Below are 71,927 nucleotides of genomic sequence, written 5' to 3' on the forward strand. Positions count from 1 at the left end.
ACTGGAGAGAAATAAAGTTTGCCCCGAAGCAATATTGTTCTCATTTCTCTCTCAGGAAAAAAGTCAAAGGATTTCACTGATATGAATTTTGAAATATCCACACTGAGACACCAACAGCAGTGTCTCAAAGCTGGGAGGTATAGCAAAAAATGCTGTATCTCCAGGAGAGAGTTTAATGAAATTATGACCCATATATTCAAATTTAAACCATAATTGGATGCTCAGATCATTGTTTAGAGCTGATCTGTACAACATTTTGCAAAAAAAAAGAGCATTTCCTATTACTATTGAAATGAAAGAACTGCTAAAGTCCTACATTTCTCAAAGGTGAGATATTTATGGTGAGAGAGAATATTACTCTCATCTACTGAAAAGACAGCTCATCTACTGAAAAGTCAGTTCTGAGTCAATCAAAATTATCTATTGACTTCTCAAAACATGTTTACTCTTACTTTCTAAATGAAATTTTGAGCTAGACAAAACATTCTTTCTACAAGAAAAAGTCATCTAAATATTTCATTTGAATTAAAGAAAAATATTTCAGTCATTTAAATAGCAAACTAATCTTGTCTGATGTTCAGGATTAAAAAAAAAACCTCAAAATTCTGTTTACAAAGCTACAAACCTTGTTTATACTTTTTTTTGCAAGCAATAAAAAGAACAAAAAAACAGTCATCCATATTATGCTAGTCATTTACAGGAGAATCACATTTCAAAAATTTAGGACCAGATAATTCTACAAATGAGTGAAAAATCATATTATAGCAGTGTAGTGGAGGTTTGCTGTGAAAGTAAATACTTTCCAGTTATTCTATCGTGCTTCTTCATTGCAAATCAGTATTTTCCAAAGGATAAAATGAAAAAGAATGATTACAGAGTATATGTACAAAACACAAACATTTTTCCAGTAAGAATGGTGGCAGGAGCAGCAATGGCAGCTTCAGATTAGTGTTCAGTTAATTCAGTAGTTTGTGTTGGCGAGTTTCAGGTTAGTAAAGTTCTACTAGTTGTATAAATTTAAGCATCTAAATACAGGCATTATAGTCAGTGTTTGAAGCTTTTGGCTTACTGAAACCCTGAATAGATAGGGTTTTTTTTGTTTGTTTTTTGTTTTTTTTTTTTTTAAGATAAAGAAGTGAAACTTCAGGAAAAAAAATTATAGATTTGATGTAGGAATAATGGGGTAAATCTCAAGACCTGTTATATCTCTGACAAAATCCTAAGACTTTTCCACCGAACAGGTAATGAGAGTTTTGTCCCTGATTCAGCTCTTCTTCAGAGAGAAAAACTGTATCCAATTGTGATATTGCTTTTGCCTTAAATTGGTCAGTCCACAAGATGGTGTAATTTAAAACTCAAATTAGCAATCTTATTGCCAGCAATCACAGTAACTCTTACAGCATTGTGTCTTAGCTGGACTAAGTCAAAAGAAGGGAATTCAGATGATGGCAGGTGGCGTTCACTTTGCAGAGCACCTACATCTCACGTTGCTTCCCTCTTGTCTTAAAATCACACATCTGTGCAGATTTTGCTTGGGGTGATTCTCTGAGTTTGCAGCTGTGTTTAGCGGAGAGAGGAGGCAGCACTGGGTATGTCCGGCAGGTGGAGCAGCCGGCTCTGCAACCAGGCTCCTGAGCACCATTGCTTCCTCTGTAGGGAGCAACTCAACTTTCCACAATGGGTTACACGGTGTCTTGCAGATCAATACAGAGCACTGTACCTCGCATGGCCTTAGGGAAGTTGCTGATGTTACTCCAGGAAGAAGGCACTACATTTTTTTTATGCTCCTACCTCAGAGTTTCTAAGATCTGGGGTCACTTCTCATGCTCGCTATCTTGCCCACCGCTCCATTCACACAAATGCAAAAGCAGCTTGAACTCTGCATGGCAGAGTCAGGTTTGCAAAACCGACGTGTCCCTTCACATCCAGATGCAAAGCACGGACTGCAGAGGAGCCTTCACAGAGTCTGCGTGTAGCCTTTTGCTTTGAGAAGATAAATATGAACATGTTTAAGCACTGAAAAAGCTGAGCTCCCTTCGAAACTGAAAAGATCCCTTCAGTACAAATTTACTGCAGTGTAGGAAGACAGTGCTATCCTAACATGAGACACTGGGTCTCACTGATATCCTCAGAGCTGCAAGCTTCCACAGGATGGCCAGAAACGGTAGGAAATGGCTCCAAAGTAGAAAGAAAACAAAAAGATTCTTTCGGAGACTTGCCAATAAAGTTTCTTTGGCTCTGCGTACAGGCATTTCTCCCAAATTCAGCCTTTCAGCCTCAGATGAAGCAGTACAGCCTAAAATGAGAGTCAGATGTGTGGGATGGGAGTGCGTGTATCTGTGCCTGGGCTGGAAAACATATGTATGGTAATGCCTAGAAAATGCTTTCTACTTTGGGCCTCTTTCCAGAAAACCTTTTTCCTTGCTTTTACAACTGTCCCCTGTTGCTTGGGTCTGCACAGATTTTAAACCCAGCCCTGAGGACAGGGAGCCGCTGCCAACATCCTGAGGAGAGGCTAAGAGAAGTTTTCTTTGTGCACTTCTTTCTGTCGCACAGATGTGGGAGCAGGCAGCCAGCGAACAGCTGTGGGCAGAGCACTTCCAGCCCGTGCTCTGGCTTTATGATTTGGGCACCCAGACCCAAGAGAGAGGCAGTAAGAGACAGTTACCCCCCACCCCTGGCTGTGGACCGACCTGTTCACACCTTCCACCTATATCTCAACGAGTGAATCAAGCTTCCAGCCTCAGCAAAGAGAGGCATAAAGAGAGGAAAAGTGGACAACCAAATGTAGAAACCTCAAAGGGCAAAATGAGGGAGAGAGAGAACAAGGAGATCCTGCAAGATTGTAGTTGGCTTATTCCAAGCATTTAATCCCGAGATTATATTACTGGGTGGGTTGATTGTTATTTTTTCAACTCTAGATCATGGAATTTTGTAATTATGTGAGAATTTCAGCTATTCTCAAATTAAAAACATGAACCACCAACACCAAGATATATGTCCTCAGCCTGCCAGACTGCAGAAAGTCGGAAAAAGTGAATGCATTATTTTTAGTGTAATGATTTTGAAATCAGTTTCCTGATTCTTTCTGGAGGGTGAGTTGACTTCTGGTTGTAAAATATAAAATGGGTGGTGGTTCTGACCCAGCCAGACAAAGGTGAAGAAAATCAGAATGACAAAGGCCTACAGGCACAGTCAGTGAATCAGAGAAGTAGGTGTTAATAACCAGAAAATGGGAGAGATTGGGACTCTCAGTCAGGGAAACACCCTGATCTATCCAGTTGGAAAGGACAGAGAAGCTGAGGAAACAAGTGACCACTACTCTGCCCCTCATGGCTCCCCTGGAAGATGTGGAGAAAGAGCAGGTTGGGCGGGAGAAGGAGCAGGACAGACAAGAGAAGGAGGTGGTTATGCAGGAGGAGGAAGAAGAGGATGTCAGGCAGAAGGAAGAGGCCAGGTAGGAGGAGGGCAGGCAGGAGGAGAAAGGAGGTCAGGCAGGAGGAAGAGGAGGTCAGGGAGGAGAAGGTGGAAGTCAGGCAGAAGAAGAAGGTTAGGCAAGAGGAGAAGGAGGAGGTCTGATAGGAGGAGGAGATCTGACAGGAGGAAGACCAGGTCTGATAGGAGCAGGAGGAGGTTAGGGAGCAGGAGAAGGAGGTCAGGCAGGAGAAGGAGGAGGAAGTCAGGCAGCAGAAGAAGGTCAGGCAAGAGGAGGAGGAGAAGGTCTGATAGGAGATCTGACAGGAGGAAGACCAGGTCTGATAGGAGCAGGAGGAGGTTAGGGAGCAGGAGGAGGAGGTCAGGCAGGAGGAGGAGAAGGAGGAGGTCTGACAGGAGGAGGTGCAGGTCTGACAAGAACAAGACATCAGGCAGGAGGAGGCAGGAGCAGCTCGGGCCGGGGATGGAGCAGGTCCGACAGGGGAAGGAGCTGGTTGGACAGGCGCACCCTGCCGGCAGCCGTGCTCTCCCCACCGGCACTGGGGGCAACCCCAGAGGCCGGGAGGCCTCGGTGCGGGCCGGCAGGGCCTCTCTGGGCCGCCGGCGCCCCCAGCCACAGCGGCCCCGCCCCGCTGGGCAGCTCCGCCCCCGCGCGCCTTGACCCCGCCCCCAGCGGCGCGAGGCCCCGCCCCTAGCACGCGCACCCACACACCTTGGCCCCGCCCCTGGCGACCTGCCGGCCGCGGCCCCGGGGCCGGGCCCGGGGTTCTCGCCTGCGCGGCGGCCGGGCGGGAGCGCGGTGTGAGGCGGGTAAGGCGGTTTCCTCCCTCCGTCTCCGCCGCGGCCCGGAGCGGGGAGAAGGCAGCGGCGGCGGCGGCAGCGGGGGGGGAGGGGGGGCGCGACCGAGGTGTTGGGGTCGGAGCTGCCCCGCGGGGCGCGAGCGCCGGGCCTGCCCCAACGGCCGTAACGGTCAGCGGCGGCCTCGCACCCCCCCCCCCCCCTCCCCCCCGAGCTGTGTGCAGGCCCGCGTCTGGCCGCTGCAGCGGGGGAAACTGAGGCAAAGCCGCGGCCCTCGCCTCCCTGGGGGTTCTGGGGTAAAGCGGCCGGACCTGCCTCCCCGGCGCAAGGCGATTGCTGGAGCGCGGCGGCGCCTCCTGCCTCAGGTGCAGCCGCCGCCGCGGAGGGAGCGGGCGGCTCTCGGGGCTCCTCTCTAAGCCCGCTCCCGCCCGCGGGCCCCTGAGAGGCTTCGGCGGGGGGCGGCTCCGCCTCCCGCTGCGTGCCCGGGCCCCGCTGATGCCCTCAAGCCCCGCGTTAGCAGTGCTGCCTCCGAAGGAGCCGCTTCTGCCTGCGCCGCAGGGGAGGCGTGAGCCCCCTTTGGCTGTGGGTTAAGCTTTTCATGCTTTATGCCTGGCCAGTTCTTGCTTACCTGCTATAGTAAACTTGGTGATCAAGACTTGTTGTAGGTACTAGTACAGAAGTAACAGTGACCAGTCTTCTAGCAGTCGTTTTACTGCAGCTTCTAACCCCTTCGTTCCCTAAAAGACAACTTGTCAATCAGAAGAATGGTTGTGGAGATGTGATTAGTCTGAAGTTATAAATTCAGTCTTGCATGCATATTTTAAAGATGTCAGAATTAACTCACTAAATCTGCCGTAGTTACTTAAATAGTTGGAAGCACTGCATCTTTTGCAGAATTAAGCAGCCAGTTCCTGTGTTGATGCAGTCATACTCCTTTTCAGTGATCTTTCAGCTAGGGAAAGCCCATGCAAACAGAGAGTACTGACTCAGTGTACAGGTGACGAGATGAATTAATGATAGAGAATACCTAGAACATTTGTCAAGTATTTTCTGAGTAGTGATACACTGAATACTATGATGTGGGCAGGTAGACAAAACTATTTAAAACTTAGTCCTAACTCTTGAGATTTTCAGTTGCGTAATACTGGAATGTGTTTATTTTAACCTAAGCATTCTTTCTCCTACCTTATCAGCTATCCTTTCTTATTTCTATGTAGCTATTATCACAAAAGTATTTATTTACAGTTCTTTCTTTGCAGGCTGATATTCTACACAGAAAGTCAGATTGAATAACATGCACGTGCTGATTACTGGAGGAGAGACTGAAGGACATCATGTTTTGGATTAGCATTGTTACTACTCTTGTGGTGAAATGAAGAATTGGATTATGTTTTGGAAATATTCAGATTTCTACCTCATCTAAACTTCACTGGCTTTTTCTGCAGGACAGATTTCAACAAATGATTTCTGATTTTTTTTAATTAACAAAAATGCAGAACCTGTCACTAGTAGAAAATCTTAGTAATACAGACATGTTACACTGGATATCTCTGAAAGATCTGGTAGCTGATATAAGTGATATGTCTATCCATGAAAGCACCTGTAATTCAAATGAAAGGAGAAATAATGAAGAAATGATTAATCTTGAAGTAATGCAGCAAAGCTTCCCTGTAGAGAATAGTAAAGGAAGAAGTTGTGAGGGGGTTTCTGAAAGCAGTCATAGTCCATTAGAACCCAGTGGTTCCTGGGGTGATTTCGAAGGCTTCAGGGAGTCCTTAGATAAATCAGAGATTTTCAGTCACAATCCTGAAGTTTTGGTGAAGTCAACAAAAACTTACAAAGACTTATGCAAAGGACACGGTTCTGCTTCTGTTGGTCACTTTTGCTCTGAGCCATCTTTGCACACTGGGAGACAGGAGGCTTCTAGCTCTGTAAACGAGGTATGTGCTAACAGTAAACCAAAGGCTGAAAATGTTTGTACTACTGCTTCCTACATCCAAAGATTTGTATCTGAATATCTCCTCTATGGAGGATAATGCTGTAGAGGGAGAGAAATTGCCAAGCTACTTGGCAGTTAAGTGGAAGAAAAGCAACTTCTTTGCAGTGTTTGACAAATACTCAAGTTTTCCTACTAGAGAGCTTTAAAGAATGTAACACATTCTTTTGCTTCTGGATACTGGTGATACATAATCCTTTAGAAACAATGAACCTTGCCCTGAAGCTCACACAGTTTACAAGTTTTACAGAATGGGCATAGGAAACAAAATTTGGGAAAGTGAACAACAAAAACAAGGTAGACAAAAAATCCTATGAGCTGTTTGCAAGCTTATTTAAATAAACCATTATTAAAATTAGGTCAGAAATTGGCAACTTATGTGTTTTATGTACTGCCTGAATAATCTTAATGTTGGCATTGTAGATTAACATTTACTCTCAAATCTGACACAAATAATAAATTTAATGTATTTCATTTTTTAGTATAGGAGGTTGTATTCTCTCATACAATGTTAGAACTAAGAATTAGGTTAAATGCTGATGTATATTCATATTAGCCCTTAATCAGTTTAGTGGTTATAACATGTCCACCTAATGTTTTTATGCTTATAAAAGTGACGCAAACTAGCAAAAAGAAAATAAAATATCTGAATACAAAACAAAAATTCATACTACTCATTTATACTACTTTTATCTTGAAGTAAAACATTTCTTTAACAAAAAGAGCAATTGTTAAAAACTTTCACAGAGTTGATCAGTAGCAATAATAATTTATCACTTCTCTGTTAGAAGGTGAATTTTTGATATGACTGTGGAAACTGAGGGCTTTCTGGAGACGAGCTTTCTTCTCCTTAATGGACAACTTTACCTATTGCAGAGGTCTTACTAGGGAAGGCATGAAGATGCATGTGAAGCAAGCTGTAGCACTAATAGAATGGAGATCAGAACATAGCTTCTGATGAGTTACTAGTATCCAGAAACAGAAAGGAGCTAAACTGTTTGCACTGCTTAACACTAGGACAGGAAGTCTCATGTTGAAAAAGGAGAGTATGTAATGACTGGAGCTGAAATAGAATACAGCAGACTCCATTTAGAAGGAAATCCAGCAATATATCTTCATATTCCTGAAGCCTTTGTTTTATTTTTGCCTTTTTTTAAAGGCAAAAGAAATTGTCCAGTATGAATTAAATAACTTAGCTCTGCCCTGAGTTTTGAGTTTTCTTTTCTCAGGGTAGTGAAGAAGCAATAGCGCTGTTGGAGATTTCTTCAGATGTATAATATCCATATATCCTTCATTCCTATTCTTTTTATTCTGTTTGTTTGAAATCAGACTCAACTCCAGGTCAGGGCTCTGTCTTCTGCATGGCCAATACAAAAAAGTCTAGTTTGGAAGGGTCCTCCAAAATCATCTTGTCTGACTTTCAATGTCAAGTGCTTCAGTTAATTAAATGACACTAACTTGAGGCAGAGTCCTGTATTTCAAGATGAAAGTAATCACTCTTGCTTGCTGTAGCAGGGATACTTTGCATATGTGACTGAACCACTTTAAGGGTTTTTCATATCTTAAGTACAGACCCTTTTAAGAGAAACTCATGGGCTTCCTTAAACACTGCTGTATTCTGGTATAATTGGATATAAAGGATTTACTTAAAAAGCACAGATCTGGAATTCATGCATTCGTGTATTTATAATCACTACAAAACTATAAGATAAAGCAAAATATACCTCAATTTTCTTTTAGAAATACCTAAGTAAAAAAAAAAACTATAAAATTAATAGAAATACAATCTGTCAGTTTTCCTGTATGTGAATTCTTCATCTGACTTGGCTAAACTGTAGCCCAGTGAATAATCATTTCAGTGGTCTGTATGCATGTCAGAGTAACATCAGATTCTAAGAAGATACTACAAGCAACACAGGCATGTGCTTCCCTCAATTCAAGCTTCTTAAAGATTCTGTTTTTTCCTCAAATGCCAAGAACAGCTGCCTGACTTTAGCTCTTTTCTCATTTGGAGTTTGTTACCTAGTTCTTGTTTTTTTTTTTCCCCCTTGACCCTGACTCTCCCCATATGATTTAGTAAGTGTTCTTTTGTAGAATTCTGTTTTCCGGACCTTTCTCCTCCAAATAGTATCACTGCTTTAAGTCTACTGAAATACTTTACAAATCAGTAGTATCATGACACTTGTCAAGATTATAATTATTTCATCTAGGACTCTGAATGTGCCAGCAGTCTCCCTTCAGGAAGGTAAGTAAGTTGAACCTGTACTTTAGGAAGGAGAAATATGGGGCACAAATTCTATTTTTTTGGAGCATACTCAGAAGCCCTTTAACAGTTCCATTGATTGTGCCTACTTTCCCAGTAGATTAATTCTGTACTCTCTCAAACACCACTTTGAGTTTAGTATAATAAAACTGTGTAAGTATCTCAATTTTTTTCAGCTGTTTGAATTACCATTAAATGAATTCTGTGAAAATAACAATTAACCTTTTTTCTAATTTAAATTTGTTTGCTAGACAGTGAAAACAGACTAGTTGCATTTTCTAGTTTTCATGTGACATGGCTGCTCCTCAGTTGCAGTTCATCTACAGGATATTGAAGACAATTCATTGTTTTGGTTTAAAAATTTGCAGTAATTTCTTTTTTGAATAAACAAAAGGAAAAAAGTTTAAATCTGGACCAGATGGCATGAGGGCATCCCTGTAAGACAAGATGTAATTCTGCGTGTTTTACTTATGTATGTATTCCTTACTCTTCAAGTAACTTTGTTGCTTCCACTTGGCTTGTTTGGCCTGTTTGTATGATTTAGTATCACTAATGTGGCTATGTTCATTTCTCCAGACCTCCTCCTCATCACTGCTGGAGGAGGAACAAGTATGTAAATTGGACAACATGAGTCAGATTAACATAGGTTGGAAAAAGTTTGGTGGAAGGAAGTAGGATTAATTCCAGCTTTTATGCAGGTTTGCACGATGCTGATATTTACTGGTAAATGTAATGTTTAGTAGATATATAACATTTGATTAAATGTTGTGTTAGAACATACCAAGTTAGCGAAACAAAATTTTTGAATTGATGCTTGTATCAGTTTTGATCTGAACTGAATTTCTTGAGCACTGGAAAGAATCTTGGCTGTTGCTGGCAAACCAATCTACAGCTTAGTTAAGAGACTCAGTTTGGAAGTCAGAGACTCAAGTTATCAGAAACTCTTGAACTTCTGTTTCTCCTCCTCTCATTCTAGGTAAATAATACTCAAAACACTGATCTACAGGGTCAGTCCCTCTCTTCCATTAATATTCATACAAATATTAAATACAGATGATGATAAAATCAGTGGAGGAATTGTAATTTTTGGACCAGCTCTTTGTGAACTGCTGGGTTGGCCCATATAATGTCTGTAATAAACCTCTGCTTCTTCTAGGCAAACCACAGCTATGAGGATATATTTAGGTTGGGCTTTCCAGAAGTCTCTGTACCACAGTCCAGAGAGAGCATAAGAAGCTTAGATCAAGTATTTGATACAAATAATGAAGATACTGGGATTTCTGAACTCATGAAGAATCAACTTTGGTAATGAATTTAAAGAAACTTTTTTTTTTTTTTTTTTTTAACTGTCTCAGCAATTACATTGCTTATTTAATAATTAAAAAAATGATAATACTTGCAGGCTAATTTCAAACTGAAATTATTTTCGGTCACTATTCTCTTTAAGCATATGGATCTTAACAATTTATTTTATGTTATTAAAAGAAATAGACTGGTTTTTAGCTGTTGGAAAACAGGGTAGGAAATATATCAAAAATACAAATTCCTGGTTAGAGTTCTTTCTGCTGTTGATACGCTTTCTTATGACTAAGTTTCTGGAATGCCAGAACACCAACAGGCAGCCTGTTCTTCCTGTTTGCGTATTCTTTCTTTACAGCGCATCTGAGTTATTTCTCCCTGACTTATTGCTTCATCTAAAGTGGGAGTGTTGCTGCTGCTTTTACTGGCATCCTGTTCTTTCTTTTCCGCTCCCCAGTTTTCTCAGGTGGTAACTTCTTTTCATGTTTAACAGGATTTGCTTCTGAATCTGTGGTGCATCTGTCTTCTTTCCTGGGGTTATGTTATCAGCAATTAGTATCATTGACTTAGCTCTCAAGACAGCTGAAACACTTTTAGACTTGTTACGTGTTTTTGAAGGATCAGCAACTTCTGAAGAGGATTGTAGTTATTGTTATTTTTGCATACATCTGAGGCTTTGTATCTAGAAAGTTAGGTAATTTATTCAGATCATATTTTGGAAATGTCACAAGAATTTAATAAAATACATTTAATGTGGGCATCCTTTCAGCAAGCTCCTTGCATATGCGTTAAACTTGAGTCAAGTAACAGGTTTGAACTTGTGGAGGAAAAAAAGAAAAATTGATATATGTGTAAAAAGGACTTCTAATATTAGAGTATCTGCTAAAGACAGAAAAGCCCTGATATACTGCACTGAATAAACTAAAGGTAAATGATATTTGCATCATAATACTAAACTAAAAGTACTTGGATTTATCTAGGATGAACACAGTATAAGAACCCCAACTAATGTGCAGTAGGAGCTCTTGAATTCTCACTGCTTCAGTAGTATTGTGCCTCTGGTTTGATTCCCTGTTTTGTAGTAGGCACATGTCTGGATCAGATATCAGGAGGTAACCTGCCTGAATATCAGGTTACTGTATTGAAGAGGCTTGGCTGAAGTAAAGGAGAAAGATCTGAGATACAGAAACATGAGGTTCAGAATTAATAGGGCTGAACTATTTACCTGTGTTTCACAGAACTAATTGAGTAATCCAAGTTATGGCATAAAATGATCTCTGAAATATGCTTCTAATGCACTTATCTGAGAGGCTCAAACATAAAATGATGTTGAGTTGCTCTTCCTGTTATTGTCATGCAACCTTATTAGTACAGTGAGTTGATAGTTTGAACAAATGTTGAAATAGTTTTAAGGTAAGTTGCTTTTTAGCTCAAAGTAGGGTAGTGTGCAATTGTGGTGAAATTAAGTTTTAGTTGTATATGCTTAGTGGAAGCTTTCTAGATCTTACAACCTTAAATTTGTGTTCCTTTCCTAGCATTGATTGCGGAAACATATGGAGAATTCTTAAAGACTTTGATAATACCCCCAGCTTAAGACATCGCTGGAGTAAATCTCATTGCCAAGAAAACCTCTTGAGTGTTCTTGGAATAAATGCAAATCAAAAGGTAACTGAACAAAGATTGGCTAGTATGCCAGCATAAACACTTGGTTATAAATCCTGATTTATGTAAGTTATACATACAGATGCATGGGGAATGAGCTATATGTGGATGAATCATAGGTTTCTTTTAAAGAGGGCTTTTTAAAAATGATAACATAGCGTTTACTCAGCGTTGTGTCAGTTACTATGAAAGCTGTGCAGGAAGTTTTGATTATCTTCACATTGAAGCCTCCATTATATAGTGCTTGTTGCGTTAAATGGTACATTCAGTTTTGGGTATAGTTGTAGAGTTAGCTTTCAGATGTGTTCAGTAAGATGGCTTTTTTTTTGCTCAATGTATGAGAAAATTGTTAGCCTCTATCTTTTCATTAAGTGCAAATTGGATTTGAATCAGTGAGGCTGTTAAGGCAATTACTAGATGTTTTAATTGTATAGAAGTTGAAAGTGTGTTCCATTTCCCTTTTTCTGAGATTATTTTATCTTTTTTGGCCAGACTTGAGGGAGAGGAGTATATTTTAAATAAACTCAAGAGAGCAAACCAATAGTATTGAAAGATTCAAAAAAGAAATGTCCCTGTTTAACCTCTTATTTTGAGAAGACAGAGGTATCAGAAATGATTTAGTATTCAACCTGGCTATCTAGTAGGCAAGAATTAGTCAATTGTGCTTTTCAGAAGTAACTTTTAATAAATAATTTGAGTGCTGAAATGTCTGTGCAGAGGGAAGGGGGTTGTGTTTAATTTTCCTATTTTGGACATACTTGGACAAACTTAATTTTCCTGTTTTGGACATATTTCACTTTTCGTGCAAGTTAAGTTCTCATGTAAACAAAATTACAGTGCTGAAGGTACAGAACCTATTTTGCACCGGAAAGCACCTCTTACAGAACTGTCATTTTACTTTTCCAACATAGTTAATCTCTTCTTTTTCTGTATAGGCAACTTCAAATGGTATCATTACTACTTTTCCCATATTGGAAAATTGTATTGCTTTTAACAGTGCTGCTGCTGTATTACTCAGCTAATTTGTAGTGTAGAATAGAAATAACTTTCAAGTCATAATTTGATTCATGTGTATTGAATTTGTTTTATTATAGAACTGTATTAATACAAGGGGAGCCACATGACAAATCAAAATATAGTTTCAGGAAATAAAATTTTGTGGTTATTGTTTTTTGAGGGAAAGCTTCTGTATGTTACATATATTGAGATCAGATAGACATTAGTTTTTTTAAAAAAATGTAAATTATTCTTTATTAGGACTTTCCAGAGAGCCAGGATGGCATTTTTGAGGAATCAAATGTTAAAGATGATGAGGACTTCAGATTTGATGGATTCAGCGGTAATAACTGCAAAGCACTGATCCAGACCAAGGTAAGAATTTTCCTGAAGGTAAGTACTTAAGAAAACTATGCAATGTATTTGACGTGTGCCTCTGTGTTGTAGTCCGGAATTTGTCTACTAATTGTTCTGGTGCATCTGCTAATGTTACTGTTTGTTTCTGATAAGGCTGTGTGGACGTAGTGTGTTTTTTTTTTTTTTTTTTTCCTCCCCTGTTCCCTGTCTTTGAAACCTACTTGGCAACTTCAGAAAAGGTAAAATGGAACATACCAAATGCAAAGTGACATGATATGGGGAATGTTGAAATGTGTGGTTATTTATGCAACTTTGACTGTAGGTCAAATTATAATAGAGGGGAGGGGAGAGAGAGAGAGAAGGAGGGAGAAGGGAGAAAAAGAGACAAATATGTAAATAGTGAGAGAGAGGGCAGAGGAGAGAGGCAAATATGTAAGATGTAGTCAAGATGCTCTGGTGACAAAGGGAAATTAGTTTGTAGAAACATCAGTGTGTTGATCGCTGTGAGAATAGTGATTGTGACTGCAAAATATTAGAAGGCAATTTGGTATAGAGAAGAAATTGCATTCAAACTTCCAATTTCAGATATTAAAAATTATTCAGATTTGGTTCCTTCATTCTAGAAGAAAATAGGAACTACTTAAAAAGGTACAGTAGCTAACCAAATTAGAGGGAGGCCGAACTACTGTTATAATTACTGGGATTTGAGAGCATTACTATTTTAAACTGTTTTATAGAATGTATAAGGAAATGAAATTGGAAATACTTTGCCCTTATTACATGAATATCTTTGGCCAAGCAAAAGATACATGCCTAAATATGTATCCATTTTCTTAGGTCAGTCTATTTTATCTTACATCGCTGTTTCAAGAAAGCACTTTCTTAGTGGTCCTGTTTATTTCCCTGTTTATCTTAGGGTCAAGATGGCCCTGTTTATTTCTTGCAATATAAGTTGAAACAAAAATTCTGACATTCCTCAATGCTTTAAATAAAATCAGTCACATTGTATTTTTAACAAAATATTTAGGATGACTATTCCAACACAAGTTCTCTTTCTGAGTGGAAAATAAACTTGAGCATAAACCTGGGAGGCATAGTTTAAGGCATGTTTTCATTGCTATGCTTTGCTCAGTTCATGGAGTGGTATACTGAAGCTGTACGGTTCTGGAAACTTTGTACGTAACAGATATTAGACGAGGAAATTTAGAAAGAAAACCAAAAGAGACCATCTACAGCCTATTCATTCAGAATTCAGTTTTGCTTTGTTTCAATGAGTACATAAGGATGAGAGTTGGGAACACACTATCTGACACACAGTTTGAATATTTGTAAAATACAGCGGCAGAGTTTAGGTGAAGGAGAAGGGGTTCAAGGTGAATGAAGAAGTAATAAATTTAAGACAAACTATGATACAGAATTATCATAAATGGGTAAGTGTATTTTAGAGTAGCCTCTGAAGGGAAGAACAGGCCCTACAGCCTGGTATCTCAAACTAAAGATAATTAAATATTTCTGAATGTCAGCCCTACTTTGGGAATAAGTTAAATCAACAAAGTAGGATCTTTTGTATCATCCTGGTCTTATGTCCTTTTATATATATATATGTGTGTGTGTGTGTGTGTATGTGTGTGTATATACATATATATATATATGTGTGTGTGTATATATATATATATGTATGTAGGTTTTTTGCCTTAGGCTAATTTTATAAATTTTGTGTAAAAATTAGATTGAAATGTTCTAAGTGATTAGTTTAGTGTGGAATGGAAAAAAAATTAACTCGGTTTTTCTTTTTCACTCAGCTTTCTGTATCACCAGATTCCAGCCATGGTCATCTTTTTACTTGTAACCTTTTTTTGAAAAGACCATCATCCAGTGGAAATACGCAATATATAACAATCCCAAGAAAGAAGCAAATTTTCACTACACACAACCTAAAAATGAAATTTTTCAGTAGTGATGTTTGTTAAACCAAATGCACTTTTTATTTCTCTTTCTTCTTTTTGAACCATGTGTGTTTTACCTTTATTTTGTTACTGGCTTGGTACTAGAGACTTGGTATGTTCTTCAGGGAAGTGATATATTGCTATATATGAGGTTGCTAAAGCTACCTTATAAAAGGTACTTACCCTATTTAGTTTTGAAGTTAGATACAAATTTTTCCTGGTAAGTTTTGTTGAGTCATGTCCCTTACAGTAAATGCAGCTGCAATCAAACCTTAAAGATACTGAACTACTCTTTTTAACTACTGACCTTTCAGACCTTAGTATCTCTTTGATTAAAAACCTTGTTTTTCTGCCAAAATCTAAACACATCTTAGGTGTGTTGTGAAGTGTGCCTTGTCACTCTATCTTCTCATATTTAGTCCAGTTTGAATTAGCTGAGGTCTGGTACTTTGCTGCAGCTTAGCATAATGAAAAAAAACCTTCTACATCCTGTGGCTTTTACTGGGGTTTTTAAAAAAATAAATCTGTTCAACTGCTGTCTCTGCTAATAGGGATAGAGTCACTGGTGTGATCAGATTCAAAACATTTTGTTCTGGCATTGATTTCTAATTGAAATAAATCACGTCTTTGAAGCTGACTGTAACATGACTTCTTGGACTCATTCCACTACCAAATATGTAAACCATGCATAATCATGCTAGTTAAAGCTTAACAACAGTGTAGTTCAGGGCTTTACAGCAGTGGACAGTGCTGTAAATTGGTACCCTAAGCCTTTTAAAATTTTACAGCATTTACCAACTGTATTGCCCGCTTTCCTGCATGCTGAGGTACCAGATGAGATGCACTTCGTTAACATTCATAGAATCCATGGTTCATCCTTGCCAGCTGCAGCAGCTTTATTTGTTGGTAATAACTTATGCAAGTTACTAGTATTTACTGTTTTGACTGTTATGGATATGAAAATTTCGTATGAGTGTGTGTTTTAAAGTTGTCATATCATGTCTTTTGGCTTTTTGAAGAGAATATCATAGCACAAGACACTTTTTGTGTTAAAAGCATGGAACCAGCTTGGATATTGTAGAATTAAATCGATTAATGATGTGTCTCTCCTTAATTTTAAGAACTGTATAAAGTACTGGTGGAATCAAGCTCTTAATCTAGCAAAGTGTTTAGCAGTTAAATTAAAATTGCTATTATTTACTAATTTTAGTAATGTTTATAATGCCTCAGTGCTATTAGTGTAAGAAAAACTGTAGTGGTTACTCAGTAAATAGAAACAGACTGTTAGAGTAAGTCCTATTTGAAAATAGCTCAGCAGTTTCCCTGTCTTAAGAGTTCTGCATGGCTAGACTGAAAACTCCATGTGAGTTTAAGAGCAGGGTTAATGTCACTTAACACTGGATTTCTTGTTTTCAAAAACTTCCCCTAATAGTAATTTAAGAAGAAGTGTGATCTGTTGTTGTTGTTGTTGTTGTTTTTTGATTTTTTTTGTTTGTTTTTTTGGGGTGCGTGTGTATATTTTTGAAAAATAATTGTTGTATAAAAACACCAACCTGGTGAGACACTTAAGCTCTATCAGTAACTACCTCCTGTTTTCACATATTCACTTCCTGAATGGGGGCTTAACTTTGTTTTCACTTTAAGCTAATGTTGATTAGACTAGCAAAACTTTGCATTAGGCTGAGGCAGTTGCTGTGGATTTCCTGCTGAGAGAGAGGTGGGAATACAAGTAGCTGGATTTTTTTAATTGACTTTTTTGCATATTCATTTTGAATTTCCCTTACAAGTCTTTCAGAGCACTTAAACATGTGTTAAAGAGAGGCTGTAGCATTAAACTTGTGAAACAGTAAATTACCAATAAATGATGAGTGGAAATTTGAAGCTGGAAATAAATATTATTGAAATCATCTACCAGAATAAAATTTGATTCTTAGGTTTTTGCACAAACAGGGCCCTGTAGAGAGGCTAGGAGGGAAGAGGTTTGTAGCATGGGTGGCAGTGAGGCACCAGACTCCTTGAGACCCTCTGTGTGGGCATTAAAGTTTATCTTTCCTTTTGTTCACATTTGGTAAATGGAGCAGATATGTTTTACACTATTACCCCAAGAGAGCAGTAAATATGTAGTGTCTCAGTCATAGTAGCAGGTCTTACAGCCCTGTCCAGGATTCAGGAGAACTGGAAGAAAGAGTCTCAGTCCTTCATGAGTCAGCGGGGAAAAACTTCCACACTTCAGCCGGCAGGCAGATTTAGCAGCACCACCACTGCCCCCCGCCCCTTTGGGCTGCCTGACCCCTTACTGCCTCTAAACACCGGCTCCACAAGACTGCTGGCTGCGAGAAGTTTCGACTTCAGTCTGAAGCGAACAAGTTCGTGTCTTTCAGAGTGCCTCTAACAGAACTGAAATGACAAAGAAATGCCACCCAGCTTAGCGTTTCTGGAGCCCCGGCAGCCCTCCTCAGTACGGACACGACGAGCACACGCTGCACAAAGCCGGAATTAGGCTCTGCTTCCCGTAAGGGACGAGAGCGCGTGCTCGGGGAGGCGAGCCTCCGCACAGGGAGCTGTAGCACATCGCTTTTAGGGCTAGTGCAAGGGATAAAAGTAGCCTCGGCTTCTGTTGTGCAGGGTGAGGGAAAGCCTTCGGCTGCGTTCTGCACAAATACTCAGTGTTCGTTTCCTTTTGTCATTTCCTTGTTGCGGTTCTTCCCTGGCACGAAGCCCAACAGTCGGCTACTCACCAACTCCTGAAATGCAACTTTGTTTTAAGATTAAAAAGTTGCAGGTGTTTATTCTGTGAAAATAGTGCATGGAGGAAAAAGATCCTATGAAGATACATAATTTTAAGCTACGAATTTCACCGTTTCTAATCTTAGTTGTGAGCTCTTAGCTGCAAAATACTTAGTTTTGATGAACTGAACGTGTTACTGTACTGTGTTGTATTTGTGGAAAAAGAGTAAATACCGTAGACTTTTGACATTTACTTAGGACTTTGAAAAGGTGAAAACCAAAACAAGGTAAGAGTTTTAGCCAGCTGAGCTAGACAGAAATGCCTTTCTCCTTCAAAGTAAATTATAACATTAAGATTTTTGTTTGAGACTAGAGGAAAAATATACATAGACCAAAGTTCTAGACGTTCAAATCAGAAATTTAACTACTGAAATGTTCTCTTTATAGGAGCAACATTGTAAACAAAGTCGTGCAAAAAAAAAAAAAAAAAAAAAAAAAAACAACCACCTACATTACAGAAGACTGAAAATGTGTGGTCAAAGTAAACACAAGTATAACTTGGGGAAAGCACGTACTTCAACAAAATATCATTTAAAATTGAATAGACGGGCACAGTTTTAGAAGGTTTTGTCTTAGAAACATTGTATTGCCAGTATTTGTGGGCCATTTTTTAATAAATCCAAATAAAAATATTTAGAATTTGATTACTCCCCTCCCCACATTTTAGACCTCATTATGGTCTGTAAGTATGCCATAGGCCCAGTATTTGTTAGACATATTTACAAATACTTAAACTTTTTTTTTCTTAAGTGCCTTAGAACACTGAACTTGGTCATAATAGAGTTAATAGATCAAAATAGAAAAGATTTGAGTAAAAACAGTTTCAAAAGACTGTATAAAAAGGTGAATGTTAGTTTCAGGTGATATTTGGCTTTTTAAAATGTATTTTTTGAAAACTGACAGGATTTGCTTGTTGGAAATATTTTCTGAGAGCAGTTTTCCAAAAGCAACAGTTGCAGGGCCTCAACCACATTTGAACAACAGGTTCTTTGACCTGTCCTTTTTTGGAGATGAGATTGGAGAATAGTGTTATTCACTTATAGTCTTAAGATCTATGATTGAAAAACTACTCTATTATTCAGTGCTTATACTTAAATGATTTTTTCCATCACAATTTTTTCCTCATTTTTTTGAGTAACAACTTACAGCAGGGAGAACTAAACCAAGCCGTAGTTTTGCTAAACATTTAGTAGGGATCAGTATTTTATTTATATTTATATATATATATATATATATATATATATATATATACATACACACACACATGTTTTTAGCTCTGAATAACTAGAATGAAAAAAGTTATCCCCTAAATAAATCTAGATTTTCATGTTAGTAAAAATTCAATTAAGCGTTGCAATACATTTAACTTGTTGGAATGTAATGAATACTTTTACTAGCTTTACCATTTCGTATTTACTGGAATGCAGATACCAATTTCTTATTTAAAAAAAAATCTTTTCAGTGCTTTAAATGAATTGTTTTCATCTACCTCAACTAAATGCAATTTGTCTATTTAGCTTAAGTTCACTTACGGACCTTTTAACCATATTTTGGGTAATACGCATTCCATGAGACAACATAAACTGCTCCACAATCAAGTGTCCAGGCTGTCCAACAAAGGGCAGTTTTTCCACTACTTAGAGCTGAAGAGCTTTGCACCCTGAGCTGCACCATAGCTAGTTGGAACAGTGCATATGTTGCTGCAGTTTGTGTGGCACCATTTACTCATTTTCCAGGTTTTCATGCATCATTGAGACATGTGGCTCTTTAGATAGCAGTGTTTCAGAAGTCATATTATTTTCAAAGTTTGGGGTAATTACAGAATTCATAAGCAACATTGATCTTTTCAATAGTGAACATTTGAGAACTTCCTGGAGTAATCATATGCCAGGTAGGACTGCAGAATGCAGTTTGGCTAAAAATGAGCTGCATTTGAACTGTTAAAATGCAAACTTCACTGTGGATCTGAGTTTAGCTTGCCAAATCCACTGTTGATGACTCAAAGAAAAAAAACTCAGCAAGCAGCTGTGACAGGATTGCTTCACTTGAGTCTGGTACAAGTTCTCAGTTCCTCCTACTTAAATATGAAGCAGACCCTCAGAATTTGTCAGGACAAAGCACAACTTGGGTACCAAAGCACAGCCAGTCTAGCAGAGTGCTTTGCCTGGATAAGTGGATCCTAAGGAAAAAATGTCTGGAATGAAGTTTGTAACTCAAAGTTTTTTTTTTTTTTTTTTTTTGTTTTGTTTTTTTTTCCTTCTTTGTTTCTTCTAATAAAGGCAAGATGCCTGTAAATGTTAGTAAATACTTAAATGCAAGAAATCTGGCTTCCCTGAATCTCTGCTCTAATGATGTATGCTTTTACATCCACACCTATGCATCTTAATGGCTTAATTTTTGAATTCTGCTAATACTGCTTTAATAGCTCAAAATTAAAGTTGGGTTTGCAACTAATTATAGCTCATTTACCTCTCAGGACTGGTGCATAGGTTATTTCTCAGGGGTGTGTATTTTACTCTGACTTTGTACTGGAAATTTTGTCTTAAGAGTTACTCCCACTACAGAGAGTATTGAGCCAGACAGCATTCTGGATATCACATTCAACACCTCAGCTAGCCCCATCATTCAAACCATAACTGCACTGTGCTGCTTAGCATGCTTCTGAAGGTCAAATCCTTCAGTGACACTGGCTAAAATTGAGGAAGCAATTCCAAGAAACCTTACAGCACTGTTAAAAATCTCAATGTGATCTGAAAGCAATACTTGAGAAATACATTTTTAAAAAGTTAAACTGCACTATACCTCAATAAAGGCAGCTTTTTCTATTACCAGATTTCAGGACTGAGCAGGACAGGAGCAGCTCTCTTCACTCCTGCACTGCAATGTCGGTGTCCTGCTCCAGCAGAACAGACAGTAATAGGGCCAGGATCATGACCGCAGCCACCTCACACCCCGAAAGGAACTGGTTTTAGACCCATGATTTTCAAACTGTGGTCAGCGAGTTCTAGGGCAAAAGGTGGGAATCCCTGCTCTGTAAGAAGTAGTCAATGAAACCAATCAATAAAATTAAGCTCATTGCAGAAGGGTCAGTGGCTCAGTAGAAACATTTTACAGGTCCACAACAGAAAAAGCCTTTAAACCTGACTTTGCTGGTGTAATCTGCATCAGCACAGTCAATTCACTGACTAGCAACCAACCCTCCACTAGCACTGGAGTTCAGCAGCTACTCCCCCCAGACCAACGAGCAAAGAAGCTGTTTTGTCAACTGTATGTATGTACATGCATAAATATATATGTATCAGAACTTGTATTTGACAGGATTTCAAGCATGGCAACCTTAGAAGTAACACCAAGAACTGCATGGACAAGGAAGACTTAGCTACCTAGTGCAGGCACAAAAACAAGGATGCCTAAAGGCTAATGAATGTATGGCACCAGTTTAGGGTAAGGGTTCTCCTGCCCACCCCACCCGCTAGAAAAAAAAATGTGTATGACAATCCTTGTTCTGCAGAGACAAGAATCTTCATGCAAAAAGAAGATGCAAAGCCTTGGTGTGGCATTTAATATTTCTAAGAAAAATAGCAAATTCATGAAAGCAACCATCTAGGGGAGAAGTGTTACACATCTTCAGGAGTAGAAGGAATAAAGAGAGTTGTCAAGTTTTTTTTGTTAGAACATTCAAATACTGAAGGCTTCAAAATGTAAGTGGTTAAACTGCAAAACTGTGGCTTTTATTTCCAAACATACAATAAATAGGTTCACCACAACTAGCCTCTAGCTTCATTTTTACATGGAAGGAGTTCAAAATTAGTTTGTGCATATTTAAAAATTTCCCTTTGCACATAATGCCAAAAATAACCAAATTGCATTATATACCAGTTTATGGTCTTGGCACTGTGATGCAAGCAACCAATGCGAAATAGAGATGTGCAGCAAGCAAGTTAACAAAAACTGCATTTTTAACTGTCTGTTGATAAACTGTCTACCAACAACTTGGATCCACTTCTGAAGTGTACAAAAACACCTTTGCATGTAAATGCTAAAAAGTGCATTTTCTTCTACCTTATGTTTCTGTAGGGCTGCAAAGTAAGTGGATTTGTTACGTGTTCACTCTTTGTTACATGATACAATTTTATACCAAAATATCTTTGCTGCATAGTAACATTCCATATTTTCATATGTAAAAAAGAAATCAGATGCAGTTTTTTCATTTTACTCATCACTGAATTTAAAGACGTTTTTATCCACAACTCTGCTTCATCACAGTGCAGAAGGCCCTTAATATTTCAAGGATTTATTCAGGCATATTTTTGATACAAAAGTAGAGGCTGAGGAAAAGCCAGAGTAGTCTATACACAATGCACAATCTGTGTACATTCTGAAGCTGTACCTCTTCAAGAACTATTTATACACTCTTCAAACAAATCCCTTTATCCAGCAATTCAAAATAGTTTAGATCAGAAGTTTTATATTAGAATCAATACATTATATGCATATAAATACATTTATACCCTTCGGTTGCTAAACAACCCAAATGGCTGTGAGGATGTAACCTGAACTGGTTCTCCGCTGGTTTGGGATACCAAATTGTATTGGCAGCTGTTAACCAAAACAGTCACAGTAAAAAATAAAATAATTAAAAAAAAAAGAGAGAGATCTTTGCACAAAGCAAGTGTGCTACAGCATCCGTTAAGACTAGAAATAGTAGGTGACATCCTAGACCCTTCAGTAGGCCCAGGATTCTAACTCTTAGGAGATGCAACATGTGGGAAACATTTTCTTTCTCTGCAGATGCCCCATCCATGAAAATTCTGAGCAAAACAAAAGCAAAACAAAGAACAACAAAAAACCCACAAAGCAAAGCTTCTTCAACTACAGGTTTTTTCCATCAGACAGGTGCTGCAGCTTTCAAGAAAAAATAAAAGTTTCATATTTTAAAACAAAAGTGTGCAAGTGTGTAGTTTAGAAGACAAAAGCAAGGGTCAATATAGACCTCAGTTCAAGCTGAAACACAGTATCCCAACTGTCATATGGAAAAACAGTTCTCACTGCAAATGTCTTTTTCAGTTAATGAGTGCGCTTGTAATATATACACACCCGCACATATACAAAAAACCTCCTTCTCCCCCAGTTCTTCAGTCCTATCTGCAGCATAATCATCAGCAACCTTCGCGATGCTTCCAAAACGCACGTAGGCCCCAGTCCTAACACCGCGTCCGAGCGGTCAGACCCCTGAGCTCTCAGAGACGCAGCTGCATGATGGTACTTAGTCATCAGCACTGACTCACCACATATAAATGAGTATTTCAGGAGTATTCAAAACAGTTAGCACTTGTGCAGTAAGAGTGTTCTCAACTTTGTTTCTTAAAGGATACAGAAATGCTGACTCTTCAGGTATCCTCCAAAGGTGCTAGAAGTTTTAAGTTTGAAGCGTTTGTTTCTATAATGCCAAGTATACAAGTGTGTATCTTTTTAAATAATATTGCACATAAAAATCATCTTAAACATTGTAGTGAAAGCAGGGTTGAAAGACAGTGTTTTCCGAAACAGATTAAAAAGCTACCTGTACACAGTAAGTTTTAATTTAAAGAATGCCAAGATTACTCAAAATCTAAGCACATAATACTGACAGAAAAATGTTAAATTGCACAACCTACATATAAATTACATTTGTAAATACTTAGATTTTAAACATTGAATACCCTTGATTTCACAAATCAGCTAGGTCACTGTCAAAGAAATCAGCTTAATGAATTAGAAGTATTTCCCTCCCTCTCCCCCAAAAAATAGAAACAAAAAAATTTGCAATCTTAGACGAAGCACTGGAAAGAGTTAAAGCGTTTCAGCTCAGAGGTAGTGCTAAACACATCCAACTAGAAGTCCATTATATTTGAATTATGATGAAATAACATAGTAAAATGTAAAAAGACTATAAAATTTACAAAAATAAATAGTTCTGAATGCTTTAGAAAATGCAAGAGACTTTGTTGACAAGTGTCTTGATCTGCTTTTCTGACCAAAAGAAAGTAAAATGCGTCTCATTTTTAAAATATACCCATCTCTAGTAATGCGGCTGGATCCATGCAATCCAACTATGCAGCTTGATGTATGCCAACTTGGCATAGGTTCTGATATTAAAAATAAAGTGGAGGCTTTGTAAAAGATCATCTCATATGAATTTTGTTTTGCATGTAAATTCTTCTGACAAATTAAAAATTGCACATTAAAAAGTTTATTGAAAGAGGCATGAGGGGTGATACGCGTATGTGCATATTGTTCCACATACACCCTGGAAGGAAGATGATTGCACAGTTCTGATAAATAAATATTTCTATTAAAAAAAAAATCTGCCACTTTTTGGTTTATAAGTTTTGGAAATATTTAGAAGATTCCCCTATAGACAATTTATTTTTAGGTTGTGTTTTAAGGAATTCTTTACAACTTTTCCAGTGGCTTTTATCCTTAAACCAACTGAAAGTGGCAGTCAGAAAAGTATCTTTGGGTAAAACAAACATCAGGATCCAACGAGAATTTCCATGATGTGGTCCAATTCGCTCAGATCTGTTCTACATATCTGAATGTTGCCTGCTGAAGAAGAATTACAAGATGGAAAGGTTTTCAATGTTTCTTCTGTAGCAAGAGGTGGTGGTCTGGGCGGCATTAGTGGAGGGCAACAAAAGTCTGAATCATACATCGAAGTGTCAATATCTTCAAAAATGTCATCTATTGCCAAATCCTTCAAGTAACTAGTTGAATTTGAAATCTCAAAGGAACCAAACACGCATTCAGCTCCCTTCAAATCCTGTCTATCATCTTCTAGTTTTAGACTGGTATTTTCTGGAAACTTTGGCTGGTCATCTCCAGTAGGAACCAGACAAGTAGGTGGGCTTATGTCTTCTACAAAGTCTAAATCCTTCAGAATAGATGAAATAGCAGATGACATATCATCATCTGAAACTATCAGCAGGCTATTTTCAATTGGGTCTTCTACAGACCGCAAGTCACAACAGTTAGACTCTTGCTGACTAATACCTGAAGGCAACTGAAGAGAAATTCCAGATGACTCCATCCCTGTGTAGCTGTGAGAACTAGGAGTAATGCCAGTGCAGACACTAACTGGCTGACTACTCTCCTGTCTCATTTCCTCTTGAATTTGCCGTACTGTGTTGGCTATCAGGACAGAACGATGCAAGTTCGGTTCCACCAGCATTTTGTAAGTCTGTAACTTGGTGAGGCACATATTGAGCACCAACTGCCTCTTAAGTGGATATGGCAGATTTCGACTGGAATCAAAGGCACTAGAGAGACCGGCCACGTTCTCCTCATAGTCACTCAGCTTGCGTTTTAGACCTCTCCCCAACATGAACCTGGAAGAAAAAATTACAAATTAGCTGTGGACAAGACTATTGCTTTTTTGCAAATTCTCAATATACACTTTGGAAAGTAGGTAGCATAGAATGCACTGGTTAATTTAAACAGGTTATAACGCTATAAAACAGTAAAATGGCAAAATGAAATCATATACAAGTTTTTGTTTCCATCAGAAAGATGCTCTTTCCAGCCATATTTCTTGCTAAAATTCTGCTGTGAAGTAAATACAGTAACCTTTTTTTTTTTTAAAAAAAATTGTACTTCTAAATTCATCCATTTAAGGTCTACTTTTAACTCTACTAATAGAATATGAATTTAATTATTTAAAAACTATTAGATTAGATGTGTTTTTTTAGGCTCATCCTTTAAAATTAAATGGCATGCAAAAAAGTTTATTAAAGAGAAACATTCATAAGTCTTATACCCACATGAAATGAAGGTGTGTATTACAGATTATAACTGCACAGAATATTTCATCATTTTTGTTTTAAAATTAATTTGTTATCAGATGCAGTAATTAAAATTTTAAAACTAGTTTCAACATCTGTTTTCACCTCATTGAGACTTTAATGTCTTGCTCAATTTCTCTCGTGCAGAGATCATCTCTGTCCTTCTCTGATGACTAAAAGAATTTTTTAGGTGCAGATGAACTGTCCAGCTACAGTAAGATTTGTCTTGTGCAGCTCATGCCCTCTGTATCCGTCATAATTTGAAGATGTCAGGACAGCAGTACCTTTTACTGAGTATAATATTTACACTAATAAAAAATAGATAAACTTGCAATCAATAAAAAATGGATATTTATTCATAACCAAGGACAGCCTTTTTTGTAAAGCAGATTTACATGCTGATGAAGTACACATTACTAATGGTGCATCAGTAAATTCAAGTCAGCCTTGGACTGCATAAAATATACATAATTCACTACTAACATTTATACTGTCACTTCAAAGATATAAATTCCTGAATGTTTACATTGACATAAGCAGACTAAAAGAGTCAAAAAGCACACATTAAGGGGGTGTAGCTTGTTAGAATTAGTTGCTTACACTACAATTAATTTTAATTGCTGCCCAAATTTCATGCCTACAAGTGTTGAACCCAACAGTAAAATACTGCAATTTACAGGTTTAAGAGAAAACACCTGTTTTTTTCCAGGAACATAAGCAAAATTACTCCCAACTTTCCCAACTCCAAGAAAACATAAAAGACAAATTATCTGATACAAAGACTTTCCGTTAGTGCCTGACCAACCTGACTACTTCCTATGGAGTTCGGTGAATACTTGTCTTAATTTCAGCATGGCCATAAACAAAAGAATCATAGTATCCTTATATTCAGTCCACAGCATACTAGTTTACTTAAACGTACTATAAGGTAGGAGAAAATTTGGCTAGGCCACATGGCTCAAACAATTATGATCATTGCTCATAGTGCAGATGCTCACGATCTGCTGCTGACTTAACACTGAGGACACCCAGCTGCAGGCTAGCAGATGGAGTTTTTAAGGTGACCTATTCTGGTACACAGGAAAAAGAAAGAATTCAGTTGCTTTCTCTCAGCTTTTTTGCTTTTGCATAGAAACAGGGGTAGGTCTATAACACAAACTAATAAAAAAGATTGTATGCACACCTAAAATAACATGAAGTCTGACCAAATACATGCTTGGATACTGAGTAATCACCCATTCAAATTTAAACTGTTTTATTAGGGACAACTTCAGAGAAAGACCAGCTAACACGAAAGAATCACCCGTACATACACGGAAAAGAAGTTACACCATCAACAGGAAACTGGTAAGATCTTGATTACATGCAGTATCTTGATGATACTTGATCACAGAACACAGAGATATCCCTCCCAAACAGTAAAAAATAGTAATATTTTTTAAAAAGCAATCATAAACTAGACACCCAGTGGCAGATTAAAGAGCAGATCCTTCATACACAGTGATCCAGACCCTGCACGCTGCAGAGGGCCTCCCAACTTCCTTTTCATGTGAGCACTGGATACTGCCAGCAATAGCTCAGCTGATTGTTGCAGCTGCCAGCTGCTAGCCTGTTGCTAGACTTTTGGGGACAAGGAGATGGCAGAAGGATAAAGCCTCTTTTGCTTTTGGGATTTCTCAGATTTGCAGGAGGCACTGCAGGGCTCCATGGCTACATCCATCTGCCTGGACTAGATCCTTAGAGAACTCTGACTCCTCTGAGAGGAAAGCAAGCAAGCAGCGCGTACTTCTCAGTAAGACACACCGGAAAGACAGACAGTTAGGAGACAAATTTAAGACAAACACAGCATTCGGTTTAGAACAGACAGAACCAGATAGTGTTGAGGACTTAACTACAACGAAAATCATTAGAAATTATAATTTGGTCATGAAGTTCAAGCACCACTTTGTGTACCATCAGGTACACAAAGTACCTGGTGGAAGGGGGGGGGGGGGGGAATCAGGTATCCCTAATCAAACTATCAACAATACTGTCAAAATCTGGTAATTTTAGCTACTGTCTTAGGAAAACATGAATTATGCCTGCCTTTAGAATAAAAATACTATTAAACATACCGACTACTAACTACTAAATATACCAATAGGTCATCTAAATAGTGTCTGCAAGTCATAGAATTCACAAAATTATCCTTTCTAAGCAGTGTTTAAATGTTGTGTACTACCTAAAGCATGACCCCATACACTTACTATAAAAGATAAAAAACATACATCAAAAGTGTTCACTAAGCAACATCCTTTCCACGCACTGCACACTATGATTTCCCTCCTACACTAATATAATTAAAACAAGTAATAATTGAACCAAAATTCATACTTACAAGAGAGCTATATTAAGACCACACAGGGAACAACAATTCTCACATTGCATAAATTCAGAATATTTTGCCACTTCACTAGTTTTTACTGTATCTTTTAAAAAATATACTTATGCTTTGTTATACATACAAGAAATACTAGGCTTTTATCCATTTGAACATGAATAATGTCAGTTGCTAGTATCTCAAAAGATGTGCTGGTATTTAAATTCTGTAAGCAACTTTAAAGAGGAAAAGGGATTTGAAGATACATATTTTGATTAAAAAAAAAAAAAAACCACCACATTTGAGATGAGATTTTCAGCTTTGAGTGTAGTCCAATTAGAGTAAATATTTCATGTTTGTATACCCTCATCTCCCCCAAATTTGCTTAATAAAAAAAAATTGTCTCTGAGCATTCCAGAAATATGTAACAAGGCTTCTGTGTGACACTATTCTGACCTATAAAGTTTAAGAAACCTAATTTGTTCTAACTTCAAATGTTTCTACTTAACAGATTCCCTACCAACTTTATTAAACGGAACATTTTATATTTGAAGGATCCTGAATTCTGACTGTTTAGTATGATTTTTGTCTAATTGCAAGGATCCTTAAGTCTCCCTTAAGAGACTGATTTCAGACATTACATAGAAAAATTTTGGAAAGAGATTTGGTAGCAGAGTATCACTGCTGCAGTGGATTTAAAAATGACTAGTGTCATGGTTACTACAGGAGACATTAAATTTCAGTTCTGTGTCAAACACTCTCAGCTGCTGACCTACAAAAGATACAAAGCCCCTTTGTTACTAGCTAATCTACATTTTATCAGGCCTTTTGCTTTATTTTCTAGTGTAAGAATTTTTGACAGGATCATATCCTTAACAAGCTACTCCCTATTTCCCAAGTAACTCACCCTTTAATAGTATTGTTAAAAAAAGCCATAATAATAATAAAATCATCTCTCAAGGCCAAAATTCACAACCAATTAAATGTTCTTCTTTTGATCACATTACTTTAGAATATAAGATACTGATCATACTCTTCAGTTATACAGTCTTTCCCCCACTTCAATTTCTGGTATGAAAACAAAGATCAACACACACACACACACAAATATCAATGTTGCCTTACCCAAATAATTCAGTATTACTGACTGCTGTACAGTTGTCGGTCCATTCAGTTAGCTCACAGAACTGCACAATTGGTTCAGAGAAGCACAAGTTGGACTTACTAAAATACAAGCAGTGTCTAGAAAAGACAAGACAAGGAGTGTCTACTCTTTTTGCTCCAAGCTAATTCAGGGATTTGCCCAATCTCAAAAAATTTGATTAGTAATAGGATTTTGGAATATCCTATCCTGATAATGCTGTAATTTTTAAGTAAGTAAAATGAACAAAAATTAAAGTTTATGCCAACTTCAGATGCTAGGTATACACATCTCTTTAACTATAAAAAAGGCGAAGTGCAAGCTACATTTCTCTTGAATTTAAACAAAAAGTTCAGCGATCATATATATATAAAAAAAGCGCTCCTCTATTTAGAATCTTTTGTCATGAAAAACCAAGAACAATGACGAAGACCACATGTCAATATTTTTTTCTGGCATTCTCTCATCTCCTCTCATTATATTAACATAAACCTAGTCTCAGGCCATTTATGGTATAAGGTTTCTTAATGCTTAATTATTTTTTGTATGTGGAAAAAAAAAAGGAAGCAAAGTGAACTCCTAATGTTCACGAGCATCAAACTCTCCATCCACGTCTGTGAAATACAAAGGAGCCTATACCTAGAAATTCTGCCCGACAGCACATTCCACAGCTCTTTTCAGTTCCAGGGAGGACATTTCGCAGTAACTTCTCCCTGCTAAGCTGGGAAGAAGCATCCATGCCCTGTAATCCTTGACATATCCAAGTTTGAAAAAACTTGGAGGGAAGAGACACGTCACTGGTTGGAAAACGAGCACAGAATATCAAACAAACAGGCCTCGTCAGAGCTTGCAGCTACTCAGAAGCAACATTCCAGGCAACCAAGAAACGTTCATGTTGCGAAGTGTTGTGGACAATACAGGACTCGTGCCACCATTTCAGAGGAAAAACACAGCTCCATCTGTCACAGGGTCTGATACTGCAGCACAGCTGCCACTGACACATGGTTAGGAAGTGCAGCTGGAAATGGTCACAAAGAAGAAAGCAGCAAGTGAAAACTCTTAATTACTTCTATCTAGGCAAACTACTTACTACTTTCCTCTTCCTCACCTACCTTTTACAAAATGTTTCAAGGGCAGGACAAAATGTTTGTAACTCAGAACTGCGTAGAGCTTCATTTTCAGTAAAGAAAAGTTTCAGAAACACAAGCATATAAAGCATAACCAGCACAGTTAAGCTGTCTGAACATGCACTTTTCATGCACAAAACAAGCACCACAGCCAACTACACAGGAGTTATTCATCTACCATTAAAGAATATGTTTAAATGGCAAGATCACTAACAAAGTACTTGGCTGCACTATGTGCAGGAGGTCAAAATCATATGATCAATAGTGGTCTCTTCTGGTTTTACTTTCTAGGATATTATTAAATTCAAGCTTGCTCGACTCTTTTTACAAAGGCACAGTGTCTACAGCTGTCTCAGGTGATAAACAGTACTGTTTATCATCAGCCAGGATGCCAGATTAGAACAGGTATAAGCATCTCATGACTGAAAGCTGCCCACACAGTTTTCAGTAATGCAACTCTATTAACATTTAAATTAGAGACACCTTGCTATCATAATTTAAGTAATTTCCTTTCAGAGTTTCCTAGGGCTCATAACTGTATAAAGTACACAACAGATAAGACAGCTAGAAGTCTCTTTGGATTGTAGACTTGTGTTACTGGCTGACAAGTTAATTCATAACATGATTTTCTGCTCTCCTCTCTCTTTCATGGACACATGCTTCCTAAGCGCATACCTATCTACTGGAATCACAAAAGACAGATATCCCCGTAGTTTACAGGTACTTCCCAAAATTATTTAATGTATACTACATGGTATTTAATGATAATCTTTCCTCTCCCACTCAAAGGATCAGCATGGGCAACATATCAGACAACAATTAATGATTTTAATGAAATAGTGGACTGGGTCTTGATCAGTACTCCAAGTGTAAGAAACTGCACAGGAAAAATGTAAAGCTAAAGATATGGGTAACAGACACAGTATAAATCCTTTCTTCCCATCCGGACTTAACACTGATCACTTAAACATGACTTACGTAACACAGTAAGCTGTCAGACTACACAGAACAGTGTATTTGATCTCGTGTCCTCGCAAATGTTGGAGGTTTCCATAACATCACATCTTGGCTGTTTGTAAAAATTAAGAGGAAGTGAGGGAAGGAGAATTAAATATATTAAAAGATACCAAAGTAGAAAGCAATCCAGATCTAAACACATTTTAAAATATAGAAGAACGGAATTAAGTTTTTCTCCCTGACTCCTCCTCCTAATTTAGTGAAGATGAGTAACTATTTGAGAAGGCACATGTGGCTGTAAGTGTGCATATAGGGAGCAGTTCAGTCCTACCAACTTACTCCCACACCTAAGCTCCTCTCTAACAACTTCTTCGTAGGAGTCAGAAATGACCATGAAATAGCCGCTCATTAATGTTAGCTTTTTGGTCACCAGATTCTGATATTAGTGTCTCTCTTACTACTAACACAACTGGACACAGAAGCAAGATGTACTACTATTTAGACTGAGGGAAAAAAAAAAAACTAAACCAAAAAACCCACATACCTAAGGATAACATCCTTTCCCACATTATGAAAGTAAAAATAGGCTGAAGAGTATATATTAATTAAGGAATGAGGGGAAAGACTAACCTTAACATAGAGTAAAGTCAGGAATTCATAACCTTCCCACTGTCATTTCGCTATTTACGGAAGCAGAGAACAAATATATACCCTACAGTAATACTTCAGTACTGAACTGATGTTTACAAAGCACTTAAGAGCAAGTTTTACCTCCATTTAAAAGTTAGATGGAAAAAGAATCAACCGTTCTTACCATCTCTAATTGAATCTGGAAAACTCCTGCACTTCAGACATCTTAGAAAGTCCCCTACTCCCTTTTTTATTTTATAAAGTATTGGTAACAGCTTTGCTTTATAGACTACCACAGTTGTGTTAAGTTTCAAAGCACAACACTTCACTTTGGACAAGAGGCCCCTCTGTCAGGATGTGTACTTTCCACAGGCTAAAACAAGTGGCTCTGGGCCATTTACAACAGCAAATGAAATATATTCGTACAGCTGATATCTATCAGCAGAAGCTTATACAGGAAAAGGTGCTGCATAACACACACAGAGAAAAAAAATGTATCTTTCAAAAATTTGTCATTCCTCTCATTCATCGCCTCCTCTACTTGGATATAGTTGCTATTTGCAAATAAAGTCGAAAGGTTATGTTTTTAATGGAAGTGTGTTTAGCAGATATTTTCAGGAATTTGCAATAGATGCCTTTAGCAGGAAGAAAGACCTGGAATCATTTAAACTAAGGAAGAACAGTAGTGAGCAGAAGCAAACATATGATCAAAAGTTACTAAATCTAGAAACTCTTATAATAAAACTGAACTGCAATTAAATTAGAACACAAAAAGTAAACCCCAGAACAAGAAGCCAACAACCATGGTTCCACCTAAGCAAAAATTTCATTGGAGTGACAGTGATTATCTAAACATCAATTACATACATAAGATATTTTATAAAACATACAAGTAGTTACCCTTAAAATATGAAAAGGCGTCCAGGCAGGAAGATTCCAGATTTTGCATAAAGTGTGGTCATCCAAAACTCCTGAACTATTCAAGAGTCCAAGCCATCCACCGAGGTAGGATGATGAGACTTTGGGGAGAAAAATTAGAGGAGTATTTCATTACTATGAGATTTCTTTAGGAACAGTACTAAGCACACAGCCCAATAAAACTTACTAAATGATTAGTGCTAAATCCTGTTAAAATATTTAAACTGAAAAACTAAAAACAGAAGTTCATAAATGCATTGGAATAAGATGATGCAATAATGTTACCCATGAACACGTGAAAGGTGGAAATGATCTTTCATGAACACACACTACAGAAGGGAACACTGATCCTCCCAGTGTAAGCTTTAGCATAAAACTTTTCATCAATGCTTCTTCAGGTTACTATACACTTATTTACACTTTTAATCATCTCAGAAATCATGCATCAGGAGAGCCAATACCATAAACTGTAAAGAAACACATATTTCAAAGTTATCCCCCAATAATTATAATGCCAAAAGGAGTTCAACTTTTAGACTTGGACTTTCACAAAAATTATTTTCCCAAGTACTCCCTGATTTTCCTCATTTTCATCAACACACACAAAATCACTGTGAAAAGATTGCAAACACGATGCCTTATGCATAAAGTAGTCAATGTAGAATCACTTTCATCAGAACCCTGATAAAGCAACATCTGCAGTTTGCCAACAGCTAAACAGATTAAATCATGGATTAGATAAAGGCGCTGGAAACCCAGGGATACCCAAAAAGGTTGAAGCGACAGTGAACTATGAGATAGATTAGGAGATATAAAAAGATTTGCGTGATCTGTACTCTTGAGGTTTCAATTCCACCTGGAGAATGTACATCTTTTTAGTTCCAAGAATTAAAGCCCTTAAACAGCCTAACAGCCTACCTTCCAGATTGTATATTACACTTGTGTCTATACACGACATATATACACCCCTTGCTATTGCAGTCCTATTACCTCACCAATTCAACACAAGAGCAAAGATCAATACTCCACAGATACGTTCCTTTATGATCAAGAAATAAGAATCTTTAAGTTATTTTAAAAATAACACATGATAAAAGCCAGTCTTATATTTAAAAAGATAAAGAAATAAATGAATACAGTTCATTTGACATAGTAACTCATAGCCTGATGCTAGCAAAAGGCTCCTCTGTTTATAGAATCTTGGAACAGAAGAGCAATAACGCAGCAGTAAAATGCCCATGACCTAATAATTCCAAATCTAACCCACAGTAATATAACTACAGTAATATCTTCCTCCTCCTTCTAGAAGCTGGCTTCTTTCCTAGCATACGATGATCCATGCCATTTGTGATTAATAAAATAAAACAACTGGACAAATGAAGATTCACAACCTTTTTGTTTTAAAACAGTAAGACTTTAAAAGTGCACTACTGAGGCTTATTAAAGTGTATCTGTCAAGTTACAGTGGGAGGAGTACATCTATTACATTTTTATATTATATAAAATAATAAATATTCAGAGTATGAACTCTGCTTAGCATTAAAGAACCCTAAAAAAAAGCTAACAAGTATACTGAAACATTAAAAAGCTTTAGATTATAGAACCTGAAGGCGGGAAAAAAAAGCCGAAAGTCACTAAAAAATTTCTGTTTATTGTGTTTTAAGAGTCTGACCTCTTGTTCAAGAAAGCTGAAATACAAGGAGTTTCTGAATTAAAATACTTTATTACATACTTTAAGGAATGACTACAAAATTGACTGTTGGGGTTATGCTTTTTCCCCTATGTGATTTCACACTGAGATGAGCAACAATAGGAAGTAGAGGTGCAGTTACTAGGTTTCATTTTTATAATCAGCTTTTTAAAATTATACTAGACACATGGTTGCCGTGAATGAGGATGAATTACATGTGCAGTAGAAAAAATGTGGTTTTTTCCCCTTTTTCTTCTGTTGTTTTCCATTGCAGTTTTCTACTATGCATTTACGAGTCTGTTCAGAAATTGATCACAGCATTCATTTCAACGGTCATGGTACTTTCTGTATTGCGGTTAACTTAAGAACTGCCTAAGCTAAAGGACCTTGGCTGAATCAAATTTTTTTTAAAAAAAAAAAAAAAAAAAAAAGCCTCATGTAAAGGGCTCCTGCGTATGGTTTTGGAAATAAACTGCTCCGACACAGCTTGAAAAATTCCAGGCCTATCTAGGGCAGAAATTATTACCTGCATCTATCAGTAGGGCGAATTTATAACAGAAAAGACTACACTTATACTCCAGCCTTGCCCTTTTACTAGTAATCCAGACAAACATACGCACTTACTGAGACAAACAAGAACAGCAGTTATTAAAAACGTGAACCGCAGCAAACACTTAAGTCCGCTCGCTATTAAGAGGCGGCGATCACGCGTAGCAGAATTAAAACAGCGGCGATTCCGAGAAAGTCTCTCTTTCCTGCCACCCTCCCTGCAGCTCCTATTCCGGCTGCACGAGTCCCAGTACGACCCAAAGGAGCCTGCCACCATTTGGCCTTTGTGGAAGGAGACTAGTTGGTACTTCCTGCACCTCCCCCCGCAGCAATGGGCAGCAGTAACCAGAGACAACCTTGGGCTTCCTGAGCTGCGAAAAGTTACACTCCTCCCCCTTCCTCCTCCCCGGCTTACCAGAGACCCCGGCCAAGCTAATTATAACTGCGCTAACAACTTCCATCGCAGTCCCCGAGCCTCACGCCCGGCCAGCCGGGCTCCCCCGGCGCGGGCGGCCGCTGCCCCCGCAGCCAGGCGCGCTGCGCGGCGCCCCCCCAGCCCCGGGCCCCGCGCCCTCGCCCGCCCGCCCGCCCGCCGGGCCCTGCCGCCCCACAGCGGGGCTTTCTGCCCCCTCCCGGGATTTCCACGCAAGCCCCCCAGGCACCCGCCCGGCCCAACGGTCGCCCGGCGGCCGTTACAGGCCGCCCCCCCCCCCCCCGCCCCCGCGCGCCCTCCCTGCCCCCGGCGCGCCAGCCGCCGCCGCTGAGGCCGGGGGGCTCCTGCCCGGCCCGGGCCCCCTCCGCGCTGCCGCCCCGCCCAGCGCCGCACCTGGGAGCGCAGGGACCCCCCGCTCCTTCGCAGCCTGCCGTGCCCTCTCAAGCCAGCCGGCCGCGCTCCCTTCGGCGGGGCTGGGACTCCGACCAGGAGGAGGCGGAGGCGAGCGCCACCCCCGCCGGTCCCCGGCAGCCTCCGCTCCTCCCTTCCCTCCGCCCGCGGCACCCACACGAGCGGCGGCGGAGGGGCAGCGAGCTCTGCGCGCACCGCGCCCGCCAGCTGGCCGCCTTCCCATTGGCCAGCGGCCTTTTCAACCTGCCCAGCAACCATTTTCTCACTGGCCGGCAAGCCCGTGGGTGGGGCTCGGGCTAGCCCTGCAGCGCCGGCCAATGAGAAAGCCGGAAGCGCTGAGGGGGCGGGGCCGCCCGAGAGCATGGTCCAATAGGAAGGCGGGCGCCGACGAGTCCCCCGTCCCCCGCCGCGGCGCTCCAGGAGGCGGCCCCCCCCGCGCGGCGCGGGTGCCCCTGCAGCGCGGGGGGGCGGAGCGCGCGCGCGGGCACGGGGCGGCACGCGGCGCCGTCGCACGCGGGCGGCGCGGGGTCCTGCTGCTCCCCCCCAGGTGCTCGGTCTCAGAAACCGAACATCGCGACCCTCCGCAAAAAGCTGAAATTGCCGAATTTAAGCGAGGGGAACTGCAAGGGCCTCCATAAAGAATTATTTCTACAGCTGCCTTTTCCAGCAGCGTTAGGAAGGCACATACATCTCTCACACAGTGATAAAGCTACATCAAACATTCTGAAATTCTTCCATAAATATTCACTTTAGACCCCCCCCTTTTTTTAATCCATGCCCAACCTCTTTTGTATTTGCTTTCCATGGGTATTTGCGTAATCAAGTTATATTGGCACAAGTGTTTATGCAAGCCAGATTTCAAAATCTGATGTTCAAATATCTGTAAAGATAAAAGACTGACATAAGACTGAAATCAATAGCAGGGTTACCTGATGTTTTCCCCCCAAAACTGCTCGGATCTCTCAGAAAATAGGCTTAGGTTAATCCCTAATACAGTAAAAACAAAAAAAAAAAAAAACCCAATTTAAGTATACTTGTGCACCCAGCATTTTCCTCAGAAACACACTGAGCAGTAAACGCAGACCAAATGCAGACAGATTACATGACAGCACACTCCAGCAAGATTCTCAGTTGCTACTGATGAAGCAAAACAGCAGATTTGACAATTATTTGCTCTTTATGATTAGCAGATTGAGGAACTTTTGCAGCCCCCCAGGTACAATAGATTTCAGCCCTTACGTCTCACCCTGGGTGTTTTGAAGGGATAAAAGCAGGCAGGGGATGTCACCCAAAGCGGATGAAGGGCAGAGAGGCACCAAACACCAGAGCCAGGGCCCGCAGGACCCCTTGGGGCCGGCGGGAGCTCCAGGGGAGGAGGGCACCAGGCGCCCGGCTGCACCGCTCCCCTTCCCGCCCTCCGCTGGGGCTCACGAGGGGGAAGGAGCCAAGATGCGCACAGAGAAGAAACCTGCGATGAGTCAGTCAGGGACAGCGAGGAGCACGACACCAAGGCAGACCTCTGCCATATGCTAGGGATTATCTCCGAGAAATAGACACAGAATAGGAAGCATGAAAGCAATAGATGCACAAGGGACATTTTTGGAATGATTATGCATAAATGGAGCCACATAAAGGGGTGATTTAACCCATATGAAACCAGCAGCACCACAAAAGTATTTTAACTGCTTGAGCAGAAATGAGATTTTCTAGACTTGGCCCCAGCTGGCCAAAGCTATCCATCTTCCAGGCAATCCCGTAACGTTGGTTCATTCCTCATTTGGTTCATACCTCTCCACAGCTATAACAAGATAATACAGTACCTGAGTCACGGAATCGCTCTGGCGGCCCCTTCACCTTCATCTCTTCACTCTTTCCAATTCCTGCTTCCAGGAACCTATGCGAGTAAAGCGTTATTTCCCCTCCTGCTCCCTCCCCCTGCCCCCAGGAGGTCTTTCAGACAGACACCAGCACTAATAACGCCACTTCGGCTTATTATCCTAATGAAGTCAATTGTTTAACTGATTTTTGTTGTTTAATAGAAAAGAGTGTGTGCATCTTCTACAGCAGGTTTCTAGAAACGTCAGATCCGGTTCTTACAATCTCTGAAAGGATCTATGAAAATAATACGGTGTTGTTTAAGTACATCAGAGCTTTGGATTTATTTTTACGACCTACTGAAGTTGATAGAAATTAGCATGGAAAATACTTCGCTGATTATTTGCAAAGGTTTTTGTCACTTTGTCACTTCTGTCAAACATCAGCTAATAGTGGGATACATGCAAGAGAACTGGAATCAACTTTAACTTAATTGCATCCATGTTCTATGCAATTTGCATCTTAAGATAGAAGAGCTGCATTTATTTCACAGGCTTTGTTAAGAATTTTAATGCCTGAGCTCACATTTAGAGTCTTTCTTCATAACACCTTCCCTTAAAAGCACCTTAGTTTCTCAAAAGATGCCTATGTTCTAGGAGTCTGTAATGCTCTTCCACTTTGCCTTAAACTAACTGAGGGGCAAATAGAAGCCTCAATGAGCTTTTTTTTTATTATTATTAAAATGCAGCCTTTTAGTATGACTATATTCACCATAACTCACCATGGCCAGGATGCCATTGTCATGAGCAGCATTTTTGCTTTTGCAACATGTTTCACATGAACCAAAAAACCCCTCCAAAACCAATCAGGATCTCTATATAACTCATGAATGTATTACTGGAGGTTTGCTATTTCCGCTTACCTTAGTACTAGGCATCTATTCAAACAACAGTTCCAGGAACACAGGAACTAATGAAGACTGGTTTCCTATGGATTTAAGTTTGTGATAATTGACTTCAGTGTCTAAAGTACAAGCTCTAACTGAAGCTGTTCTTATGCCTGGAGACTTACAAATGTCTCTCTCATGCGGATGTCAGTTCAGGATGCATTTTTCACCTTTCGTTTTTCTTTTACCTGTCTGCTTATTCTCAAAAATAATTTTCTGGAAGTATAGTTACTACCAGATCTGTCAGATGCTGCTGAAGTTAACTAGCTGTTCTGAAGCTGAAAGGCAGAATAATCACAAATGCATACTTCCATAGGGAAGTTAGAAAGGATAATGCCTACTGCACCAAGCCTACTTTGTGGTACCACCTATATTTTTGCTGTTAAGCCTCTATGAAGCACTAACTACAGAAAAATCTACAATTATTGAAGTAAAAAGCAATATATATTTTTAACAGACTATCCAATATTTGTCAGAGTATTAACTAAACTATTATTTTATTTAGTTACAAGAATCATGACTTCCCCCAAAAGTGCTTCTCCCTCCTACACAAGCCTTTCAGACTAAGGTGGAAAACAGAAAGACAGAACAGATAGTTAAAATAAAATAATAATAATAATAAGATTTCAGCAATTTAAAACTTCAGTCAGCTCACTGAACCAAAAAAAAACGCACCAGTGCTTTTTATATATATGTATGTATGTATGTATATCTAACATTTCTTTCATTTAAGAATCCCAAACATACAAAAGTGAATGTCAGATACTTACAGGAGGAAAACAGCATTGGGTTACAACTGGTAAAGAAATCTTTAAGCCAAAGGAATTCTAAGCAAAAACAACAATCAACACTGCCAGTATTTAAAGTTAAGTGTTGTCATAGTCCTCTGCTTTCAATCCAAGATCCTTTGTACTTCCACTAATTAAGGCTAGTAATATTACAGAGCTATTACAGAAACTAGGAGTAATATTACTGCAGTCAGAAAGTATCTTGGCTATGGCTAAGTTAGATTATAAACATTTGCATCTTTGGCACAGCAACAGAAATCATTTTCATTGTTAACTATAGACAGAACAGTCTCTAACAAGAGGCTGCAGCAGCAACATTAACTGCCCTTCCTTCCACTGATCTCCAGGCTAAGGGGCTTGTGACAAAAATGTTTTCATTTTATCTTGACGAATGAGCCAGTTTAGAGAAGTTTGAATTACTTAGTTGAGATAACTGATCAAATCCTCCCCCCCCTTTTTTTTGAGGGGGGGTGAAGGCAAAAAAAATTACCACCACACAAACCACACTATTGGCAAGTCAGTAATATTGAACTGGAAGACAAAAATTGACATAAGTGGACACAGGAGAAACAGCTGGTCACAACTCTAGAGAAAACATTTCTGATATAATAAATCAGTGATAGCAGGATCTAGAATTTGCAAATACACAGTTGTTTTTTCCTCCCTGAAGTAATATAAAAAAAAATTTTACTTCTCCAGCTTCACGCATTTTATGTCTTCCCAGTAACATGTAACAGATTGAGTACTAAGTAATTTAAACTCCTTTGGTATTTTCTAACAACATAACCTGCCAATCCTTAAAGAATCCTGTTTTGAAAGCTGGCACAGCCCCAATTTTAAAGTTACTTTTTTTGATCCCCAAAATTTGATTGCCTGTAACCAGTACGTGAAAAAGATGATAGGCTATTCTTCAGTTTTAACAGTTGGCTATTGCAGTACTTAGCCACTTCCTACATGCTCATAGAGGACTTTCTAATACAGCAGACAGATACGATTTGTTTTTAAATACTATTTTTGCAAGAAGTCATGCAATCCCCTGTATCTTCCATTATTCCTCCCTGAGAACATGACATTTGAAATTACTGAACATTTTCACTGCAATGAAAAGCTACCTTTGTTTTTTTCTGTTAGTAAGTTGGTATGCATTAACATTTACACTGGCTGCATACAAACATTAAGGTTTACAGAATAATTGCTTAGGTCCTAAGATACCCATTTTAGAGGAACCTTGGCAAAGCAAAAAAAAAAAAAAAAAAAAGTATTTTTTTTTTAATTAGAGTTACCATGCACACTTACGAAAGTCACTTCAGCTAATGAAATTGAGGTATTTGTCACTGGTTTTAAAAGGAAAAGTCAGGATTCTATAGACAGCTGAAGTTTATCTTTTTCCTGACAGCTGGAATTATTTGGCAGGATTTCATTTATTTATCCGAAATGTGGAACTTCCCGGAAAAGTAGTATTTTTTTTTCATCTATCAGATTTGCAAAAGACACCAAAAGGATTTGAGATAATCCTTGTAAAATATTATAACTAAATGAACCAAACTGACTTCACTTAAGATACGCATTTCATTTCTTCTGCTATGGAGCTAGCTTGGTGTTTTTGTACTTTCAGTATTAGTATAGTGTGAGGTCATACTCATTTAAGGGTTGATGAGCAATCAAAATCTGTCATCATCAGTCATGATTTTTTGCATAGGGGACATAAATCCTGAGTCTGAGACATAAGCATGCTTTCATTCTGAACAGCACTAACTTTTTGAGAGATTTTTGTCTTATATTAGGTGCCAGCAAGTAAGTGGTATTGTTCTTCATCCTGCCTTTTGATGAAGTCTGTTTGATTATATGAGAATATGGAATAATAAGTTGCAAACTTCAAGGCAGCCATACACTCAGAACCACAATGCATCCACAGTGGCCTGATATTTACAATAATTCTTTTAAAAATGCCTTCTGTAACATGAAAAACGTTTTTTACAGTGAAGTTTGACCTACATTTGCAAAACCAGTTCAGACATACTTGAGACTTCAAAAGCAGGCTGGAAAATACGTAATTCCTCGTAAGTGTGAGGACTCCCATGCAAAACCCTAACCTGCTAAAGGATGAAAGCCACAACTGTAACCCCCTCTTTGCTGTACTTCTGAGGCACTGTGAAAAGGTGCTTTTCATCCCAAGAAACAATTCCCTCGTTTCCTGATTTGTTCTTTAGCAAATATAGCTAGACATGTAGAGATAAGCAACATCTTTGTTAGATCAACTCCAAGCTGAGGAAGAGAAAGGATAGAAAAAAGAAGGGAGGGGGAAGGAGATAGACTAGCAAATAGACAAGCTTTCAGACACACAGCCATGTTCAACTCAGCCTGGATTCTCACTTTTGCCTTTGCTGAATGCCCAAATTCCATAAGCTCCATGTGTTCTGGGTTTTCTTGCGAGGGAGAAGAAATAGAGCCACAGGCAGTTGGGGACATACATTCTAGGTGACCTAAGAAGGAAGCAGACTCAATGTTAGCTATTTGCTTGAAAGTGTTTTCTTTTGTGCAAGACTGAAGCAGAGTTCTGAAGAAAACCTTCAGCAAGCATCAGCCTTCCCCATTTGTACTAACAGTTCACAAAATAAATAATTTACATTCCCTTACAGGCACTCTATCATTTCTGATCTGTGTCTTACAGAAGTACCTAAAGGTTAATACAGTGTATTTTCATGCAAGTGTTCTGTATTTAACTACAACCTCTTTGCACTAGCAAAGAAATAACAACATGAGCTAGAAAACAAAGTTCTTACTACAGATGAGGTAAAGCTTCTCTGAATGTATGCCTGAATAGGGAGACAAGCTGATTTTATACTGACTGGATCCTCTCAAATTCAGTCCAGTTTCAAGTATACATCCGTAAAGTACCTGTGCAAGTGAATGCTTATACCTGCTAGAGACTTGAGCCAAGACATTAGGCAAGTAATAGCACATACGAGAACATTTGGAGAAAGTTTAGGGGACATAAAACATTTCTTTTAATAAAGAGATTTCTTTTAAAATCTTATCTATATAAACACATACTTTCCCAATACTTTTCCTGTCAAACCAAACCACCTCTGCAAATTACTGTAACCAGGCATAGTTTCCCCAGTATAACAGGCTACGTGGCAAGATGCTTGATGCAGTAAGACATACACATTGATTTATACAGTTTAAGAGTTATGAACAATTTATACTGAATTCTACCTAATAGCATGAAGATTGAAACACACTGGTGTGTGGTGGAGGGGTAGTAAGGAGGGTTTTTTCAATATGTATACCTGCAACATCCCATTTAATTAAAATGGGGGCGGTACCAGGAGGAAACACTCACAGCTGTTCAAAAAGAGTTTAAATATCAAATCAGTCTCGGGGAGCTTTACCAGGGGTACAGAACACATTTTGTTATTCAGCTCATCACTGCTGCTCCTTTTATAAACCTTTCAAACTGCCTAGCCTTCTACTTTATCCTAAGACATCTGCTGTCCCATTCAGTGATCTATCTACACAAGGAAAAACATCACACAAGTTTTCCTGAGGATTTATAATTTTGGAAGGAATCTCTGATGTTGCAAATAAACACTGCCAAGTAAAACAGACTATTATTTCACAATTATTTTACTTTGAGATATGAAAACTCGCACCAATATTTATAACCTTATGAAGCAGGCTTTACTACTGCATCACCTTTTAAATTCTCATATTAGACATTTTCAAATGTGAATGATGTGTCTATTAAGACATCTAGTACTGTTTTTGTTTCTTTGGTCCAGCTGTATTGTATGGACTGAACTTGCAAGCATCTATATATGGTATTTCATACTTTAATGCAAAGTTATTATCAAGCTTTAATTAAGGAACTAATGTTTAACTACTACAGCAAATAAAGATCAGTTTTATACAAAAACCATTTTTAAACTCACTAAAGACTTGCACCAACTGCACGGTTTCACACAACTGAGTTAGCATGCATTCAACTACCAAGTAGAAAAATTCAGCAAAACAATGTTATTTTCCCCTCCCTTACTGGAAGCTGCCTCTAAAGCACTTGTTGAAATCATAAGCTCAGCTCCCCCAATATTTCAGGGATTTGAGAATCTAGAAGAGATAGCACATAGTAGGTGAGGTCACTTGTGCAAATACAGAGTCTAATAGAGAAATGTGCTCTGTTCCTATTCACTGACCCACTGGACACAAGACTATAAAAGCTATCAAGTTACTGGTGGATGTCTCCCCCTTCCATAACCAATGCTAAAACATTCCAGAAACCTAGGAATCTTTTCCCCCTTTTCTATATCCCTACTAGTTTAGATCTCTTCCCAGTACCAATTTGTGAAGATAAATGCTTGTCGTTTTGTTACAAAATAATATATGATACTTGATCCATCCCTTCCAAAAAAGTCTCTTAGGAATAAGATTAGTTATACACCCTCCAAAACAAATGCACAACTACTTAAAGAAAGGAACACCATCCCACACTTATTATTCTTTCTTATTAAAAAAAAAAAAGGCAAGAGGAAAACCTTGGAGCATACCAATTATGACAAGACATAAGAGTTGAGTTAAAGGCCACTAGTAACACTTCTCGTTGTAATTAGTGCAAGATAGTTATCCTATATAAACAAATATTTGATGGCAGACTTCAGTGATAAACAATTCACTTGATGACATTTACATATAAATACACATAAATAAAAACCTATGTAATTTACGTTTGCAGTTAACAAAAAATACGGTCTGAACTGAATTAAATGTAACTGTATCTAGCTGGATCAGAGTTCTTCCTCTAATAACACTCAACTATGTGGCATAAAAAGCATAATTGTACAATTCTCAATTTAGTAAAGTACTACTCTATAAAACAGAATCATGAAAACAGCTCTTACATTTTAATGTAAAGTATAAAATCATATATTTACATTTACAAACACTTTACTGAACTACATTGGGTAGCTCATGGTAAAAAACATCCCTTTTTGAAAAATCTTTCAAAAAATACATCAACTGCAGATATGATCAAAAGTTACTAAGTTAGCAGCTGACAACATTTGTAGTAAAAAAATATTTTAGGAAAATACCTGGAAAAAATCTAAACATCAATAAACACTTTAAAACTATTTTTAAAGGAAAAATAGTAGCAAAACCCAGAACATGCTAAGATAATGGGAACTATTGCATATTGCTCTTTAAGAGCCATGTAGCGACCTACAACAGAAGCAGCAGATATAGTAGGAAATGTGGTGTAACAAAGTGTTGGCCTGGAAACCAAGGAAAATAGAAAATCAAGTTACCCAATGTCTATGTTTATATATATATATTTTTTAAACCGAGGGAAGGATATGAAAAGGAAAGATGAATCCCTCTTGCTGCACATATCCTCCAAAGGCTAAAACAAATTGGCAAAAAGAACCCAGTTTTGAAAACCTCAGACCTCAAACTTAGATGTTTAACCTTGAGTACTTACAGTTCAATGGACAATAAACTGGAATTATTACACTACAAGTTGCAGGTTAACTTTAAGAGTTAACACTATTTTGCAATATGAAGTGCTTTTTCTCATATGTATCTATATAATATATAGGTATTTGTAAAATACACGTGCAGATTTGATAGAAAAAAATATGTTGAAATAGTTCAAGTCTCATTTCCGTTAACAATTTTTTTTAATCTCCTAGGCAAGTAGTCTCAAGATTCAACAAGGATTTCCACAATATGATCAAGCTCGTTAAGATCAGATTTACAATTAGAGTTAGAAGGTGCAGCTGTTGGAGAAGAAAATGTTTCAAGCCCATCACAGTGTCCCATTTTTGTGTTGCTCATCATTCCTGTTAACATTGTATCAAGATCATAGTAAGAATTGTCAACTTCTGAAAACAGATCTTCAACAGAATTAGGACTCTTACTCTCCAGTGTCTCAAATATTTGATCTAATGATTTTTGAAAGTTTCCTCTGTTTTCTTGTGGATTCTCCATTTCCCATACATTGCTTTGCAGGTTTCTTGAAGCTTGCACCGAAGAAGATGTTGACATAGTTTCTGAACTGTCTTGTGCCTGGTCATCCTCAAAGTCTTTACTGAAATTACTGTAACCTGGAACCTGCTTTCCCTCAGCTTGTTCCCTGGATGAACGGCAGAGGATATCCGTTGAAACAAGACGATCCAAGGATGTCTGCCCTGTACTCTGTGTATTTATCATCTGCCAAGTCCCATCTTGGGTCATTTCCTCTTGAATCTGTCGTACTGTGTTGGCTATAAGTACTGAACGACAAAGGTTAGGTTCAACCAGCATGTGACAAAGCTGGAGTTTAACCAAGGACATATCTAAAAGTGACTGTCGCTGAAGATTATATGAAGGAATAGCCTTAATACCAGCCAGAGTTCCTTCAATATCTTCTTCACCATCAAAACATTTTCTCTTCAATCCTCGTACAAACATTGTGTCCTGTTAAGAAAAAAAAATTGTACAATGTAAACAACTCAAGAAGGTGGAAAAAAAGATGAGTAAAAACAATATACAAAACTTTAGAATCATAAGTATAAACAGCAAAAGCAATTCTTTGAAGATAGAAATGTCAGAATTGTCATACCAGGTTATAGAATGGCCTCTGTGGTACAACAGGGGTCAGGAACACATGGACTGGGTCCCAAAGACGGCACTCGGGAACCAGGAGTGAGCAGGTCCACAAGTCATGGCATCGGAGAGAGGCATCTGAGAGGCCGAGGCTTCCAGCTCCTGGCTCTCATTAAGTTCCATACTTGATGGAAGTCAGGAGCCGCTGCTTCGCACAGAAGCAAGCACCTCAATGGTTGTATTTCGCCTACTGGAGAGGCGGTTTCTCCTCGTTCTTCCTGAGTTTCTACTTGCATGCTTAACTTCTAATTTTGGAAATAAAGATACAACCTGGCACACCACCTTTAAAAGATTTTTGCGCCCTGCAGAACATCAACACACCTAAGAGTAAAATAAAACTAAGAAAAAAAACACCTACACACCTTGAGGTGTGTTGCCCATGCAATAAATTTATTGCAGGCTACAGCAAGGGTCAGATCTAGGTTTGTTCCATTTAACATAATGCATCCAAGTGAGGTGCCTAAAAGCCCCCCCCCAAGCTTCCCTCACTTCGGTGAGTAACTGAACTGTGTAATTCGTATGTTCAGTTCAAACATGAACTCCACAAATTCAGTTAGGACAGGCACAGTCATCCTCTGTAGGAGCCATTCTTACTTAACTATTAGAAAGCAGAACTCTGTATTCCTAATCTATACTCACCAGCTACATGCCTAAAAATAAATGGGATACATTCAGGCCTCTAATTATTTGCATCTAAAAAAAGTCACTTGCCGAATTAGCTAAGATATGAATTTCAACTACTAATATCCTGATCACCTTCTGAATTGCACTAATTTTTATAATAGCCCCCCACACAAGTTAAGTATTGCAGCTAACCTCCTGAAATAGACAGTAATTTTTTTTTAAATGTGATAGATGTCACTTTTTCTAGTCATATAAGAATTAGGTAGCAGATAAAAGCTATTACTTGATCTTTAAGTTTATGCATTTTTATGATGTCCTTTCTAAGTCTTCTGTCCTTTCAGTTCGCCTAACATTTTTGGAATTTTGAAGGTAGTGACCTAAACTAAACAAGATTTTTCAAATAATTCATAATGCATTGTTTAACTGCCTTTTCTATACTGTTTAAGATTTCTTTTGGTAAGCCTTTAATCCTAAATTGCTTTTCTGGTTGCTATGCTGATTGCTATCATTTTCAGTGATATTTTTCACATCCCTTTCAGAATCATTAAAAATCCAAAAGAATGATGCTGTTCCTTTCAAGATTCATTACATACTTATCTACTCTGAAAACCTGAAGATAGTACAGTAGCTAGACAGAGCTAGATAGATGTTTCGTCTGACCCTATGCAACAGTTCTTATACTGATATATATATATATATATATATATATATATATATATCAATAGGGCAACTTAGTGGATTCAAGGGCTCTCTACAGACTTTTTCCCACTGAAGCTACAAAACTCTTTAGAAATTATAATGTACAGACATGGCAATAGAGAACACATGAACTTGGTGTTATGACTATTTTCACAGACTTCAAAGTTATTCATGAATTACCAATATGTCAAATTCTTTGGAAGTTCCTTGTAAAAATCCCTCCAGTAACCCAATATATTGGCTATTCCCCCCCCCCCAAAAAAAAATCCTAGTTCCTGCTTTATAGCGCAGATTTTCCAGATGTTTAGGTATTCCTATGAAGTTCACATCTGAGGATATCCCATTTAATTCACAGGAAGTATGCACAATAATTTCTAAACATATATTCCCTGTATGAAACTGCCACCCTCCAGAAATATCTTTTAGACCAATAACCGTGTATGATTATGTCAAACATTAGGCAATATGCTGAGTTTGAAGCTTTTTTTTTTCATTCTAACCTAAGTTCATGCGAATGATAATTAAATCTTCGATTAAATGTTAACTTGGTTTTCAGGCGACTATTACTTGTCATTTAAACTGCTTATAAGGCACACCAGCAAAGGACAGAACTTTACAAGAAACTTGAAAACCTCAGTGTATCTTGTGCGTGTAAGAAAGACCATGCAGAGAAAAAATGTTTATGAAACCTTAAAGGTAAATCTTGCACAGAATTTGCTGAAATTTTCCTTTTTCTATAATACTCATTTCAAATCAGTACCTTAAATCATAAAAACAGTGCTTTGTTGTCCAACTTTCAAGATTGCACAAAATACTACAAGGTTACTGTTTCACTTAAGAAAAAGTTACATACCAGTAGTTGTGTTTGATGTAGTCCTTCCTCTTCTCCCATGCTACCGAGCAAGAGTCCATACAGTAAAAGTTACAGCACCACCTACCAAGTACCAGGAAGCAAGATGTCATGCAACTACAGGAGATACACAGCAAAACAATTTCCAATTTCAGAAACTTATACACTTCTATTTTTCAATTGCTTCACTATGTTTATCCTTGCAATACTCCCATAAACTGAAATAATACTATTAGACTCTATAGATACAGCACAAAGGTGATTCACTCAACAATACATAAAAAATCTGTGGCAGGAGAAGGAAATGGCCAGATTAAGTTCAAATCCTAGGCTATTATCCAACCTTTGGACTAGCCTCTCCCTTATCCCTGTGCCTTTGCCATTTAACGAGTAAACAAAATCTTTAGCTATCATCTGAAAAGTTTTAAGTGCTCCCAAAAGCATACTGAAAGCAAATCTTCATTACTTCAATCACACAAAAAAAAATCACATATTTTCCCCCCTTTTGTACAAAATCATATATGACTATAGTATCTATACAGAAAGAGCAAGCATGAACAAACAAAACTGAAAGGCAGCAAAAACAATTTTCCTTTAGCAGCAGCACAGAAACTTTGTGACTAAGATTTACCTTGCAAGATGATAGTAATGAAAAGGAAATTTAACTATAAAAACCCCCCATGTTTCTGAAGCACACTTAAGGTAAAATAAGATTTGATACACACACACACACAAAAAAAAAAGAAATAATTCTTTTAATTAATTACTGAAACAAAAAATGCTCAGCTTAGAAGGGCTACAAAAACTTAAATAGTAAATATAAAAGTCAAATACTTTTCTAGACATATCTGTACTATTACAAGATAGATGCCAACCAAAGTACATACCTGATAAAGAAACAAGTAAAAAGAATACATATATGCACCTTCCTTTGTTTTTTCTATTGTGTTTGCTAAAGGAAAATTTTTGACAACAGCTTGCTCTTCAAAATTGGGAGGAGGGATATGGCTGACAAAGGATTCCCCCCTCCTTTGGGCAGAAAACATCTGCTTCCCTCAAGATGCTTTATATTTGGGGGAGGAAAAAAAAAAACACACCACCCCCCTAAACAAACGAAGAACCCCACAACACCACAAACACTCCCAAGTCAAAAGTCGTTTGACTGAATTCCAAAATACTCAGACTGAAATGCTGTTATTTCATGGAAACTGTATTTCACCCAACTCATAGAGTCATTCTTACACTGGGTTCACAGTAACATTCAAGACAGGGTCATGAGGCATCTGAACTAAAACTCCAGTAAGACACCATACTATGAACTGAATTAAAACATTCTTTATTTCTATCACACAACATATGATGCTATAAAAGTTTCAAAGTTTTTGCTCTCCAGTATGTTTTCAATCCATTATATAAATCAAGTGCACTCTGAAAGACTGTATATAACAACAATTCATACCTCAGAACCCCAACTTGACCCACTTTTTCTCTAGACAACCACAGATAAAGATGATGCAGTCATGAGAACAATAAATAAGAAAAAAAATTCTGGTGCTATTCTGGATAGCTGACAGTTTTAGAAGAAAAATCCTCTGTCTCCCCAAAATAGCAGGCTGATAGAATAGGGGACCACTGAAGAGAACACATGGGTTTTAAATAAAAGAAATATTATCAGGTCCACAAACTAAATCACAGACAGCATAGCAGCAGATACGTTACAGAGTGGATTGGACTTATTAAAGAAGAAAAGTTATCCCATGCAATACAATAACATATAAGACCTGCTTAGGTTCTCCTCTGGAGCAATAAAGAAAGAATGTGTGACCTTTTTTGGCATTACTTTATTAAAGAGTATGCCCATCATAGCAGTTATTTCTTTAGTTTCTACTAACTGACAGATCCTATTACCTAAGTGTGTCTCAGTACCTAAATTTTCATTAAAAACATTAGCTTCATAATCAGGCATGAAGAAAGCCTTACAAACAAACAACCACCCCCCAGGCTTTTCTGCAGCACCTATAACAAGCACTCATTTCAAGAGAATACTAACTTTAATGCCTAATTAATTAAAATATAAGTATGTTTCTCTATTGATTTACATATTAACCTAATAAAAAAAAGGTATTAACCACCCCGTAAAAACCTCCTGCCAGATCAAGATTGCTGCTGTTCTAGAAGTAAGGTGTTCAAGAATCTCTTAGTTTCAAGCAGTATTTGCTTCTGTCCGAAATCGAAGGCCAGCTGTATCTTCTCTATTCTACTACTTCCGCCTATTAAGAGCCCAAACCACTCAAGTCTGTATGCACCAAAAGCGTAATTGTTGCTTGAGACTGCTGTTATCTTCTTGACAACTTCTACCACACAGATACATGCAGGATACTGTAGTAAAACACACACACCCTTGTTCACAAAGAGCAGTACAGGGAACATAGTATTATGTAATTCTTTAGGAGTTTGTTGTAATCTCAATAAGAAACAAACTGCCAGTCTGCTTTGCAAATAAAGTGGTTGACATCCGATCCAATTCTTACTAGAGTATCAACTTACACATTCCAGATTCACACTCGATTCAGATTCCTGCAGTAATATGCTGCAGAAGACATATGCAGACACTAAAGAATGATGACAGAAGTCACCACCACAGACGAGTAGGGGACAAAAGAGAAGACAGGAAAGGAGATTGTAGCACTGCTCATCTTTAGGAGCGAGTGTCCAAGAACTACCTAAGCCAGTAACAGAGTTTCACTTAAGGAGAGGTTTGGGGTTTTTTTTGTACAGATATAAGCACAGCAACGATGGCTGGCAAGGGAAGGTAAGAAGGTATTGCACCTCTCCCCTACCACCCTGTGCCTCCCGACTCTCCTCCACCCCCCTCCAAAACTGTCCGTTGTAAGAGCTGCGGAAAGAAACCAAAGCCCTGCGCAGTGGTGGAAAGGCGAGGGAAGGCCACTTGCCCCCCGTTAGGCCCGCAGATGCCTGCGCACGGAGATGCTCCGCTGCAGCGTGAGCTGCGGGCGCAGCAGACCGGGCTGACAGGACCAGCAGGGACCCACGGTACTGCGACAAAGGCAGGTACAAAGCACGGGGGGCGGCCGGGCGCACCCTCGGCACGGGGGGCTCCGCAAGGGCGCAGAGCGACAGCCCGCCCGCGAAGGCGGCAGGCAGGCGGCGGCCGAGGGAGGCAGGAGGACGGCGGGCGCCGGCGGGGCAGCGCGGAGGGGGGGGGGAGTAGGCGTGCCCAGCCGGGGCGGGCAGCGAGCCGCGGCGCACGCAGCCGAGGCGGGCAGCGAGCGAGCGCGCAGGGGCCGCGGAGGGGTCGGGCTCGGTGCGGCTGCCCGGGGAAGGCCCGGAGCCAGGCGCGCCGGCGATGAGGGGGCGCCGGCGGGCATAGAGACGGGGACCAACGAGAGGGGGGCGACGAAGGGGAAACGCGCCCCCTCGACCCACCCGCCCCAGCCCTCCTCTCCCTCCCCCTCCTCCCGGACCGGGGCGCGTGCGCGGCCAACGACCCCGGCGGCCGTTACTCATCGTACCGCGCTCCCCACAAACGGCCCGCCGCCATTTTGAATCGGCTCCCTCCTCCGCGGGCTCCGCCGGCGCCGGCTCCCCGCCTGCTCCGTCCTCACGAGGAGCCCCGGGAGGAGGTAGGCGGGAGAGCAACCGAGCGAACAGCCACCCGGCCCACGCCGCGCCCGACCCAGCCCGGCTTCACCACTCACCACTTGGCCGCTGCCGTCGCCTCTCAGCGCAGGAGCCCCCGCTCCCGCCTCACCGACCGCTCCGCGCTTGAGAGAAGGGGCGGGGCCGGCCTGTACGGTTAGCCCCGCCCCCTCCCCACCCGCCATCTTATTGTCGAAGCCCACAAAGGAACCCGTTTCCTTCCCCCGCCACGGGGGGCGAGCTTCCACCGTCCAGCCACGCCTACCGGGGAATCTGCAGCTCTATTGGCTTCCCCGAATGCGCGCAGACCCCGCTCCCTGTTGCTATTGGCTGCGACGTTGCCGTGGTGCCCAGCCTGTCCCGCCCTCCCGCCCCGCCCCCATGCGGCTGCGAGGTTGCCATGGCGCCCGCGCCCTTCCCCTCGGCGCTGAGAGGCTGACGGGAGGCGGAGGCGGGGGTGAGGTGGAGCCCGGATTTCAAACGGCCGCCGAGGCCCCGCTGGCGTGTCTGGGCTCCCGGCCACGGGCTCCGGCGGGAACAGGTTGAGACCTGGCCCCGGAGCAGCCCGCGGGGGGCTCAGGGGCCGGAGCAGGGGCAGGCAGGCAGGCCGAGGCTGTGAGGCGCCGCGTTCCTCCCGCCGCGGCCGATGGGCCCGGCTGCTCGCTGCCTTCCCCGCCCCGCCCCGGGCCGGGGAGCGCTCGCTGCCCCTGCCGGAGCTGCCGAGCCGCATGGCTCCGTGAGCAAGGCGTGTGGCGTTCCCTGCGTCGGCCTGGCTGCTGGGCCCTAGTCTCGGAGTCGGGGGCTGTGAAGGTGGAGCAGTGAGGTTTCACCCCCACCGGAGTGTGAGGAAAGCCAAAATCCTAAAAACTCCGACTATCGTGCTGAGAAGAGAGGGAAAAAAAAAAAAAAAAAAAAGCTTTGAGGACTTCTATCAATTCTAGTCTGCATCTGCACATCTGCAAATACTTAAGTCGTCCCAAGCACTTTGCTATTGCTTAGTTGCTTTCCCGGTCTTGCTGCTACGTGCCGGCTGGCTGAACCAGCGAGAAGGAGGCGGGGAGTCAGGTTTGTCCCGGCTCCAGCTGCCGGGAGAGCGGCGGAGGCACGGCCGCTGCCGCCCGCGGCTCGGCGGGAGGGGGCTCTGCTGCCCCCGGGGGCCCCGTGCGGTGGAGAACGGGAGAGAGGAAGAAAATGGAGAGGGAGCAGGCTAGGCAGCAGCACTTGAAGATTAGTTTCGAGACTAAAGCAACCGAGAGCTGCAGCGTGGTAACAGAAAGGAGGAGAAAAGAAGATTTGCATAGCAAAGCAAAATCAAACAGCTATTCGGATAGGATGGATAGCTTGCAAAGTGCAGTATTTCCCCTCATTTTTACTTTCTCATACTGCGCTTATGACCTCATGGTGAAAAAATACAAGAAAAGAGCAATACCGCAAAGAGCAGTGTTTCCATATGCTATTCAGCTTGACAGCAGTTTTTCTAGGTTAGCTGTGGAGAATTCAAATAGGTAGTCCCTCACAGAATCCTTAAGGAACCTTCATGGAGTCTCTCTGCAGATCACTTGCTAAGTAGCATGGATGCATTTACCTGCAGGATTGAGTCTAGAAGGGTGCAGGGTTTTTGTTCTTCCTTGTGATAGCATCATCTTTTTTCCTTCAAACACAATGAGAGGGTCTTGAAATTTTCATTTTTTTTCAAGAAAATCTCCAGCGAAACACATGAAGGGCCAGTGAAATGAGAAGAGAGGATGTCTGATGGCTTAAAAACACTATATCATTTAAGTTTCTGGTGAAGCCACTGAAAGAAAAAAATGTGAAAGATTATCAACATCCTATCTTCTTTGAAGGGCAGAGAAAACTTCTGCATGTCTTTGGTCAAGGTATGACAAGATTTGATTATTCTGAGAAGAAAACAACTCACATTCTCTTATGTGAGAAACAAAACTTGACAAGTCAAAATGGAAAAATCTGGACAGACCTATGCAAAAGAATGCATATTTACTAGAAAGTAAACAATCTCCAATAGGAATGAAATTGTGTTATAAGGAAAATTGAATTGTAACCACAATGGAATATACAGAATGATCAAAATGTAACCACACACTAAAGTTTTCCACCCACCTACCTATTTCACTGAATGAAATTTTAACACCAGAGTTAAAAAGAAACGGTCAAAAGCTGGTAATTTCCTAAACAGAATTTTTATACTGACAAAGCTATCTTAGTACCTGAAATTTTCATAGCTAAAGTAACCTATGAGCAAAAGCAGAACTGATGGCTAAGTTAAAAGTTTTACATACAGAGCACAGAGCAAAATCAGAAAGAAATGTCCACATGACAACCTGATAGAAGAAACTGAAATTAGGACAATTTCTGGGAAAAAGGAAAAAAAAGGGGGGGAAGACTTACTGAGTAGAAATGGAAAGAAGGCTTTTAAATGGAAAGGTATGCAAACGTGTGCTCATAACCCCAGAGGAATGAGAGGCATAGCAGTTGGTGAGACACTGCACAGCAACCTGCTTGCTGATGAAATGACTAACACTGATGAAGGGCTACATGGAGAAAACGATGCAAAGAGATTGGATCATCTCTCCTGGGAAGATAGGTCACCACTGGCACCCAGCAGAAACTCCAGGGTGAGTAGTAGTTTGGAGGGGATTTAAAAGTACTGGCAGCTTTTAAAAAAGTGTGTCCACTAAAGAAATCACTAAACTGGATGCTGCCTCTGTGTACAAAGCAGTTACTGGGGTGGTTTATCAGGAGCAGGCATTGGCTCGACCTGTCTGAGCCGGGCCAAGACACAGATCCATCCTTAGCACGGGGCTTGTTCAGTCAGAGCTCCTGCCCTAGGGCTGACTCAAGGGGAGCTGCTGCTCCAACCCCTTTCCTTAGCCAGGCACTGGTGAGCCAGGGGCGCCCTGCCTGCTCTCTCGCTGGCTGGCGGGGATGAAGGATGGAGCCAGTTTCGATCTGCTGCTCAGATCCCCGGCTGTGTGCGAGCTGCATGTACAGACTGGCTTCGGCTGTGGCGCCTCCCCTATTGCTGAGCTGTACCGGGCTGCGAGAGCCGCGCTGGAGCCTGGCTCCGGCTCTCCCCATCCCCCAGCTTGCCAGCTCCGGCAGAGAGCTGGCTCTCCTGGGAGCCCTTGGCCTGCCTCTTCCACTGGTGCTAGCTGGTGCTGGGTGGTGTGACCTGCATGCCATGCTCACTGGAAAGCAGCCTCTACCCCCACCCCTCGGCCCCCTTCCTCGCCTTCTGGAGCAAGCCTGTGCTGGGCTGTGCCTGATGCTTCAGGAGCTTTGTTGTTCCCTTCCCGGAGTTGCTCAGCCCCTGCTGAGCTGGCCAGACTTTAGCACATCAGCAGTGACGGGAAGGCTGGTTTAGAGTTGGAGAGTGTTTATAAAACCACACAAATTAATAGGACCTCAACAGCTGGGAGAGGGACTGCAATTGCTCTCTTAAGTGACAAAAAAAAAAAAAAAAAAAAAAGGTTTATTACAGTTTATTTATGTAGTTTCTAGCTGCAAAAAGGATCTCAGTCCATGGCATTTCCACATTACAAATGTTTATAAAAGTAATGCTTTTTAATAGTTTCAAAGGGCTAATGCAGTTAATCCTTACGTAATGAGTAAGAAGCAGGGATAGATGCAAAGTGAAGTTCCTCACTGCCATTGGGTCACTGTGCTTATATTGTTTCTGGCCCATGGAAAGCTTTCCCCGAGGGAGTGTTTCATTTGCTCTGGTAGGCACTGTCTTACTAGGTGTTTGTATGTGGCTTAATAGAGTGTTTCTCAACCAGTGTGTTGCAAGCTTTCAAATTTAAAGGTTAGGAAAATTAGTTAGGAGGTTGCTTAAGCTTTAAACAAATAGTTTCAGAAAGATATGATTGAGTCCTATCTCAATACCAATACCGAGCTGACAATGAAGTGTTTTCCACTAGACTCTCCTGTGTGGCTGCAGTGTTTTCAGTCTTTGGTTTGAGGGGCTTGAGGGAAATGTAGCAGGGCTAATAGTTTAGAATATGTCTGTGTGGTTAGAGGCAGGAAAATGTGGGCTTGCACTGCCTGTGCTTGGAGCCAACCAGACATGAGTCAGCCCAGAACTGGAAGCTATGTATCTGTCGTCAGTGCAGTGCTGTGCTCAGGCTCGTGCAGTCCTAATGCAAGACAAGGTGTATTAGCTCGCTCTGTGCAGTACCAGCATAACTACATGAGCTTTGGAAAAGTTTTGGCTGTGACCCAAGTGGTTTAGAACAGGGGCAGAGCTTGCTTGCCTCTGCCTGCTAAAGACAATGTGGACATGCTCGGAGTCTGCATTGTTTCTCTTATAATTAGTGTTTGATTAAAGCATTTAAGATATGCTCGTCTTTTTAATTTGGCTCAGGAGTACACTTATAATGTGTTGTTTCCTTTAAGCCTAACCTGGCAAATTCTAATTGCCTTTGAAATAGACAACGTTACAAAACAGTTTTGAGTGCTTTTGCAGACTAGCACATTCCTGCAACAGAGCTCAGCTTGGAGAATCCAGGAGCAGATGGAGGGTAAGGACAGTAATTAAGTATGACTGTTCCCTAAGAAGTATGTCTGTTGTAGCAGCTCACCTGAGCCCTGTAGGCCAGATACAGGATGCCACTTTATTCTGTGCAGTCACAACACACTAAATTTAACAGAAAGTGTTTTTTTTTAATCATTATATGGTGTAAATGTGTGGCCCACCAAAGGTAGTTTAGCTCAGCCTTCAGTGAGGGTAAGTTTCTACTTAGCTGCTCTGAGCCTGGGAAGGTTGTTTGCTCTATCTGTAGGTGGGGCTTGGACAAGAAGTGGGCATCTGCTGCCTGTAAAATGAACCAGAGTTCGTAGTGAGTAAGTGAGGAGAATATTTCTGAGCCCTGCATTGATGGATTAAATGGAGCTTGATGTTGGATGATAGTGACACTGGTATCAAGTGTTTGTTGTTTTTACAAGATGGTAATAGCGTAAGCAAAGCACACATCACACCACCGACTAATACATGTCTGAATACAGCAACAAATGGCTATACTGGTTCAACACTTTTCCTGTAGGGGAGCAACCAAAGAGCTGTAGTAGATGGGTGACGGGGGAAGGGTACGTGGCTTTCATTACTAACAGTGCCAAAGATCAGTTCTTATGCAAAAATTTGTCTGCCTCAGGCCACCAGCCTCAGGCCTTGGGTTTTATGGGTAAGAGTATCTCATCTATCTAGTAAGAGGCCAGGGAGATTAGGGATGAAAGGAGCTAAGAATGAACAAAGAATGAGCTGAAGAACATGTTCAGACTAAGAAGCCTTATGCATTAAAAGCAGCAATACTGTGTGTATCCAGCAGCTACTAACTTTATGGACCTGATAATAAATTGTTAAGAAGAAATATAAATTTGCAAACTGTTTTAACATGCCTGGCTCAAATGCTTGTGTTGAAGGTAAGGACTCTTCCCAGACCACTGTAGAAATTACAAACATTAGTTTCCTCTGATGGTAGAAAGGACCCGAAAGAAAGAGTGCCCTCATCTTACAGTGTTTGTCTATGCTCCTCAACAACCAGGATGTGACAGAGTAAAAATAAAAGAAGTGTTTTAAGCAAGATTTGCAGCTGTAAGCCAATTCAGAGGAAGTGTTCTCTGCAGTGGATGATATGCAAAACTGAAAAAGCTGAAGAGGCTAGGAGCTGTGCTTGAGAAATTCCAGCCGTGAAACCACAAATAATGCGTACGTGCACTGGCAGGCAGAGGACAACAACCGCTATGGGGCTTTGTGTTGGTCATGGACATCTGTGGTGGGAACAAAGCCCAGATGATAAAAAGTTGAATTATGACTTTCAAAGCAATACCTAGCAAGATAGTAATGTTCCAATAGAAACCTTTTGTGGCAAAGCTCTATGCACTGTAGCAAACAGCAAAAGTATCCAAATTATGCAGTAGTAGTCAGCAAAGATGGATTTTAAAATGCTAGATAGTGTTTGGAGTTTTATTTTAAAACTTCTAAGCCCTCTTCTGGATCATTATGGTAGTTCTGTTTTGTTTGTAATGGACAAGATTGTTTTGCTGCTGAAAAAGTATTACATTAGAAAGGTTTTCTAGTAAGCGGAGGAACACACCCAACTGGCTTCATTACAGGGATATTCTTTTAAATGTACATTTTGGACACTTGAATGCTATGTTGCCTGGTGCTGCTTAAAATATGTGTTCCATATCTAAGTATAAATACTGTAGGGTATGACAGTTGCTATAGCAACTAAGCATCTACTATTAAATAGCACCCCCAAGCTCATAAAACATGTGCAGCCTGTCACTACACAAGGTATTACCGTCTTTCCAGCAAGCTAAGTACCATATTTTCTTCTCAGGAGTTACTCAGCTTCTAATGAATGTGTTTGTGCTGTACACATGAAGATCTTTTGTTCTTCACCAGCTCTACCTTCCTTTGAAAACTGCAAATCCTGTAAGAACAAAATAGCCTGAAGCAATTGCAAGCTAAAGAAGTTAATGAATAATTCCTTTTTCATATATCCTTTAACATATGTTAGAGTATGGCTTTCAGATTTTTGAGGCTTACACCTTTGCTGTTCTGCATCTTCTGATATTATAATGTTTTCCTCTGGAAATAAGTGTTTTGGAAGTCACTATGCCATTTCTAGAAGTTTTGCCCTGAAAGTTACAATACCAGTGGGAAAACAATTTCTGCAGTATTAGCAAACTGGAAAGCTGTAAATTAGAAACTTGGTTAAGAAGAATGAGAATTTTTAAAATATTTTGGTCATTTGTTTGTTTTTAAATTTGCCTTAATGAGCATTTAGACTAGGAGAAAAAAAAATGGAAAAAAGAAAGAACACGGAGTTACACAGTTGCTTAATCTGGCAGCTGAGACTTTTAATAAGAAAAATGGTGACAGCAGTGATTATTATACATTTTCCAAAACGGAAACTGGATTTTCGTTAGACCTACCATTTGTAACCAGGATAATAGAATTTGGCATAGGTCAGAGAACTGTGGATAAGCTGATCCAGAAGTAACTTTTTATCTACAAGTTAAATAGACCTTATATGTTCCTTGGAAGAGTAAATGAAGGCTATAACAGCTTGTTGGAGTGCTCGGATTGTTTGCAAATTTTGTTTTAGAATCTGGTGAGTTGATAGATTGAACTGTAAAACATAATGTATTCACAAACTATTGCTGATGCAGACTTGATGATGACTTACCTGAATTACACAGTCAACCCGTAAAAAGAATACATCCTATATTATAGTGGTAACACAGCAATTGTAGTTTAGGGAGGGTATAGGAAAATGAGCACAAAAACTATGCAAACTAGAGGATGAAAAGCATATAAACAGGTAATTTTTGCTCTGTTTTTTTCCTTAGGGAATGATTGTTAATGTCTGACTGCCTTATCTGGTTAAAGGGTTAACCTGATTAGAAGCATGACTATGAACATAGATAACAGGCTGTGAGCTCGTCTTGATCTCTGCTCTGGGTTCTGTGCCTTGATGGGAATGACAGCTTTGACTTTTGTGGCAATAAAGGAATGTTAACTCATGTCTGCTGGTGCTCTGTCAGTAACCTGTGGTTTCCCAGCTGTCATTTCAAAATGACTGGGTTAACAGAATAATAAATGTTTAACTGGCCTTACCTAATCTGACTAGCAAATAGCACCAAATGCTGTGAAACTTGTGGTACAGTCAGAGAAGCTGCAGTGAGCAATGATGCGGGAGTATATAGAGAGTGGTTTGCCTGGGCAGGGAGGCAGAGTGGGCTCCTGAGAGTTGTTTAGAATTTGTGTGATGTTTAGATACCACAGGGGCTGGCTCAACTAAATGCCTTAGATGGTATGTTTGCCTTTTGCCACTTAGATCCTCTCTGGGAAGTTATGGGCAGATCCTGGCAAGTTCCATTATCTTCCATTTATTTTATTGTGTGATACAAGGGAATTGCGCTCCCCCAACCCCATTCTTCGTTTGGAAAAGATTGTGTGTTTCTACCATAGCTGGATAAACTTTATAACCTAGCCTTGTATGTGCTTGAGCAGCTACCTGCATAGTAAGCGTGAGTACACAAACAAACACACGTGCTCATGCGTACACACCTTTTTACACAGCAGCATGTAGTCTGACAAATGCATGATGCTTGTTTTTCTTTTTCTTTCACTGTGAGGTCCACTGTGGCCAGCAGGAGTAATAGACTAGAGTCTGGTGCCCTCTTGTGACTACATTAAGCTCCTTGAAATGCAACATCCTGTGCCGTTAATTGCAGCAAAAATATTAGATTTTTTAATTTTCTTTTTTTCCCCCTCACTTATATGGAAGGGAAACTTGCACTTCTTTAAATATCCAAGTAGGCAATTTCGAAACACTTGGGAAATTATTTCTGGGAAGTAGCTTTTGGTGTCTTTATGAGTCAAAGTATTTATAGCTCTCTGAACCTGGAATAATAGCTGAAAATTACAATGTAGGGATCAGAGCTTAAATTACACTAGAAAAAGATGAGAAGATTATCCAGAACACAAGTTGGGAATATGGAAAAGGAGAATTAACCTTTCAATATTATTTATGAAATCCAAAGCTTCTGTTACATGTCTCACTACCCTTAGTTGACTGATGTGTTAAATAGTTGAATGAAAAGTTGCTTTCATGAAAGTTTTCTCTATGTTAGTCAATTAGACATACCATACTGAAGCATTGACAAGTCAGGATTATCCATTATAATATCTGATTGTTTTACATCATGAAAGGATATGGTCAAACTACATTTCTATATCAAAAAGGAATTTTCTCCAGATTCTGGAGGTTTAAAGTCATTATGATATGAAACCATAAGCCAACAAAGTTCAGATTCAGTATTATTTCTCATCTTAGTATTTGCCTAAGAAGCTGTTTTAGTATCTGTAAATGAATGATGAGACAACAAAAAGAGAAAGATTTAATATAATTTCCAGCTTCTTCTTCCCTGTCATGATGGGAGAACATTTCTGGTCAGAAAGAATGACTAGTCCTTGAATAAAGCAAGCAGGGTGCACTCAGCCTCTCATTAGGGAAAGCCCCTTGCTGAGTTGTAAGATCACACATGCCTTTTGAATTCTGCGTTTGAGGAGTACTGAAGGTACCTGCTGACCTTTTGTTTCCCCCAAATCTTTTCTATTATTAATGTCTTTTTGTGTCTCTTTCACACACCAGTGTACAAAAGAAATTCCCCATTCGCATCTCTTTTTTCTTATTTCTGACAGAAACTTCAGTCATACTTGGCCCATCTAGAATCTCTTATCTTTCGTTGGTGGACCATTCCCAGAGTAACAGTCAAGAAAGGAAGAAGCCAGTCATACTCTTGAATTTTCTGTACAGTTTTCTTCCCTTTTGCACAGTACTGCATTCAGTCCTGAGTTTAGTTTCAGGCTTGTGTGTTTGTTACCTTTAGGACACACCAACCCACCAGGAGCTATGGACTGTAAATTTTCATAAGCCTTATTTTGCCTAGGAAAGATCTGAAGAAAAGAATTAATTTAAGTTCTTAAAAGAACATGAAGAATGAATGGAAAATGGCAGGATGATTTTTAATACCTTATAAAATGTCCTTTATCCAACATACTGTAAAATTTCCTATGAATGTCTAACATACAATAATAAAAACCACCGGTAGTGGGTAGTATGAGTCCAGTCTTCTCCTCAGCTATACTGTAGAAAGGCAAAAAGCAACCCTAAATCAATCAAACTTGTAAGTCATAATGCCTATTGCTTTTAGCAGGCATTATGCAGTCAGGCTTAGGCTGTCAGAGACACATTCCAGAAATTTGGTGCTAAGGAAATGCTTCTTGAGCTACCAAAATTGTGCGAGGAAGGGAGAAGTCTGAGAGGCAATCCACATGGATAGTTCTCAGAGCACTAAAGATTTTAAAGATTATTACCACCACTCAGCTCTGTGTGCAGAAGCTGCAATAGTAAATGCTATTCGTATTACTGATTACTAGGTGCCTTGTGAGCCCTTGGTCCTGAGGGTTTCCAGTCTGGAAATGAACTTTGTGGAAAGCATTATTAATTTATTCTTGACTTCTAGAAGAAACAAAATACTCCCAAACTCCAAAATATCCCAGTGATGTCCCCAAAGGTCTAACACTCATGTTGTCTGGGTAAGGACTAAAATTGAATGAAAGTCCCAGAATATATATATTTTTTTTGAGAGTTCCAGCATAAATGAGAGAAAAGCAGGTGCTTTGCATCCGACTCTGAAAACACTGACTCATTAGAATTTGTGTATTAGTAGCTTATCTTTGCCTCCGTGCAGTTCGCTGCCCCATTACAGTAAGCACTGATACGCACACATGCTTATTCTTTCTAGTATCTCTTGTAAGGACTCATATTTAAAACCAAGAAGTCAGCCAATGCTAATGGTAAGAAACGTTCCATTTTAGAGATAGGGAACTGTGATACAGAGTGATGAATTTCTAAGAACATGTAGGTATTTGCATACTTGTTCAGAGCATCTGCCTCTTACGGTTTACAAGGCTACTCGGAGTGCTGTGTACTGTACAACACCCTTTTCCCATAGTACTTCTCTGATTCTATATCTCAGGAAAATATTTCAGGGTATACTTTTGAACATACAGTGGACACTTTGTGATCATGGGCTGAAATATATGGACCCTTTTACAGACAGACACATATCGTCTCTCTTCAGCAGACTTTCTGTCTGTCTGCAAGACTTGTTTTTGTTTTCTTATCTCTGAGCATTTCTTACAAGATAGAGAAAGAGAATAAAACCCCAGAAGTTATCAGTTATCTGAATTATAAACATGAGATATAATGAGTTTAGATTCCTATTTTTTCATACCCATTACGATGGCAGCAGCTAAAATCTATTTCCAGGATATTACTGTTAGTCTAACTTGAGGTAGCAATTTTCTCTCTTCATGGTTCACATTAGTTTCACTTGAAAATTGTTTCATGAATCCATACTGAATCCTAGGTATAAATGGAGTATATGGAGCTCCCCTCTTGTATGCAAAGATTAGTTGCACAAGGGAAAGAAGGGGAGTGCACCAGAATGCAAATCACAACAAAAGGAACCGAAAGAGATGGGAAAAACTGCTATCTTTGACATTCTCATCTATAGACACTAGTTGTAGAGGACATGCTGGGAGATCCGGCTTTGAGGATGCTGCAACCTGTATGCATGCCCTGCACACCAAGATGTTCAAAAAATGATTGTATCCCTCTGAGAGAACCCTTCACACTTAGCACAGTGTGGCTTTGCTGCCCTGGGTTTTATGCTAGTTTGGAAATAGGACAAATATTCCACTCTATTAGGCAGCTATGCTTTCATTTCACTATATAAAGGATGTGTCATAAAAGACCTATCCCATAGCATGACCTGCAGGAAGACAGGAAAGGCAACATGGTCATGAAGAAAAGTGACTGCATTGTGGACATTTTTAAAAGCTTTGTTCTGCATTAGGATTCATCATTCACTACTGAACAGAAATTCAACATTGGGTTGTACGTGTTACCAGGCTCCAAGTAAGACATTACAAGATCACCAACTGCAAATGAAACTTGTCACTCTTAGAGAGTCTGAGCTCATTCATGTCAGCATTTACCTGTTTTGTAGAGTAAATATAATTACCGCCTAAATGTAAAATTTAATACGGAATATAAAAGCATTTCTTAGATAGGAGTGGAGGTTCATAAGGGAGTTACCACAAACAGTGAATTTAAAAATATTTAGAAAAAACATAGATAAATAAACAAGTACATTGTTTGCAAAAACTAGTTTGGCCAGCTGTAGTTGCTAGCCAGAAATGATTCACTTTATGCTTCACTGACAATGCAAAATAATCAGCAACCCACTTATTTCCCATGTACACTATGAGTGTCTGAGCCACTTGTGAAAATAAATCATATTTTATTTATTAAATAGCCCAGTTTTCATTAAACCAACTTACAAGATTCATATCTGAGTAAATGCTGAGAAAAAATAGAGTGAGATTTCAGAATCTAGCCCCTGTTATACTGGAGAGCTACTTACCCACTTTGAGCCTTATATGTAGAGACCTAGTGATCAAACTAGCAAGCACTGCCTAAGTTTGATCCTGTACTCTCTCCAGGGCATCTTATAGCATAAGCTGAGTTGAAAAAGCTGCAAGTTTACAGGGGACAGATCCAGATAGCTGGTTTGAAAACTGAAGACTTGATACAGTAGATGAATCTTTACAGGCTGAAACATTCCTTGCAGGCTTATAGGTAATTTCCTTGCAGTAGGAAATGATGGAAAGGTCTACACAGTCAGTCTATCTTTCAGATTTACTCTGACTTGAGCAGTGACCTTGCTGTGTCTGCCAGAAGTGTCCCAGTGCTGAGCTCCTTCATTTGTCTGTATAGCATGGTCAGATACTTCCCAAACAGTGAGATCACATGCTTCAATTCATTGCATGAGAAACAGCTGGCTTATCTGATGGGATATTTTAACAATATGGAAATACCATTTCTTGATGTCCTTACTCAAATGTAAAACACTGTTTTTCTGTTTATCCCAAGAAGTCAGAATTCGGAATTTCCCCATGAGGATACCTTGTATGGTGTATGGCCCCTGTAATCCCCTCAGTATTTTGTCATAGAATAATTTAAGTTGGACGGGACCTCTGGAAATTATCTAGTTCACATTCAAAGTTAGACCAGGTTGCACAGGGCTTTGTCATCTCTAAGGATTTTATTTCAGAGTGTGTCTGAACAAATAGGCTCCAAGGATTTTCCTTAAGAGAAGATGCAAAACTATATAGTAATGTGAAATGGCAAGTAAATTAGGCAAGGGAAAAGAATTACACATGTTGCATCAGACCCTACTAATCCTTGTCCCCTGCATTTATGACACTAGGCTCCCATGTCAGTTGCTATAAATACACTAATTTTTATCAAAGGAAATAGAGAGGTTTCTGCATTCATCAAGGTAGGTATCCAAATGGCATCCATTTAAATCAGTTTAGAAGTTGGTGTCTCATTGATTTCTTCTAATTTCACTTCTATTATTCATCAAAGCCTTACATTAAGACCATGAATATCCTGAGGCTGGGGCAGTTTGCATGTGTCTTCAGAAATTACTCAACAGTGCCCTGGCTGACTGGAGTTGTTCTGAGCAATGCCTGCTGCTGTTTTTTAGTAATGGAAAGATTGATTTTCAGTAGAAGTTACAGGCATTCAGCACTTTACAGGTCTCTCCTTAATACTTTAGAGGATTTGATCTCTGGGATGAATATGAAAATAGAAAAAACACTGTTAATTAGCATCACAACAGAATTTCACATTTCTCCAAGAAACAATCTTCTATTCCATTCAGTATTGTGTTAACTACATTACTATTGTGTTTTAAGGACACAAGAATTTCGTGAATAGATACCAGAGAACATACTAAATTATACAAAAATTAAATACACCATAAATAAAATAACTCGAGGAAAAGCCATTTTGGCACAATGCCTTTTTTCCAAAAGTGAAAAAGAATCAAACATAACATACATAAATACCTACAGCAGTTGTAAAATATCAACAAATATTTACATTAATTTTAGCTAATGTTGATTCAATTCAGAAATATAGACATTAATGACAATTTTATAAAAATCACTAAAATACAACATTACACATAAAGCAGAGATATGAGTACTTTAGAAACTCATATTCAAATAAACATCCAATTAGTTCATGTGCTTTGTCTGCTTTATTTCGGTCATACAAAATTATGAAGAAGGTGTTTAGCTAAACCTTGGCAGGAGGCAGATTTGTATGATTCTTATTTTTTAATTTCTGCTTTGGAGGCCCAGGGTATTATCATCATTAATTTATTCACAGGCAGCAACAATGAAATTTGCTCAGCATAGTCTCATTTATGCAACACTAGCATGTCCCAAAGAGCTCCCATCTCTGAGGAGCAGGTAGCGTATTCTCCATGCTGCCCCCTTTCCTTGTCAGTAAGACACCAAAATCTGGATCAGTACCAACACTGACATATTATCTTAAACAGAAGTGAAACACGAGTTCAACAAACATTTGGAGATGACATAAAAATAGTCCCTGATTCCACTTGGAAATTTATAAATATTCTGTATACTCCAATGCATTCCAGATTTAACTGCAGAATAAGTAAAATCTACCAACTGTAAAATATCAAGCATTAGAAATGTACATATTCAAGAATTTCAGAACAGGACAAGATTTTGGATAACACAGTACAAGTACTATTTGTATGTGCTTATCTGGCCACTGTTTTGCTCTCTACTTGCCCCAGAATGTGCAAGGTAGATTAAACTGTGTACTGAAGTATTAAGAACATTTTATTTTCAAGGCTCTTGTTGAAAGGCTTCCTCATTTTTAATATTTTCCACTGTTTAACCACAAGTGCAACAACAGAGTGCATGTATGAGGATCTGAAAACGTACTTCCTGATTAAGTAATGATTTAAACAAGAAGAATAGGTCCCACATTGTTCTCCTCAGTAGAGATCTCTTTTTTTTCCACCTCAGAAGACACAACTGGTTCTGAATTTGTATGAGGAAAAGGGCTGGTCCAAAAAAATGAGCTTTTAAGATTTCAGTTTGGCTCAAAGTAAATGACAATTTTTTGATCATATCTTTAACAAAGAAGGTTTTTAATGATGATAGTGGTGGGCAAATTTTCTAACAGGAGACAAACAGAAATCTCTTCTAGTGAAAACACATTAGAAGTATCCCTTCTGTAGAGTCCTCAAGGGCTTGATGGCTCTTGCACTGTGACAAAACTCCCAAAGGATGTCACCATGTGAATAGCTTGTTGTACTGTGCAGCCTGCAGCTGATCTTGGGAATTTCTTATTTGCTGCCAGCAGACTGCTAGCTACCATCTGCTTGGTCGTTGCCATTATTACAGGTCTTCTGAATGTCAGATGAATTTGGTACTTTGTTTTCTTCTCTCTGTTCTCCTTCCTGTGATTCTTTTTCCATTTTCAATTTGCCACTCTCAGTCCTGTGATTAATGGATGAATTCAGCTTGGATGAGTTCAATCTCCATCTTCTCAGATTCCCGTAGAAATCTTTTCTGACATTTTCACTAACCAACACATAGATGATTGGATCAGCAATGCTGTTTGCAGTGGATAAACACAGAAATACTGTAAAAACTGAATATATATCTCTTTCAAATGGACATGAACAACTTTGATGAAACATAAAGTAGATGGATCTTATTAGAAGTACCACATGGTAGGGAGCAAAGCAGATCAGGAAAATGACAATAATGGCGATAGCCAGATACTTCACTTTGGCTTTTTGGTGACAGCTCAAGCTGGTGCTTGTTTTTGTACTTTGGAAAATTTTGTAGTTTGTGAAAATGAGGATTGTGAAAGGTATGGCAAATCCAAACAGAAATCTGGCAAAATTGAAAGAAGCCAATTTTGTGTCAAGGGGGAAAGTTTCAAAGCAGGTCACGTTATTCAGATCCGGTGGATTATCTTCCATAGAAAATACGGGGCTGTGGATTATTGCAACTATAGCAAAGAGAAAACATACTATTAGGATTGCTTTTCTCTGTCCCCTTTTGCCCCTTGATTCCAAAGCATACACCAATGCCACATAACGATCCACAGAAATGCAGCACAAGAGCAGAATGCTGATGTATATGTTGCAGAAAAAGATGAATCCTGTAACTCTGCAAGCACTTAGACCCATTTTCCAGTGATGCTCATCATGGACATAGATAATCCAGAGAGGCAAGGTACTCAAATACATCAGTTCACACAATGATAAACTGAAAATGTAGATGGCTATTACTTTATTCCTTTGGATTTGTACAAACGTAAGCAGGGAAGTTAAGCAATTTGCTGGAAGTCCTATGGCAAAAACAATGCTATAAACAGCAACTAGAAGTGTCTTGCTGTCTTTGAAGGGCATTTCTGGGCAAATGGAGATATTCTTCATGATGATGCCACAGGCAACAGAATCTCCCATGATTTTTTCCCAAATGATGTTTCCTGAATATCAGAAGACAAGATAGGAAGTTAGCATTTACATCACTTAAAAATGTGTCAGTAAAGATTATGGTCCCTTCGGTGCCAGCAGGGCATGGCAGAGGAATGAACGGGATACTTGTCTTGGGAAAACATCTAAGACGGGTAAGTTTTCTAAGACCTGCTGGTCTCTTGCAGTTTCCTAGGAGCCAGTTCTGATATGCTTCCAGGAAAGAATGTCTTTCTTTGCAAGGAATTTTGTGACTACAGCATGCCTGTTCACTAGGATAGGATGTTGGGGTACCATCCTACCTCATAAATAAGACAGAGCTGCTGATCAATTACTAAAGTCACTTCTGGAGGAAACTGAGGGCATTGTCATAAAAAAAAATAGTAAAAATTGCCAAGGGGAGATTTCAGAGGCAGACTTCTGAAAGAAGCTATCATTTATGGTCACACGGCGGAGCTGTCCAAAGCGGGCAGAGGTGGTTATGGCATCATAGACTATGCTTCCCTAGCATACACGAATCAGAATCAGGCCACTGATACGTACTTTTACACTGTAATACAACATAGTGGTTCAGACCTAGATAGTTCACCCCCCCCACACCAAGTAACTGCAGCTGAAGAATATAAACTTGTAGTGTTACATAACACTCAATGTAGTATGTCAGCCAAACTGCCTATCACATTTTTTGATACCTCTGGGAAACAGGAAATAAAGGTAGTGAGAGGTAGTAAACAAGACTGAAGAGAAGAATGTAAAAAATTAAGAATAAAAAATATAAGAATAAGAATATATAATAAGAATAAAAATTTAAGAATAAGACTATAAATTTAAGAAATAGAGGTGAAGAAAATTAAAGCTCTTTTAACAGGAGTGATTACAAAGAACTCCACCTTTCCAAGACTACTATACACAAGAGCAGACTTGGCATTTGGTTAGTGTTAAGTAGTGCTAGGAGAAGAATTTCTAGCAAAGTCACATAAAGATTTCCACACAGGAATCTCTTCCATGTGAAGAGAGGAATCTGGAGCTAGATTGGCCATAACTGTGGTGTGTGCCCTTAATAATTCTACTTTGCTGTATTTCGAGGTGAAGCTTCCTCTGTGTAAAGCCCTTAATAAAAAGAGGCCTTGTCTAGCCTAATATTTTTGGGCTTTCTCCTCTAAGGTGGATACCTGCTCCAAGGAGCAGTCAGGTAGCTCTGCAAGGAGGAATTGTGTTGAGAGAGTTTGAATCCCTTCAGACAGAGAAGGGGCATGAGCATGGCTAGTCCATGTTGTAGATGAGCAATTCCTTTAACGCTGAGTTCATGCAGGGTGGAAGGTAGCTTTTGGCATCCTCTGAACATTCATTTGTTGTTTGTTGGGGCCATTCCTGAGCAGACCAAGGTGAAGCAGACCGATCCCTGTGCAGCAGGAACCTGGATTCTCTCCCCTCTCTCCGGGAGGATAGATGAGCTAGTTGGGCCATGCCTTTCCCTCTGTGTCTGCAAGAGCTGCATAAGCAGCTTCACCCTGAATGCCAAAGGCACCTGCCATGCAAGGTCCCTATAGCCTGAAAGGTTATCAGGTGCTCTGACTCATCTTACTTACCGTGTAGTGAGAACAATACAAGAATGTAGACATAGACTTAGTTGGTGAGACCCTCACAGCAGCAAAGTGCTAGCCACAGCCATCCCTACATAGCAACACGTGTTTTCCTGGAGCTTGATGAGCTTGTTTACAGCAAGCAGCCCAATACAGTCAGAGTCTGCTCAATGACAGCAGCTTTTGAGCACAGATAAGTTTCCAGTTCTGACAAGCAAGCAGATGAAGCACTGGCAGACTGAGATGTCATCCTATGCGGTACCTGATGTCCTTGGTACCAGCAGCAGAGTAAGCTGTTCCTCAGGATGAAGACTTGGAATGGGGCCTCTGTAGACAGAGGAATTGAAAAAGTTCTGCTTGTGGGGGAGAGGCACACTGGAGGGTACAATCGTGCTCTGCGGCAACCTTCCACTTCCCTCTGCGGCAAACCATGCTTCACTTGCTTGACACGTTGACAAGGTTTAGCAGGCAGTGGTTGCTGCTTTACTCCTGCTCCTGCCAAGTGCTAATGGGCCACATCTTCCCTTGTCTGCAAATATGACTGTCCAGCGCCCAACATACTTGTTCAGATACTCTCAAGGGGGACTTGAAGTTTCCTTCAGTTTTAAATGACCCATCTTAAGAATAACCAAACAAGAGGATCCTCTCTGCTATGTATGGGGAAGACTGCACAGTAGGGAACAGGGCTTGCATAGAGTTTTTTGCATGAGAAGTTGTAAAGCTAATTCTCTTCTTTCCTCCCAATGCAAGCGTACCCCTACCTAGTGTTAACTTCAAAAAATGATGGTTGCAATAAGGGATGGTAGCAATATTAGTTTCTACTGCCTCTGGGAGTCTGCCACATTTGGAGAAGGAGGAGAGGACTGCCTTCAGCCAGCTACCAAACAGCTGTGGAGAGGGGATAAAAAAACACTTCTAAATTTCTGCATCAGCAGAGATTCTGTGGCCAGATCCCTCATCTGGAACATGACATATGAGGTCTTGTCCTCTACTCAGATATGTTCCGCAGACTCGAAAGTCATTGCACACCTGCGTAATAGAAAGCTGTCTTGGAGACCTCCATTTCTAGGCAGAGGCAGAGCAGGTGAATAATAACCAAGGGAGACAGAGACAGCCAAGATGGGGCCACTGCGCACCTGAAAGTCGTCTCAGTTACTCAGTCTATGTTAAGCGCCTTAGCATAAAAAATCTTTAAAAGTAGAACATCTGTTTGCCTCCCCTCCCCCAGGCTTTGCATAGGTTTCTTGATCTGATGTTTGTTTGAATATTCTCCTTGTTTTACTGCCTAGGCCTGTTGTCTGCTGCTTGTTGTTTGAAGGCATACTTCCCCGAGAGGTACCCGTAACACCAGCAAGCAACTGGTGATGGTGCAGAGCAGGAAGGAAGTGGTAGACAAGTTATTCTGTAGACACATGCTTCCCAGTGTTTCTTTCTCTTGCCTCCTACCTTTGCCTCCTCTCATCCCACTGTCTCCTCGCTTTCTCCAGGCCTCTCTTTCTAGACTTGGGTTTTTGGCCTCCTCCTGTTTCCCCAGGACAGTATGTGTATTTGTATGTGTGTGTGTGTGTGGAAGGGAGAGAAGGGGAGAGAAGTATGGAGCCTAATTCACCTGGCAGCACCGCCTCTCTCCTGTTTTTGTGCCTCCTCCCCCCTGCACAGCCACGGCACTGAGCCTGCTGCTTCCTCTCTGCGCCACACAGTTCATGAGGAAGGTCTGCAGGCACTGGCGGGGGTGGCTAGAAAGGGGCTGGGAGCCCAGTGCTGCTGCTTGCTCACTCTCTTTCACTCTCACCAAGCCCTCATGGCTTTGCTCTGTTGCTTCTCTTCTCAGGAGGAGCCCCAGGGGGGCAGCAAGGGGTATTGCAAGGCCACAGATGTTGCTGACTGCCTCAGATGATGCCGTTTCAGAGCGCAGCCATACCAGTCTGAGCGGCCACCATCATGTTTCCCTCTGCCTTGCCTCTGGTCAGTGCCTTGCCTAACCCTGCAGGGAGTAGATTAGTGGCAAACTTGTCCCTTCTTTTTCATCTGTGTTAGTTTTCTTCATGTTCACATTTCTGAATTGGCTCACTAGGGTCAAAGCAGCACCCATGCTGGCACAAGGAAATCAGTAGCACATGGCCAAAGGTAGAGCAGGGAGGGACTGTACTGACAGCAGCTTAGCCATAACGTGAACTGCACTCTCCGTAACTCTTCAAAGGCACCCCAATCTCGACTGGCTAATTAGGGGCCTCTGCACTGGAGTTACTCTACTGGGACCAGGAGCCTTCTTTGTGTGTACTGTAAATCTGAAGCAAAGCATGTCAGGTAAACAGTGCTTCTGGCTGCTTGAGTTACGTGGCAGACAGCAACTCAACCACATCACTCGTTTGTTTGCTATTATGTTAAAAACTTAGCTGTTAAGCATGAATTGTGGGCCTTTGTGAGCCTGTCATCTTAGAACTTAATGCTTCAGCTTTAAAGATCTTCACTGGAGTCTGGACTGAAGGAGAAAAGGGACTGGGAGGTGCAGACTTGATTGGCTTCATGGAGATCTGATGCTGCTCATTTAGGCCAGTTATGCATTTGGCATTTGTATCGGTATATCTGATCTTTTTTCAGAGTCTGAAGTGGTTTTACTAATACAAAGGTGTAAAGAGGGAAGTGAAAACAAGGGGGAAAGCAGAAGGCTTTATTTTGCTGTTGTCTGTTGTTTATTAGCTACTCATATAAAACTGTTTTAGTTTCCAGCAGGTAAGTTTGGAGTGATAAAACAGCTCCCACTAGGG

General features: G+C 39.9%; 4 protein-coding genes across 5 annotated transcripts; 1 reads left to right on the plus strand and 3 right to left on the minus strand.

The window, feature by feature from the left end:
* The first annotated feature begins 4,159 nt into the window (after positions 1-4,159).
* Positions 4,160-15,395, plus strand: CLBA1 (clathrin binding box of aftiphilin containing 1). The gene is made up of 6 exons (XM_062576896.1): positions 4,160-4,245; positions 5,493-6,173; positions 9,649-9,797; positions 11,327-11,456; positions 12,711-12,824; positions 14,609-15,395. The coding sequence occupies exons 2-6, from the start codon at positions 5,724-5,726 to the stop codon at positions 14,774-14,776; spliced, it is 1,011 nt and encodes a 336-aa protein (XP_062432880.1). The 5' UTR covers positions 4,160-4,245; positions 5,493-5,723; the 3' UTR covers positions 14,777-15,395.
* Positions 15,396-21,241: 5,846 nt separating this feature from the next.
* LOC134140877 (SERTA domain-containing protein 2-like) lies at positions 21,242-35,713 on the minus strand. Of its 2 annotated transcripts, XM_062576536.1 has the most exons (4): positions 35,557-35,713; positions 32,474-32,592; positions 30,965-31,055; positions 21,242-24,906 (listed from the first exon to the last, which is right to left on the minus strand). In XM_062576536.1, the coding sequence occupies exon 4, from the start codon at positions 24,900-24,902 to the stop codon at positions 24,054-24,056; it is 849 nt and encodes a 282-aa protein (XP_062432520.1). In that variant the 5' UTR covers positions 24,903-24,906; positions 30,965-31,055; positions 32,474-32,592; positions 35,557-35,713; the 3' UTR covers positions 21,242-24,053. The 2 variants fall into 2 exon arrangements, with proteins under 2 accessions (XP_062432520.1, XP_062432519.1); XM_062576535.1 differs by lacking the exon at positions 30,965-31,055.
* Positions 35,714-42,970: 7,257 nt separating this feature from the next.
* On the minus strand, positions 42,971-46,001 carry CDCA4 (cell division cycle associated 4). The gene is given in 3 exon segments (XM_062576601.1): positions 42,971-45,576; positions 45,722-45,848; positions 45,850-46,001. Coding segments are annotated over 3 exon segments (1,035 nt in total). The 3' UTR covers positions 42,971-44,820.
* A 20,453-nt stretch (positions 46,002-66,454) lies between these two features.
* GPR132 (G protein-coupled receptor 132) lies at positions 66,455-67,567 on the minus strand. Its single transcript, XM_062577702.1, has one exon. It carries the CDS (start codon positions 67,565-67,567, stop codon positions 66,455-66,457), a length of 1,113 nt encoding a protein of 370 aa, XP_062433686.1.
* Between the last annotated feature and the right edge of the window lie 4,360 nt (positions 67,568-71,927).

Source organism: Rhea pennata, chromosome 5 (assembly GCF_028389875.1).
Source record: "Rhea pennata isolate bPtePen1 chromosome 5, bPtePen1.pri, whole genome shotgun sequence".
Lineage (NCBI taxonomy): Eukaryota > Metazoa > Chordata > Aves > Rheiformes > Rheidae > Rhea > Rhea pennata.

Excerpts from the sequence above, each read along its gene's own strand:
- CLBA1 (XM_062576896.1), top strand. The coding sequence starts at position 5,724 with ATGCAGAACCTGTCACTAGTAGAAAATCTTAGTAATACAGACATGTTA. Across the intron at positions 6,174-9,648 it reads CTTCTAGCTCTGTAAACGAG|GCAAACCACAGCTATGAGGA; the intron begins GTATGTGCTAAC and ends TGCTTCTTCTAG. Across the intron at positions 9,798-11,326 it reads CTCATGAAGAATCAACTTTG|CATTGATTGCGGAAACATAT; the intron begins GTAATGAATTTA and ends TTCCTTTCCTAG.
- LOC134140877 (XM_062576535.1), bottom strand. The coding sequence starts at position 24,902 with ATGTTGGGGAGAGGTCTAAAACGCAAGCTGAGTGACTATGAGGAGAAC.
- GPR132 (XM_062577702.1), bottom strand. The coding sequence starts at position 67,567 with ATGGGAGATTCTGTTGCCTGTGGCATCATCATGAAGAATATCTCCATT.